Below are 58,458 nucleotides of genomic sequence, written 5' to 3' on the forward strand. Positions count from 1 at the left end.
GGGCACACACCTGGGCTTCCCTCACTGCACAGTGAAGGAGCTGCAGAACTCAGAGCTTTGGAGGAGTCATCGCTTATCTATTGCAGTGTGTCACAGCTTACTCATACAAGCTGTTCATCTGCTTGAACACCCTGCAAGCATGACTCCTGCTGACTGTAAAAGCTAGCAAACCCACTAATCACATATGAACTAAAGCCAGTAGGGAGATTAAGCAAAGTAAAGTTAAGACACTTTACCCTTGTTTTTCCTTCTTTCTTCCCAGACCTTACTGAACAATAAGAAATGACCCAGACATTGTGATATTTTAACCTTACTCACAGACAGCATTCAAGCTTCAGGCTTACATAAGTGGCACTTAGACCTAAGAATAAATGAAAATGTTCACTCAGCTACCAGAGCCTACGAAAACTGCCTGAAAAAATAGATTTAAAAGGAAAAGAAAAAAAAAAACCTACAAAAACCAAAATGTTTACTGATAAAATTAAATTACTTTTATTTTATTTTAAGGATATTGTTACAAAGAGCTCCCACTTCGTTACACTCTTCAATGAATGCGTGCTCTGTCAAGGAAATCCTTCAGTCCAAAGAAAGTTCACATCACTGAGCCTCCAAACCAGGCAAATCCCATCTGTGAAGGTGCACAGGACACTGTGTGACCAAGATACCAACCAGACATATTCTGCAATGATCCAACTTACTCATTCATGGCTGGTAAAGCAGGCTGTGTGTTTTCCTTAAGCCTTCCATCTAGAAAACACAACAAGAGGCAGAATGAACTGCATCACATGAGTCAGTAGAAATGGATTTGCCTTTCCTTGAAAAGCTGTGTGGGCAAAAGAAAAAAAAAAAAAAGGCATGTTCTTCCTTCTTCCAAGGAACATTCTTGGTAAGAAATCACATGAACAGCAGCTTGGATTTCAAGAGCACTTTCTAGGATCGGCAACCTCAGAACCCACAAGATAGGCCAGAACTGCCACCACATTTTACAGATGTGAAGAGGAAAAAAACCAAACACAACAAGCAAAGACATTAGTTGCCTCAAACTCCCCAGGGAGGTCAAGGTCTGACCCTGACAGGGATGTAGGAATTCCTGTATGCGACTCTGTAGCTTGCCTACAAGCTCAGGAGCACAAGAGGCCCTTTGCCAGTCACTGCTGCTGTTCTGAAGGCTCCCTGCCCTCGTGATTCGAGCCATTTGATTTAAAAAGCAAGAGGCTTCTGTCCCAGCTGGTGCTCCCAAAGCAGCAGACCAGCTCCATGGTGCAGTCCCTCGTTAAGATCTGCGTGATCCTCTCTGCCATATCCCCACTGATGGCAAGAGATCGGAAGTGATCGAAGTCGTTCCTGCCCAGCTTCCGCAGGCGGCGGGCAGCTGCTCTGTAGCACTTCCAGGGCTGGGGTTCAATCAGCAAGTACCTGCACTGAGAGGACAGGAAGGCCAGGAACTCCACCAGGCCCCTGTCCCCATGGTTCAGGTGGATCCACATGGTCACAGACATGCAAAAGCTGATGTCAAAGGTAGAACGGCCAAAATGTCTCAGGTAGGAGCTGAGAAAAGGCTCTCTGGAGCTGGAGTCCATGATGTCCAAGTTGGCAAAGGATATGGAGTTAGGGAAGGGGCTGCTCTGCTGAGCCCTCTCAATGAGCACCGGATCAATGTCACAGCACAGAAGGTGCAGATCCGTCCCATCTGCAGGCTGCTCTGGGCTGCCTTTGCCCTCCTGAAGGCCGAGCAGATGTCGGTACAGAGCCACACTCAGCTCCTGCAGAAAGGAAAACAACAGGAGTTCACAGGGCCCGCGCTGCTTCCTCAGCACATCACCGAGCACACGGATCCCACTCTCAGCAGCAAGGTCCACACGCCACCACAGAGCTTTCTCTCGATGCAGTTCAGAACAACGAGCTCGCTGACATCTTCCCTTATGAACTGAAAAGCACTGCAGCAGCCCTGACTACCAGAGAGGCAGTCAGAAACAGGACTAAACCCACATCACCCCTCAGGTGGTGTTTGCAGGAAGAAAACCTGAGTAAGATGAATGGGTTTTACTAACAAGAATCACGCTGAAGGTCCCCAACCGTCGTCAAGGTGAAGACTTCACTGGCTTCCCTAGGTGACCTCAGGACTTCCTGGCAAGACCTAGGCTGCTTATGTTTGAAATAACACATTTCTTCCTCTTCTGCTAAAGGAAAAGATATTTCCTGACCATCACACAGCAGTATAACAAAGTTAAGGAGAGCTGAGCTTCCTTTGAATTTCCTTTTGTAGAGGTGTGCCACTCTGCAGCAACCAAATTTGTTTCTCATTAGAGGAGATCTGATGAAGATCCTGAATGACAGCAAGGGAAACTGTAACAGCACTGAGCTCACACAAGCAGGCAGGCAGTGTCCTCTAGTGGTGCAAGCCTGCATTTCAAAAGAACCACACAACACTTTTACCTGACCTATTCTACAAGTTCAGCTGAAACGGGACCTGGAATCGTCCTTTGTCAGTGCAGGCTTTTAAGGCATTTTAAGGCATTTTAATCGTCCTTTGTCAGTGCAGGCTTTTAAGGCTGGGGAAAGGAGCCAAAGAAACAACAGCACTCACATCCTCAGCCAGAATGACTTTTCACCCCGAATAATTATTTTTAAGTTAACGCAAAGATAAAACTTTCATCTGGAAAAAAAAAAAACAACCAGTTATATTAAGCCTTGCACTAGTGTGCTTCTCAATTACAACATAGCAAAGCTGCACGACAAGGAAAAGCCAGGAGAATAAAAGCAGTACAAGGAACAGAAAGACAACAGACTCCCAGAAGAAGGGAAATTCCATGAGATTCACCAGTTTGGTTGCAAAAATCTTCAAGAATGTGTGAGCAGGATGTTGATTTGAAGTCCTGTCTGAGCAATAACTGAGGTGCTACTGCTAAACTCACACCAGATCATGGTTTCCAGTTTCAGATCTGGCCGGTTCCCTGCCTTTTTGGTGCTGACGACACCCAGCAACCCAGGGCTCTACATGTCCAGCACTTGGTGGGAAGGAGGACAGACTGAGCACAGCCTCCAGACCACTTCTCAGCCTCAGTATTTAGGCATGGGCAGCTCCACCCTTACCTTCACCGTTCTCTCACAGGAGATTTGAGGAGGTGGCTTCCCATACTGCAGTGGTCTGTGACTCCCACCCCAGGTTGATGCCTCACACCCCCCAGCCCTCCCAGGCTGTTTCATTCTCCACCATCTCCACCTGTTCCCACAGCCTCCTCCACTGCCCCCACCACTCCAGGCCACTACACCCCTCTGTTTGCTCAGTCTGCTCCATTCCTCCCCAGAATTCCACAGCAATGCCTCCTCCATTCCTTCCTCCATACCCCCAATCACAGATTACTCCAGTTTCCCCAGTCTGTCCCACTCTACCCCAGGTTCCTGCCTCCCCTAATCTTCTCCATTTCTGGACTACCACGAGTCACTGTTTTCCCAGACCCCTCAAATTCCTCTACTGTCCCCCAGCACCTGAGAGCACTGTCTCCCTTAAACTTTTCCACTACTCCTAATGCCCCAGATAACTGTCTCCCTGCTAATTTTTCACTCGGCTACCCCAAGCTGTAGTCCACACTCCCAATCTTCCCCTCTGTCCTCCTATACCCCAGAACACTGCCTTCCTGTTCATCTTCCCCACTGCCCCAACACTCCACACCAATCTCCTCATTATCCCAGACCATTACCCATCTTAATATTTCTTCGCTGTCCCCCAATAGTCAGCACCCCAGACCACTCTCACCCCTAATTTTTCCCACTGACTCTTAATGCTCCAGATCTCTGCTTCCCCCTAATCTTTTCCCCTGCTCCCCATATTCAAGACTTCTGTCTCCCCTCTATTTTCTCCTACTGACCCCCCGGACTCCAGGCCACTCCTAACCTTTCACACTGTTCCCCCCAAGCCTTCCTGTGAATCTCCCACCATCCCCTAATGCTCCAGATCACTGCCCCCCCAAGTCTTTCTCCCCTTCCCCCCATATTCTAGACCACTGCCTTCCCATTGATGTTTCCCACTGCCCGCCAGTACCCCCAAACCAATCTTTCCCACTGTCTTCCAATGCCCCAGCCCACTCTCACTCCTGCTCCTCAAACATCCCACATCACTGTCTCCCCTTACACTTCCCCATTGCCTCCCATATCCTAGACCACTCTCCCCCAGTCTTTTCTACTGCCCTCCAATACCCCAGCCCACAGCCTCCCCTCTAATTTTTCACTTTCCCCCCAATGCCCCAGATCACTTCTTCTCCCAGTCTTTCTCCCAGACCCCCATACTCAAGACCACTGTCTCCCCTTATTATTTCCTACTGCCGCCCAGTACTCCAGGCCACCCTCACCCAATCCTTCCCACTGTTCCCCCCAAGCTTTCTGACTGCTCTCTGTATCACGGAACACCATCTCTAACCCAATCCTTCTGTCTGCCCTCCAATACCCCAGATAATTCTCAGCCCTAATTTATCCCTCGGCTCCATAGTGTCCCAGATCACTGCCTCCCCCAGTCTTCCTCTCCACCCCCCATACTCTACACCACCATCTCCCTATACATCTTTCCCACTGCCCCCCCAATAGCCCTATAACAATCTCTCCATTGCCGACCCTCCTCTCCCATCAGTCTCTTCCGTAACCCCCACGTCTGCTTGTTTGTTTGTCCGTCCGTCCGTCCCCCGCCTTTCCTTCCTTCCCTCAGGAGGCCCCACCAGGCCCACCCCGCCCCGAGGTGTCCTTACCCCGGAATTGCAGCCCACGTCGAGCCCCAGCAGCGGGCGGGCGTCCGAAGGGAACAGCTGCCGCAGGAGTCCTCCGGGTACGAGGCGGAGGCGGCCCTCGGGCGGATGGAAGCGGGAATAATTGGGGAAGTTCCCATAAGGAGCGGCGCCGGGCTCAAAAGCGAGACCCCCCTCGTTCGTGGGCGCCGCCATTTTGCCCTGTGGTTGTGCGCGCGCCGGGCGGGAACAGAGGGAGAGGAGAAAGGTTCCGGGAGAGAAAGGTTCCGGGAGGAAGATGTGCGCATGCGCAGAGTCTCATTGGGTTGGAGGTTTGCTGCGTGGCAGTGGGGGTAACAGAAAAAGATAGAATCGTAGAATCATGAAGGTTGGAAAAGACTTCCCAGATCATCCAGACCAAGCCCAGCCTGGCTTATCATACCCACAGACCATGGCCCCATGTGCCACCTCTCCATGGTTTCTGAGCACCTCCAGGGATGGTGACCAGATTTTATACAGAAAAGAGTACACCTGTACAAGCCATGTGCTGCAGCCCCTCCGGAATGTCCTGTAGGAGATACAGTAAGAAGCTTTACTAAAGTCTAGGCAGCCAATATTCATAGCCTTGCCCTCATCCACCAGCCGGTTGCCTGGTCGTACAAGGAGACCAGGTTGATCAGGAATGACATGCCTTTTGCAAACCCATGTTGCCTGAGCCTGATCCCCTAGTTGTCCCTACATCTCATCGCAGTCAAGATGATCTGCTCCATGACCTTCCTTCTGTAGTTCCCCAAATCCTCCTTCTGACCCTTCTTGTAGATGGGCGTCACGTTGTCAAGTCTGCGTTTGTATGGGACCTCCCCAGTTCACCAGGACTGCTGATAAATGGTGGATAGCAGATCAGCAGCCACCTCTGCCAGCTTCCTCAGTGTCCTCAGGTGGATCCCATCCAACCCCATGGACGTGTGACACTTCAGATGGAGCAGCAGGTCACTGCCTGCTTCCTCCTGAATCATGGGGGGTTTATTCTGCTCCCATCCCTGATAGGACCACAAGCAGGGACAAGAGGACAACGCCATCCTCCTTTAGTCCAAATGAAAATGACACTCCTGCTACGTGCACAGCCACAGCCATCCTATTCTAATCTTTCCAAATCCAACTGAGTGAAAAGTGGAATTTGTAGAGATTTTACCTAAAAGACCACTTCCCAGGCCCTGTCACACCAGAGCAGGCTGAAGAGGTGCTCGAGAAACATGAAAATGTGGCAATTAGGGACATGGGTTTTGGGGCATGGTGGTGTTGATTCAGTGATTGGACTGGATGACCTTAGTGGTCTTTTCCAACCTGAGTGATTCAGTGATCCTATGAGTGGGCATGGTGGGGATGGGCTGATGGTTGAACTCGATGGTCTTTAAAAGTCTTTTCCAACCATAACAATTCCGTGATTTGATAGGCAAGCAGCCAGTGGGAGGTTTTAAAGTAGGAAAAATAAAGGCCTTGGTAAAAAAGGAGTGAAGAAGACCCCCAGCTACATCACAGGGGAGGTTTGAGGGGAAAGCTGACAGGGAATACAGGATTCATTTTAGGCAGTGATGTTGTTTTTTTATCACAGCACGAAGAGCAGAGGGCGCCAGGAACTCAAGAATCTGGGTGCACACCAGAGCCAGGATTCAGCCCTGACTGAATTTTGCATTGGGAAAAACAAGCAGGGTTGGCAAGGAGTCCCACTGTCCTGAACACAGCTCGAGGATGGAAGGGAAGGAAGATGGGAAGGGGAGCAAAAATAAATATTTCACTCTTCTTCTGGGAGAGAAATTTGTATTTATATACTTCAGGTTTCCTCTGACTCTCTGTCTGCATTTAGACCCCTCATATTCCTGCCTTATTTTCTGTAGGCATAGGAAACAGCTCAATGCCTTCCTCTTCTGATATCCTTCAAAATGGGGTCTGTCTCCCCATCTCCTTGCTTAGAATCAGAGAAATATTAATGTTGGAAAAGACCTCCCAGAGCATCCAGTGCGACTCCATCCCACCCCACCATGCCCAGTGACCACATTCCCATGTGCCACCTCCCCACGGTTCCTGAACATCTGTAGGGGTCGTGATCCCACCACCTCCCTTGGCAGCCTGTGCCAATGCATCACCACGCTTTCAAAGAAGAAATTATTTCTAATATCCAACCCCCTAGCACAAATTGAGGCCATTCCCTCTGGTCCTATCACTGTTACCTGGGAGAAGAGTATCCTTCTCTCCCACATCCACCTTGGATTGGTCCTACTGTGCTTTAGGCCAATTGCTGTTTGCCCTATTGCTCAGTCCAGTGTTGAAGTTTGGCTGAATCATCAGTCTTTTATTTCATTTACATTAATGACTGGAGCAGACAGCGATACCTCATACAAATGCTCACAGCCACCTCACTCTTTCTATGGCAATGTTTTGCTTCAGTTATTTTTCCACAATTACTGTCCCACAGCAGAGTTTAAGTTACCCAGAACAACAATGCAACATCTTTTCTTGCTGCCAAAAAAATGCGTCTGTGGGCAGGAAAGCCCATCTGGGCCCTATCTCACTGTTTAGCCACATTTCTTGGGAAACAAATCTCACACCTGCCTTTTGGGCACGGCTCCTTCTAAGAGGCAGAGATCTGTTGCAACAAGATGCTGTGCTCGGCATTGCTCTGCTCTGACAGCCACACTAATCAGCCCTCTGTGGCTGATGGAGAGAGATAGGAGTTTTCTCTGCCCACTGTAGACATTAATTTACATCAGGTGAATTGCTCTCTGGAGGCTTTTATTTTTCCCACTGGCTCCAGAGAAGGTTTTGAGCGTCAGGTCACTCTCCAGAGACAGTGGGAAATGCTCTCTGTGCATTTGCTTGCAGCACTTGCTTGCCTCTGCTTTGTTGCTTTGGAATCCTACATCAGCTTAAGCCACGTCTAAGAGAGTCTGCTCACACCCAACTGAGAGTCCTCTGGCTCTCACTTCTCAGATACTTCATGCACGGTGGCTGTGCTAAAGCCATGAGCACTTTATTGCTTCACATAGGATGCATTCTTTGGCCATAGCAGAGAAAGAGCAGTCAGGTCTGCACTAAAACCTTGAACTATGCCACGTCACGCCGCAGTCCTGGTTGTGTTTTCCATTTCAGCTGTGCAACCAAACCATCCATCAATATGGCCTCGCAAAACAGAACAACGCTAACAGTTTTGCAACAGTTTATTAGCAACGTTTGGAGAAAATACAAAATCCTATTTCTGAAATTGTAAGAATGGGTGGACAAAAGGAGCGCGGGGATACAGAGCCAGGGGCCAGGCAGGGAAGGCCTCAGATAAGGAACATTCACATGGCGAAAGAGAAGCAGCCCAGCACGTCTGCTGTGCAGCAGGGTGAGAATACAAGGAGGGACCCAACGATGGCTGTTCCTCACCCCTAACCTTGTGATGCTCAGCCCTGTGGGGACTTCAACTTTCAAGTGATCTCTGTCTGGCTCGGGTGGACAGTAAGCTGTGGGGACAGCACGGAGAGGAACCAGGACACATGCAAGAAGGAAGCCCTGCAGAGGGACATACAAGTGATCCCTGCTGAGGTGGGCTCGAGATGGAGCAGATGCCATGCAAGCTTTTCCCACGTGGGAGCAGAAAGCCAGGAGAGAGCAGCAGCAGAGTTACTCTACATCAGAAGGAAAAAGAGCAAGAAATCCAGAGTGGGCTGCAGGTTTTTGTTCTCCTCCCCAGGTCTGATTGCAAGAAGTCCCAGTGCAGGAAGAGGGCTGCAGAGCTCCTGGTTTGTCCTCTTCCAGGGGAATTTTAGGACTGCTGTTGAGTCAGGACTCTTCACATTATGCTCCTTCCTGAAAAGCTGGAAAGCAGAAATACCCACAAGCCGCCTGCTAAGAGCAGAGGAAGCTGCATAGCCTGTCTGCTAAGGTGTTGCAGAAGTGCCTGCGTGGGTCTGAGTGAGGAAAAATCCCTGTCTGAACTTCTACTTCATGAACTTTTAGGGTGCCTCCCATGCTGTCTTTTCTCCCAACTCCTCCTGCCCAGCAGCTCACAGCCCTTATTTGGTCACTGTAATGTGCTGCAGAAAACAGGGACTCGTGGACTTTGTGCTATCCTTGTAGCATTCCTTATCCCCAAACCATGGTTGTTTTTCCTCGAAGGGAGAGATGAAAAACATCAGTTCTGCTCCTGCATTACCAACAAGGTCAGTACAGCTGCTGAGGGGTTGAAGCATTATTTTTTTATTGACTCTTGTACAGTAACTTTCCTTTTCCTCTGCCCAGCTCGGGGCACAGAACACGTGCAGTGGGAGGATGCAACATGTGAGGGGTAACAGCTGGGGCAGCAGAAGCAGAGGAATGTGCAGCACAGAGCATTCTGGCAGAGCCTTTCTCTAAGACGTGGGGATTGCTAGAGGCAGCCCGGTGACGCACTTGCACCAGCATTCCAGGGAGATTGAAGATACGGGTTCTATCAGCAGGAAGGATCGCTTTCTAAATAAGAGCAAAAGGCCCCTTATCTCCACAAGGAGCTTTATGGCTAGAAATTAGCCAGCCAATCCCCAAACAAGGGAACGTGAGCAAGGGGAAGATGGAAATTTACCTGCGTGTGCTCTGCTATCCCTGTCTGGAGATGGCAGACACCTCTTTGTAGCCAACACCAATGTCACTGCCTCAAGCAACGGGTGTCCACCCCCTGTCTTTGGGTAACGACCACTTAGGACCGTGGATCTCAAGTAACCAAGACACTTTCATGAAGGCATCAGGCCCTTGGGATGGATCACAGCACTTCAGACACTCACATCCCATGTCAGGAAGGCTCTGACACTCAGCCTCTCTCTCTGCTGTTCCCTGCTAACAACTGACCCATGGGATCCCAGCCTACCCACATGAAGAACGCTGACATCCCAGCCTCCCTGGGTTGGGAGATGAGACCACACCAGTGGTCCTACTGTCTGGGAAGGAAAAAAATGCAGCCTCATCCCCTGTACCAGCTGCAAAGGATACAGAATTCCCCCTGCAGAGGCATTTGGAATGCCCCCAAAGAACAACGGGTCCCTTTGAGCCTGGCGGGCTGACTGTGGGACATCCAGACTATGTGATCCCCTGCTCAGTCCTTCTAAGTGCTCGAGCATTTCTCTGCAGAGGCAGTGGGGCTCTGAATGAATGCAGGTGACAAGTGTGGGGATGGTGGGGCGAGGGGGCATTCCCTAGTTTTTGTTTTGTTTTGTTTTTTCCTTTGTTCAGCTGTTTTTCTTGCCAGCATCCTAGCAAAATTCCTTTCCTCTCCTGCTTCAACATCACTTTCCTTTTGCAGAGCTGTTCCCAGCACTTCCAATCCAATGATGTGCAGGCAGCTCTGACAGCCCCTGGGGAAGAGAAAACCTCAGCCTTGTGCCTCCCAGTCTCTGGTTTGGTTTGAGCTCAGTATGAGTGGAGGGAGCAGGAGAGACATCACACTTAAGCCCTGCTTTGCTGTCTGGGTCACAAAGGCTTAACAGCATATATACAAGCTGCATAAAGAAACCCAGGAGCTTTGCTCAGCTGATAGAATGGAGCCTGCTAGTGGGCCAGAAAGGGTGGGTTGTTTTGCTGTCGTTTTTTAAACCCTCTGTTCCTTCAAAGATTTCTTTTAAACATTTGCATCTAGCTAACGAAGAGAAGATACTGCCCTGCTGTGCTCACTCCTGGCTGGAGCCAAAGAACTGGAGTAAGAAGGAGAAGATGTAGATGATGTCCAGGTAGATATTGAGGGCTCCGAAGATGTATTCCTCTGGGCTCAGTGAGTAGCGGCGATTCCCCATCAGCATCTGTGTATCAAAGGCCAGGAACTGTGGGAAAAGAGGAAACTCAGTGGCAGTCATGAGTCGATTTTGCATAGGGAGGCAAAAAGAGCTTTGCTAGGAGCTCTTCAGCAGCTTCACTGTACCCACAAGAGTGCTGCCACTCTTATGGGTCATATCTGCCCTTTAGAGGCTCAAAACTATGCACTGTTGCAACTTTCTCCTTCCTTCTTTTCACTCTCGACAGTCAAACCCTGACCCTTACTCCAGGCTTGCTTCCTTCGTACCTATTCCTAAAGCTCTCCTTCACTTCTCCCACACCAGAGGCATCCCCAAGCAGCAGAGCTAACGCCTTCCAAGCTGCAATCTGAATGAATGGTCAGTTGGCATCCTTGCCCTCCCACCCATCGCTACACCCCAAATCTCCCAGGGCATGGGCAGGCTGAGCTGACAAGCCTGGCACAACTTCTGACTGAAGTTTATAGGGTGATTATAAGATGTTTAGCTTCCTCGTATTTCGCAGAAGAGTCTTTAATCGTGAATCACAGAAGAAATATCCGAGCTCACTTGAAATGACTTTATTAGCTAATAAATTAAATTGCTCAACTGCTTTTATTCACAGCATGCCCAATGGGCACCGCCTCGAGCCTCAAGGCAGCCCTCTTCCTGACCCCCACCTCAAGGTAGAGCCAAGCATCTTCCCAGACAATTCCCACACCCAAATGCAAGCAGGGCACTGCCAGGACATGCTCAGGGAGAGGGCAGCAAGGGAGCAGCCCAAGGAATGAATGGAGCCTGTTCATCTTCAGAGGAACTGCCCCATTTCAGGGCTTTTGCTGCCTGCAGTGAAGCTTCCCAATGCCCGTTGATCCCAACCCATGGCCTCTGACTGCTCTCCTGGAGCTCTGTTTATGAGTGAATGTCATAACCAGACCTTGATCCACTCCAACCCAGCCAGCCCTGCCTTGGCCTTGTACACTTTCGTAGCCTCATTTCACTCCCAGTTTCCCCTCGAGCCCCACACTGGGCCCCTGCTGCTGTGCCAAAGTCTCTCCTCCCACTCTCAATTGCCTTTTGACCTGTCCTTACAATACTTTCTGCTGTTCACACCTACTATTGCACTTGCAGCATGGGTTTGCCCATCACACCATGCTCTGCAACAGCACCATCACGTACACCAACACCTTCCCAGGTCAAAGCTGAAGTCACCGTGCTAATTGCTATTTGTGAGCCATTTGAGGATGTAAAGCTCTCTACAGTCCTTTGATTCACTCTTTTCCCTTCCCTAAGCACCTTTCCAGGCAAAAAAAAAAAAAAACAAAACAAAACAACGAAACACAACAATTATTCCATGTTTGCTTGCTTATATTTCCTGCCAGCACACTCCCAGCCCTGTGCCCAGCACCCCCACTTACCATAGTAAAGATGACGGCACCAAGCAGAGCGTAGATTGCATGGAGCCAGGGCACCTGGAGAAACAAACCCACCAATCAGTGCCTGTGGGAGAACTGGTTAAATGGGACCTGACACAGACATGCAGGGTACGAGCTAAGGAAGGTGCTCTAATAGCCCTGGAACTTGCACCACGTTCAGACCAAATGCAGTGATTGTTTTAGCAAAGAGCAAGTCCCCGTGTCTCAGTTTCCTGCCACACTCTGCCTTGATGTCCATTTGGCTCATGAGCTGCCAAGGCCACATGTTCTGTTTCTACAGATGCTTCAACTCAGTGCCAGCAGACACTTCTTAGAACAACTCTGGTGGAAACACATCCTGCAGCAGCACCAGGAGGTGTTTGCTTATCCAGGCGAGCTGATCCCGTGGGAAGAAACTCCAATTGCTTCCCAGAACCAGACTGAGTTTTGCATGTCAGTGGAAGTAGAATGATATTTGTCTGTTGGAATCACAGAGATTCAATGGGCTGGAGACCCAGTCTCAGCCCTGCTTGCTATGCATGGTAACCCAGTGCACTGCTATTCCATGACAGGTTGCCCACATGGATGGCTGATTCAACCCAGAGATTGCAGCCTGCCCAAGACAGACAAGATCATTACGTGCTGCCTCTAGCTATGCTTATCTTGACAGACTACAAGATAAAGAGCAGTTGTCTCGACGTTGTAATGGCAGCGGATTGGCACTACAAGCTGCTTTACCCTCATGTTGCAGAAGAAAGGAGGTTGATCTGAAGCCAACAAAATGCCAGCTTCCTTGTTTTGGAAACACCAACCTGCTTTCCATCATCAGGTTAAGTCCAAGGCTGACGCTAATGGAGCATCTCCTGTAGGTCTGACTCTTAAAGCATGACCCAGAAACACGTGTAGGGTTTGGAGGGCACTTGAAGGTTGCTGTGAGCAAAGCCAGGTGCTGCTGTCACAGCACCAGGAGGCGTTCCATGTGATTAATGGTGGTACAGAGCCCCACACACACCTTCCTGCTTTCATCAGAACCTTTCAGAATCTGTCAGGCTTTTGCCTGAGTGACAGTTCACCTAATGAAGCGCTCTTGGATGAGGACCAGATGTTCCGTGCTGCCACGCCAAGCTCTTTGCAAGGTGTGGTCCCAGCCAACACCAAGTTCATGCCAGGAGCAGGGATGCACAGAGCCGTGTGCAAGGCTGGAGGGAGGGCTGGACCCACACAAGAGGGACTGGGGGCAAGTGGAGAAGCAATGAGGTGGTGCCTTGTGGTCTGAAGCACCCTCCAGAGGGGCTTCTTTCTATAGGAAAGATGCAAGCTTCAAGACAAAATGCAAGACTCTGTCCTATACTGTGTGGCTACAGCCAGGCCTGGACAGACAGCCTCCCAGCTGCATGCATCCAGAGTCTAAGTTCTTCCTAAATTTGGGTTAGGAGCCCACTTGGTTTGGGGCAACCCGACACAAACACTCTCACCACCCTGATTTTAGTGAAGGGGAAACTGAGGCACAAGCAGGTGATGCCATCTGGTCACTGTGCAGCTCCAGGAACAGAAGCAAACTTCCTCCAGCCCCAGGCCAGTGCTGTCCCACAACCCGATATCTGATTGTACAAGCAGGCAGCAGCCATGTGAAGTTTTTGGGGTTTTTTGTGTTTTTTTTTTTTTGTTTGTTTGTTTGTTTTTGCTTCTGTTGGTGTTCCTGTGCATTTTCAGAGTAGAGTGGGACACCTCTCTGAAACCAAGCCCCAGGACTTGATGCTGAGCACCTCCCAGCCTTGCAGCAGAAATGGGGGAACTGGAAAGCGGAACGTGTCTCTTTACTCACATATTTGTAGGGCAGAATCACAGCCAGGATGATGCCACCGAAGAAGAGCACCATGAGCATCACAAAGAGGACGCCCTGGTAGGAGGTGAAGTCAAACTGCAGAGGCAAAGAGAAGCATTACAAGGGCAGGTAATGGAGCAGGGGGCATCGAGGGGATCCAAACACCATACCTGCAGGCAGGGACCCCCCAGCACTACTCCTATGTTCTGCTGGAGGAAATTGCTTCATCTGTACCCCAAGTCCTACAGCCCAGCACCCACATGACTGTGTGGCAGAGCCAAACGCTCACCATACCCCTCTTGTTTCTGTGCAGAAGAACCCAGAACCTATCACATCCCAAACATCCAAAAGTCCTTCCTGCATATTTGTGCCAGTGCCTTCCAGCATCCCAACCTAACCCTAAAAACCAAATCAAAACAAAAATTACAACAAGCTTCCTCCATACATTCGCATCTTCTCATCCCTTCTATACCCCTGACCCATCCCTCATCCCAGCATCTGCCATAACCTCCACTTTTGCACCCCAGCATCACTCAGATTGCTCCTACAGACCTGCTCCCCTCCACTCCTCACCCAGAGGGACTGACCTTGGTTTGGAAGCTGAAGATGGTGACAGACAGACACACCAAGGCAGTGATCCCCAGGCACAGAAGAACTGACTTGGTGTCATAATAACTGCAAAATTAACAGCAAAACCAATTTTCTGGTGAGGTTTCCACAGGTATGGGGGGAAGGAGAGGTGGAGACAGGCAGCAGCCCAGTGGGAGCGCATAGGCAACACAAATCTCGGGGGCACAGCCTGCACCAACCATACCAACACTCCTCAGGGTCAAAAGGAAAGATAGAAAACACTGAGAAAGACCCAGATGGGTTTTTCCTCCTGCTTTAAATAGAAAGGATGAAGGTAGGCAGGAGGGGGCATATCTGTGCCTCCTGAGAGCTCAGGAGTAGTTAAGATGGGACTGAGTATAGAAATCTCTCTGTGCATGGACAGATGGAGAAGGGGAGGATTCAAACTGGGAGGTAATAAAAATAGAGTGACAAACGTCACCGCAGCACAAAGAGAAGTCAGAAAGCTGCAAAAAGCCACTGTTACGTGCCTGCAACAAGGGGTTGAGCACCGATAATCTGCAGGGTGGGATCTGAGCAGCTAGAAAGACTACATAGTGATATATATATTATATATGTCTGTATCATAAAGAATGTGTATTTTTGTGTTTGATGCTGCCTTGGTTCCAGCACCATGCTCAGCCCTAAGAGCTGATGCTCCTGCTCATCCCTCCAGTTTCATTACAGAGCACTATCTCTGCTACTCTCCCCTGTTTTCTGGTATTTTCCCTCAGCTGCTGAATCCATTGATTTCTTTGTCTGCTGCACAGATCCATCAACGCCCACTGCCTCATCGCCAGGGCCCCATGTGAACCAGAGCTGATCTGAGCAGAGCGTATCAGCAAAAACAAGCAAGAGGGAGCACAAACCAAAACAACTTTGTTTCTTGTCTCACTCCAGCCCAGTCTGCTCGTTGCAAAGGGTGAGATCAACCTATGGCAGTGCCCTATAGCCCAGCCATGCAGGCAGGGGGCTCTCCAGTGCTCTCCTATAGAGTTTAGCACAGTCAGGAATTACCCTGTGCTGCCCCAGCAGTGGAGAAAAAGGGGTTAGCACCTCTTCATGTAGAGTTTCCTTGAGGGGAAAAAAAAATAATAATAAAAGGGGGTATCTTGGTGTTTTCAGAGGGAAAGTTTCTGCTTCAGGTGTCTGCTGGGGCAGATGCCCAGGGCTTGGGTGGCCCTTGTGGTTCAGAAGGGAGGAAAGGTCACGCATGGGATCAGGACAGCTCCAGGACAGTGTGCTCAACCCACCTGGAAAGCATCCCTGTGAGATAAGCCATGGAGAGGGTCTGGGAGGAGAGAGAACAGCATTATTCTTGTGTTCACATCCCAAGGAGACACTGAGCAGATAGAGCACCTGAACTGCAGCAACAGCGATAACCACAAGGGCAGTGCAACCTCAAACAGATGCCCAAGAGAAGCATTTTTGCATAGTTCCAAACAGATCAATGATGAATGTCCGTGGGAATGGGTTAAAATGAATGAGAGCAATCCCACCTTCCCCCCTCCTGCACAGGACTGTCCCACTCCCGTGACCATGCAGCCTCCGCAGGCATTTGGCTTTTAACAGAGGCTCCCTTCTTCCCTTCTTATCACATTCTAGTTCAATTACAGCTCCTCAGCCCCGAGTGCAGGGCAATCAGAGGATGGAATTCCTGCAGGAATTCAGAGCAGGGCCTTTTCTTTCCTGCCTGGAGCTCTTGTGAAGCTCGCAGTGGTCAGAGCAGACACCATTCAGATGTACTTACAAAGATGCTCAGCAGAATCAGGTTCCATGGGAAATACCTCCTGCAAGCGAAGAAACGGGCTGGTCAGTGGGATGCAATCAGATGTGCCGTGTAATTAATGTAATTAATAGCCTATAAGTAAGTGGCAGGGCAGAACAGAGGAAGACACTCATTCCAGTGGGGGTGGGGAATGGATATGTATTCCAGAGCCAGAAGGGCATTAATGCCCTTCTGTTATCCCAGCAGAGCAAATAGGGGGTCAAAAAGCAGATGGCTCCCTGCAGTATTTAACAATGAGCATACAGAGCAATACAGCAGCTCATCTGGGGCTGCAACTCATCTCCCACCCCCAACAGCAACAAGAAACTGCACCAGGCCTGGAAACACAGCCCCGTCCCATCTCTGCAATGCTGTTGGTCATGTTTGAAGCAAGATAACATTCATCCTTCACTGCATTGCATTGTTCTAAACCCAGAAAGAAAACATTTTACCTGGGCCCAGAGCAACAAGCAAGAATCAGGTAGGTCACAAAGAAAACAGCACTGCAAAGAGAAAAAGAGCAGATCAAAGGGTGAAAACACAAGCACTGCGTGCTGATGCAAGAGAGGAGCTTGCAGGTGACAAGTCTTAATGCTCCACTGCACTTCTCAAATGCAGCACAGTGCCAAAGTTGAGGCTGGGGCTGAGGCTGTTTGCTGCCCCAAGCTTCCTGCTTTACACCCATCGCTGAGGTGGGACAGGGCACCCACCCTTGAAAAAACCCTGAAGGATGGTTCAGAGCAGAGTCAATGGAGCACCCAAAGGCGTTTGTTATGGACACCTCCCCACTGCTTGTGGAGCTTGGATGGATGCAGCCAGGTTGTGCCCCTCGTTTCGATCACCTGCCCTGCTCGGTGGGACCAGGTCACCAGAGGGACATTTCTGCAGCTCTTCCCCCCAGCCCTATGAATTCTGCTTTAAGCAGCTTGCTTAAGGACAGTGGGATGCTCTGTGCTGGAGAAGGGACGTGACCTCCACCCTTCAGCAAAGCAGCAATCCCTGAGCAGAGGGATGGTCCCTGTGCCCCGCTGTCATGCTGCAGTGTTTTTCCACCACGCTGATGGGGTCCGGCGCAGTGGGAACCTGCTCACCTGCTTTCACCCTCGTGCCTGGGGGAAAGCAGCTTCCAAGCATGCCGATGGCAGCACGATAGCCACTCACCTTCGGTCTAATAAATGAACGTGACGGCAAAGGCCACGGGCCATGATAAATGCACCAGAGATAAACCTGAGCTGAGCTCTCCCGCAGGGAAACCAGGAAAGTGCTCACACTGGGAGCAGAGAGCGAGCTCTGCTGCTGTCCATCTGCTTTGCATCCCCCTGCACTCATCATCTGCTCCTGCATTATTCCTTCAGCAGTGAGAATACACCCTGGGGCATCCACTTGTACTGTGAAGGTGCAGGTGATGTCTGTGCATGAAGGAGAGCCAACCAGGACAAGGACCTGGAAATGTGGGGAGTGGGGGAGAAAGGTGGGCTTGCTGAAGGGGGCAGACCAAAATGAAATCTCTCTACCTGTCCCCAGATGCATTTGCTTCTCCTGAAGGCCAGGAGGCAGATGCCCACTGCTGAGAAGGCTGCAGGTGTGCCCAAAAGGAAAACCAAGCCCAAGTTCTGCTCAGGTCTTGTCTCTCTGCAAGACAGCACAGCTCTCCAACCTATCAGTAGGTCAGGAAGGAGCAAATTTTCCTCTAAGGTCAATGCTGGTGCCAGTTTCCTCCCATCACTGCTATTTTGGAGCTGTTTTCTAAGTTATACAAGCAGGCATCTCATCTCCAGGCTTGGACACATTCTGTGATTTGGGTGTAACTAATTAAAGACAGGTTCACAGAACATCATGCATGGGCAATTGCATCACACTCTCTGTCTGCTTAATGAACAGCATTAACACACACAGCAACCAGAAAACAGCACCACAGCAAATGTATTAAAGCACGGGGTGCAGCCAAACTCCTTCCTCTCTGACCTTTGGGACCAGGCTTGCTTAATGAATGGAGCCCCAAATTCCAAGCACTGAAAGCTGCTTTGTGATGGCAACCTCAGCATGATTGCCACCCCCCTGCCCTCCTCCCAGTGCACACACAGGCAGGGCCAGGAGACCACAATGTCTCCAAATGCCCAGATCAACACTGCCTGCATCCTTCCCCATCTCTTGGATATCCAGACATGGGACATAAACCCAGGCATCCTCCTTGCTGTCGATGAGAGGATCCAAAAATTGGTTGGACTGGATGATCTTAGCCGTAATCTTTCCTAACCCTAATGATTCCATGAAAATTAAGCCTTTAAGGCACCCGCTGCATTCTGTCAGCTCTCCAACTGCTTTTCTGCAGTGTTTACGTGGGAGCTCCCCAGTTCTACTGGATTTGCTCTACAAGCAATACTCACGTATTTACTTTGATGCTGGTTTGTAGGGTGGCAAGCCCTCTTTTAGGAAGAATTAGGAGGTATCCAGTCTATCTCATGACTTAGGCTCCTTTAGGTGAGGCTTCTCATTTCTATTTTCACCTACCCATGACTTTCCCTGTCTCCCCCTGCACACACATTAAAGCAATTACAGAACCACAGGGGTTGGGAGGGACCTCTGGGGATCAGCAAGTCCTTATACACAAAACACAGGAGTGTTTGCAAAGCATCTCCACACCACCACAGCCACGTCCAGAGCTGTTTGGCACATGCATGGCCATAGAGAGGACAGATACTCACTAGGAAGCCCAGTACCAACCAGAGTGCACCTGGACGTACCCCTTGACTGGCTCGCTGCAAAACAGAAAGGAACACTGAGCAGAGGGCATTGAAATGCCAATCACTTCACAGCTTACTGCTGAATTAAACCTGGGAATGCTCACGGGGTGACACAGCAGGAGCTATGCACAAAAACACAGCGGGCTCTACCCACAGTGAGCAAACAGAAAGCAATCCAAGCTGTCACAGCAAGGAGACAGCCCTGCTGCTATCAGTGACCCCAGGCTTGTGGTGTTGCTGAGATGTGATGGAGGAGGTCATCTCCTCAGGCTGACAGTGATCCATTATTCATTCCACTGGCAATGTGAGCTGCAATGCCCAGGATGCTCAGTCACCCGAGCTGGAGAGCTGTGGGGTGTCTGCCTGCTTCTGCAGGAGCATTAGGATGGAGTCTGATAGTGCTGATAACTCCGAGGGAGGAATGAAACAGGGACAGAGCAGCAGCAGCTGCTGAATGTGAGGATAAGAATCCCCATCTCTGCTGGGATTGGCACCCAAAGGGGCAATGCATCATTCAGGGGGCATCCAGAAGGGACACCCACCCAGCAGAAGGACCCCGTGGGGGCCCTTAGTCTTAGAGTACATGGAATAAGCGTTCGCATATCTAAATAAAAAATAACCCAGAATAACAAGTAGTACAGATCACAGACAGGAAAAAACACCACTGCAACACAGAGACCTACCAGAAGGTGAAGAAAGCAACGATGACAAGAGTCACCAGGAGCTGGACCATCAGGATGGCATAAACCTGCAATAAGAGGCACCCATAGGAGACCCACTGCATGCTCCTGGGGGGCCACAGCCACTGCAGCCAGGTCCCAGAGAGCAGAGCAGGGCTCACGACCCTGCAGGAGGCTTAGTAGAGGGACAGGGACACAGCTCCAGCTCTTACCTTCCTGATGAACACTCTGCGCACGTTCCGATCATCCCAGCTGAAGGATGTGAGCATCTCTGTGTCTCCAGGGTATGCCCCGCTGCCATAGCTGGGGCTCGTGCCTGAAGGAAAGGCAGAGATCAGCCCCATCCAGCTTTAACCTTGTGTCCTCGGCGACTGATTTCAGCTCAGGAAGACCCAAAGTGCAGGAACTGTAATGCAGAGCTGCGCATCGTGCAAGGATCATCTCCAAGGATGAGAAATGGGATGACCTTCCACAAACCCCAGCTCAACAAGGACACCAGGGTTGATCCCTATCTACAAGAATAGGGCATCTCTAGAGGTAATTAGAGGGCTCATGCTGTTTTCCTCATTCACCTTCTGCTGAATATTAAAATATTCCCAAGAGGAGCTGTGACTCAGCACCTCCGTCATTCCCGTCTGGAGCCCCAGTGCAGGAGGATTCCCTCTCAGCTCTGTAATTGCCTAAGCTCAGGTTGTGGCTGCATCAGTTCTTATGCCAACACAATGTTCTTCCCTCTGAGAGCAGCTCATTTCAGCTTCATCCTTACATCCAATTTCTATCCACGGAGTCAGAATCATTTAGCAGCAGGAGGGAAACACCAGCAGTGCAACCTTTGCTGAGCACCTCCAAAATTTCCACACCTCTGCACTGCCCCTGTTGCTACTGGAGCTTCTTCCACTCAAGAAAAACAACACAAAACACATATACCAAACCCACTGCAGCCTTCACACATCATCTCTCCACACTACTTCTCTTCCAAAAACCCCCATCTGTGTTTCTAACCATCTGCAAGCTGGCTTTCCTATGGGAACAGAGCTGATGACATGACATGTGCTGTACGTTCCCATCTCTGCCTGTTTGGCAGATGCCTCTGCTCCTCCTCAGAGCTTCACAGCTCATTGATAGTCAGCTCCTTTGGGCAGGTGGAGGGAAGACCCACGAAGACACCAAGGAGCACTGCAGTAAAGCCCAATTTAGAGCCCTAGCTCTGAATTTCTTCTGTTTTACTGGCCAAAGGCTGTCTGCTCTTATTGCAGAAGCCTCATCTCCAGATGCCCCTGGCAGCAAATAAATCCCTTGTGCTCTCTTGGTGCTTAACGAACCCCTTGTGCCTTTTTCCCCAGAAGGAACGTGCTCCTCCGTGCATCCTATTTCTGCACGGTCCGTTGTCACAGAGCACCTGAGGTCTGTGTCCCCGGGGCACCGCTGTGCCTCCTGCATCACAGCAATCACAGCATCCAGCACCACATCGCACCTCAGTGCCTCCGAGGAATGGAGGGCTTTCCTCCTGCCCAGAAGCATCCCCAGCACCAGCCACCTCCCAACCACGGCCCCCTTTGAGGCACAGTGTCCCCACATCTTGGGACTCCAGACAGCAGCCCTAAAGCCACGTGTCACTGCATTGTAGCCTCATATGAGCCATTAAGCAGAGCCCCATTGCATCCCCCCCTCTGAGACCCACAGCATGGGAGCAAGGAGAGAATGTGAAATCAGAGAGAAACAATAGCAGGGATGAGTGCGGGGTGCACAGGGAAGAGCTGCAGAGGGAAAACCCAGTCAGGAGTGTCAGGATGGAGCAAGGGATGACGCAGCACCAAAATGAGTCCTCTGGGAGCCCCAGAATGCTGGCACCCCAACCCATTTGGGCTTCACTCATCCTAATCCATCACAACAGCAGGAAGACCCAGATGGTGGTTACAGCCAGCTGCGAGGTTATCTATCCTCTTTTTCTGACCCCTAAAGGCAGGCATGAATGGAAAAAGACTGTGAAACCTCCAGGCCATGCAGGCACACGCACCTCAGCTTAGCTTGCTCTGCCCCCTAACCCTACAGCTCTCCACCCCCACAGCTGTGACCATCCCTGCTGGCTGGAATGGGCCAAAGAAAAACAGAGGAAAAGGATGGAGTGGAGAAAGAGGACTCAGGACCCCTTAACTGCAGTCCCTTTGGTGTTCCTTGCAACTCCAGCCATGCTGATGGAGCAGTTGCCCCCCCAGCAGCTTTTCTCCCGCTCTGCAGCCAGCAGCCACCTCCTGCACCTCCAGCTCATAGCCACAGGCAGACTTTGCTTGTCACAACCCCTGCAGAGGGGAAGAAAAGCTGTTTGTTCACCCAGGGCTGCCCTCACCGCCCTGCAGATCAACGCTGCAGCCCTGGATTGCAGTGGCGTTTCCACCTCTGCTGGCTCTGAGTGCTTCCCTGCAGCCACGGGGCATCACTGATGTCATAGTTTTGCACATTCAGCTGCTTCTCTGACAGAAGGAGATGGAAGAGGTGGGAGGAGGATGAAGCTGCATCACACCAGGGTAGCCCCAGCCCCGGGAGGTGATATTGCCCTGTGCAGCAAACTGGGATTTCCTCATCCCTATATTGGAGAGGAGCAGAGCACTGGGGTTAGTCCCATGTATGGGAAGAAGGCAGTGTATTTGAGGCACTGGGCAAGCCAGATTCTTTTCCCCACTAATTCAAGTATTTTTATATCTTTAATATATTTTTCTATAGTAAATACAGAAATATTTAACATGCTTTCCTACATTTTCTATAGCTAATAGCCATAACTCTATGAGCATCTCTACCACAGATGACACCAGCTCCCCCCCATCCCTGGCTCCTCTCCTCTCTACAAACCTGGGGAGAAACTCTGCACCCCCCTCCCAACGTGGGTACTCACTGGGGTCGACATAAGCCCAGCTGGGGTGCAATGGGACGGATGGAGGAGGAGGGTAAGCGCCCATCTTCACCCCCTCTCCTGCTGTCGCCTCCTCATAGGTTGGAGGGGCTGGGGGGGCCGTGGCATTGGCATTGTCCTTCTTCTCCCCCTGCCCCTCAGGGTTTGGAGGTTTGTTGTTCACTGAGAGCTGCACAGGAAGGGGGGAGGGGGGGGAAGGAAAAAAAAAGAAAAACAAAGATTAGACTACAAAATGGCACAGAAATTACCTTTCAGTGTGAAATCAGAAGGGCAGAAGTGGAGGTCTGGAGCTCCATGGTTTAGTCCCAAATTGCAGAGAAAGGTGACCCAGCAGCCCCCCAGCGAAGTGCATCCTCTGATTGAGAGAGAAATCGGAGGATACAACATGACAAAGGGTATGAAAAGCTGCAGATAAAAACTGGGGCTGAGGCTGCACAGTTGTGCCTCAGCTCTGGCACAGAAAAGCATCCAGGTCTTTTTTTTTTTTTTTGCTTTTTAGCCCACTCCTTTCTGAGCTCTCTCTGCCTCAGAACAAAAACTTTCAGTTTCTAGACAAGAAACACCCTCAGCTCTTCCATTTTCACTGGTACCCCCACTTTGGGCAGTTTCCCCCATCCCCAGTGAAGCGTTGTGATTTAGGCCTCCAGCATTTACCTCTGCCTGCACCAAAGATGCACCTTTGCTCACCCAAAGATGCACAATCTGAAGATGCACCAAATGGATTTGGGAACCAGCATAGCCGGAATAGGAAATCCCAGCAAACAGCCAACCTCAGACCACCTGAGAACAGCATCCATTTAACCTTCCAGCAATATCTCTGTTGTCCCAGAATGAGCCATGAACCTGGTGTCCTGCTCCTGCTGCCAACGTAGGCGCTAGCTCAGCATCAGGGACCCCATGGGCCACAGGGATGTGGGGCTGGAAGCCCCAAGAAAGAAGCAGAACAGTGAACTGGTACCGAGACAGACAGCACAGTTCCTGCAAAAAGGTCTTTAATTAAAGCCAACCCTTAGAAATAAGGCTAGATGCCACACTTGGACACAGACACATCTGCTTTGGGATGAGAGCGTGCTACATCCTCTGCTCTGCCCTCGATGGTGGCCAGGACCATGCAGACCTCCCCGAGATGCCCGAGGAGAAATGCAGGGCCAGCACCGCATCCAGGCAGCCTCCAGCATCGTTGCCATGGCAATGGTGCACTGTGCTGGCAGAGGATGCAAACCAATCCCCCCCCCTCCCCAGGATCAGAGCATCAGTGAACCCCAAAACACAGAACTCCCTGCATTAGGAGATGCAGCGCTAAGGAGTGATGGGAAAGCATGAGCACCCCGATATCCAGGATGGGGAGGCAAGAAATGGCCACGGATGGGCTGAGCCCCACATCCAGCACCACGAGAAACAGCACCAGCTCCACAATGACTGCTCCATCACCTTCCTCTGCCAAAACACCACTGTCACAGGCACCTCCAAACCAGGCTTTGCTCAGACAATCCAGTTACCCTCCCCCCCCCACCCCCACCCCCTGCAGCAGCTTCTTTATCCCTTAAACCCTCTCCATCCAACCCATTCCCCCCACTCCCACCTACCAAACCATGCAATAATTACGCATGCATGACGACTCACCAGCCCAGCGTTGACCTCCCACCTACCTTGCCCTGGGTCATGGCACCTCACTAAGGTGCTGCCAGACCCAGAGGGAAGGGATAGAGCCCCGCACTGAGCCCCTTCTGCTCCCTCTCCGAGTGATTTGGGGCTGCCTGCAGCCGCTGCAGCTCACACTGATGCCTTCACCTTCTAGCAATATCCACGGAGCAATGGGAGCTGGAGAGAGGACTGTACCATTCCCAGCCTGCAGCACAGGGGGAAGCTGGGAAAGAAACAGCTCAAAATGAGGGCAAGCACTCACTGGCAAGCGAGGGGGGGATGCACACCAGAGAGGATGCGTGCGGAGGCAGCAGTTGGGTGGGAAGCAGCTGCCTCAGAGATGCTGAACTCGGGGCAGGTATTGCAGAGGAGAGGGAGATGCAAAGGATGCTGTGTTGCTGCAGCATCACTGCTGTGTGCCAGCCTCCAACTACGGGCTGAGGAGCAACAGCCAATGGGCCCTGCTGTATCCAGGTATGGGGCAGCAATGGGGCAGAGGAACGCCAGAGTTGATCTCTCCATCACAAGAGCAGCAGGAAGGAACGGTGCACAGCCCTGGGTCCCTCCCTGGCCCTTCGTAGGCTTTGCACAGAGCAGGGCAGAGGCTCGTTCCCCCCCTTGCATTGCCCTCTTCAGGGGGCTGGAGGTGTCCCGTGTGTGTGCATCAGCCCCACACAGCCCCCACCACTGATAAATATTATTTCTATATCCCATCCATGAATGAAGGAGGTAAATGGGGTGCCCGGCTCCCATCACATCAAAAGCAAAGGGCACTGAGCAAGAGAGATTTCCTTTCTTTGGAAGGGGTTGATGGAAGGGTTAAAAGAAAAGCATGAGCTGGAAGTGAAGGAATGCGGCCCAGCAATGTACAGCTGGCACCCATACAGACCAGCCCAATCAGCTACTCAATCACATTACCGCAAAGACTGCAAAAACTTGTCAGGATCATTCAGAATCAATTAAGTGCCCGTTAACCACAAGCTCCTCAAGGGCTTTCTTTCTGCTGGGGTTGAGCAGAGGCATAGAATTGGGCAGGTCCAAAGCTAGGGCTGGAAACCTGAGCCAGAGGGGTCAGGACTGTGCTGCTGCAGCTGAGCATGAGGAAGCGGTGATGCTCAGCTCAGTGACATCACCCTCAGTCCCCATCCAAGATCTGGGGACAGAGCCTCCAGGTGACAGGTGGTGAGAAAGCAGATGCAGGTTTTCTTAATGGACCCCAGAGGGGTTCACCAGCTGCAGCCCCCAGCCCAGGCAGATTCCTCCATGGGGCACCACACACTCCATCCCAACCTGAGAATGCTTCACAGCACTGAGGCTGGAGGAAGAAAAGCTCTCAGCAGAAAAAAAAACCAGATGGCGTTGCCCACAACAACAGCCTCCCACTAAATAAAAAGCAGCAGGGAATGGAACCAGCCCCCTCCATTGCCCATTGTCTAAAAGGGCCATTCCCACCCCAGAGCTCAGTCTTCCCTCATGGCACAGCCCCAGAACCAATCTGACACCAGCAAGAGTTGTTGTCACTGGGCTCTGAAATCCATCGTGCCTTATTCCAACCACAAAATGAGCTGGGGGAGCCTACAGGCTGCAAGGCTTCAAGTGACTCCATTTCTACCACAAAATAGCAGAGGAAAAGCAAATCCCTTCAGCCTTCATGGGAAGCATCCTCCTCCTCCAGAATGAGCTGCTCCCAACTTGATTCCTTGCTTTCCAAGTTGGAAGGGCTCAAACACAGCAAAGTCCCACCATGAAGGTTATTTTTTATTTTCTCTAAATATTTGCCATTCCCCACTCTCACAGATTCATCAGGAGGATAAATGCAAACAAGGCTTACAGGTGTCAAGCACAGCATCCCTGCAACTGCTCAGCATCCTCAGCATCGTTCTGCAGCTCCCCACCAAGTGCTGGTCCAGCACTGAGCCACACGAGGCAGCTGTTTTCCTGCACACACGCAGCTTTCAGGCTCTATAATAACAACACAAAAATGTATCTGTCAAGGTCACACCCCGCCAAATCCACAAGGGATTCTGCAGGGATTACAATAACTTCGCTGAACACTCAACCGCATCAAAAACAGTGCGAAGAAAACCAGATGGGATAATTATGGGATCTGCTGCATCAACACACACGATGGCACACCCAGGAGCAAGTGTGTTTTCTCCTATTCCCAGCAGGGAAAAAGCCCCCACTAGCAACAAACGCTCTGACATTGCCTTCAAAAAGAGCCAGAAAAACAGGAATTTACTCGAGGCTTTCAAGCTGCTGAATTATCCATGGATTATTAATGCTAAGTCCTGCTGCTCGGTTTGGTTCCTGGGTGGCAGACTGACAGGCACGTATGGAAAGTAATCTGAAAGGGTAATAGAAAAAAAATCCACATGTGCTTGAGGGTCTTTGCCCCGTCATTGTCAGCACTGTCAGCACCCAGGCAGAGCTCCCTGCTGACCACTGATCCCATGTGAGCTGCCCCAGAGCTTCACCTCCATAAGAGGTGTGAACTGGGTCCTGGGAGTCAAACACCAACCTCTCCTTGGCAGCTCAGACCTTCGTCTCTTCTACAGAGCCCTTCAGGTGAAATAGCCCTCCTCCTTGCCCAGGCTCAAAGAGCAGAGAAAACTTCTCTTTACTACACATTTAAGGAGCTGAACAAACCAAAGCTATGTGGGACAGGCTCTCCCCACTGGCTTTTGCAGAGAACACAACTCTGCAACCTAAGCTTTGATACCCAACAGCTTTCCACCATCCCCATGATACCATCAATTCTTTGTCGCCTGTAAGGAAATCCCTACAAAAGCCCTGCTGATCACAACACGAAGTGAGAATTAGGCCCTCCTTTTAATTAGAGCAGGCTTTCAGTGAGTTGTTGGGCAGCACCTGGGGGTCATCATCTGATTGACTCCCACTGCTGCTTGCAATTGTTGCCCATGCCATGGGTTTGAGGCAATGCTGGGGACTGGTGCGCCCTGTTCTTCTCAACCCCGCAATTGTTTGCATTCACTGAATTACAGAAAACGGCGATGAGGTTAAAAAATAAACGGAAATGAGATCTGTGATACCCACAAACCACGTCAGCGAGAGGAACAGCACATGTGCGTTCACCAGCCAGCAAGATAGATAAACACGAGGGCAGGGCACTCCCTGGGATTACGTTGTTCAGCCGTTCAGGAGTGCACTTCACTCATCACCCCCAGAAGAACATGTTCTTAGCATCATCATGTGCATCAAATACTTTTAAACGAAAGCAATTGCACAAATACGTCCGTGCTGGGAGTGGGGGAAGAGAACAAGGTTGGGTGATGCATGGAGTGACGCCCTCATGCTGTGTGCAGTGTCCTTTTAGAGCACAAGGAATGCACTATATATAACATAATCTGGGGATGTGCATGCAGATTTTTGTAATTCTTCAGATCCCTTGGAATAAATGGTCCGTGACACTGAGGTGATGCAGCGGCCTGACAGCCAGGATGCAAACAATTAGTGGGGAGAAGAGATGAAGAGAAGAGAGGTTTGGGCAACTTCGCTGCATCCCAGAGTTCTGAAATTGGCCACAAACCCACATTTGTTGGTGCCATCCTGGGAGGAGTCTTTGCACTGGGAGCTCAGCCTCAGTTGGAAGCTGAGGAGTTTCCCATCCTGAATTACATCATGGGAATAGCTCATAACACGTTCATGCTCCAGGCCCACAACATTGGCCCCTTTGCCTATATTCTGAGCAAGCATCTTTGCATTTCCCCATGGCTGCAGAGATCCCAGGGAGCCATTTCCCCTTTTTCCTTCTCCTCCCAAAAGCACATCTTTCCCATCACATTCCTGCACACGTCATGCTATGCTGGGAGATGGGTCCCTGCCTTGCTTCTCCTCAGAGTCATCCCTCTCTCTGTTCACTATCATCCTGTGCATCCTATGGGCTGTGAGCAGGGCTCCCGTGCCCTGCAGTGCCCTTGAGCAAGAGATTTGCTGTCCTGGTGTGTGCTCTTTGCATGGGATTTTCCCCATCACTGCTGTATGACAATGGTCCCCCAGTGAGCCCTGGCTCCTCCCAAGTTTGCACTGCAGCCAATTTATAAGCTCCATTCAACCAACAAAAAGAAACAGCTCCTTGAGCAGCTCCATCCCACCCAAAGAGAGCAATGCTCCCCACATGCCTAGCTTGTCCAGCACAGTCCTGGAGGAGCTGCCAACACTGCTCTCCGATTTGCATGCTATGTGGATCTCCAGATCCCACCCGTGCAGACATAAATGCAGAAGGAAGTCTCTTCAATTGCCCACCTATTTAAAACAAACGGAAGAACAGTAGTAACGAAACCTACTCCAAATTCTTTCTACCAGAGGGTTGTAATTCACCCTGCTGAAAGCTCAGTCTTTGCACCGCACCCAAAAACCCTCAGAGGAATCGAGTAAGTAACCACAAATAAAAATATCCCAAGATGAGCCTTTATTCTCCGAAGTGGAAGAGAGCCAGAGGCCTTATGAAACCAGCTCTGTGGTTCCCTTCTTATTGCTTTTTTGGCATGGATGTTGGTATCTGCATAGCACCATAGATCAGGGAGAGAAAGAGGCACAGGAGGGAAAGGAGGACGAAGGGTGACGGGCAGACAGCCAGAAAAGGAGGATGGGAGAGGGAAGAAATACAGCACTCTCCTTTGCAAAATTAAATGCAACTTGTTGCATCTTTTCCAGTCAATGTGTGCTTTCAGTAAAATCAGAAGATTTAGGAGCAGATTGGGGTCTGCCCGAGGAGTGGTGGTCACAAACAGGGAGGCTGTGCAAAACCCAGCCTTGGTGGAAAGCACCAACAGCCAACAATGAACACCGCTGAGATCTTTCCTCAGGTGGCATCGGATACATCTCAATGTTCTGCTCCTATCCCTGCCTTTACCACCTGTTAAATATAGCATAAATCTCCATTTGATATGCAAGAAATTCCCTGAAGCTATGCAGACACCATAAAAATCACAGAAGTATTACTTTATAGGAAGGTGACCTTCACCAAAGCTGCTCTCATTTTGGGAGATTCATGAAGAGGAATCATAAAGAAATTGGGGAACTCACACAGCACCCTAACCCTCTTCCAAGTGCTCTGGCAGAACAGATGAATGGTTTCTGTCCAGTCATAGCCCTACCAGGGATAATTTCAGGCAAGTGGGTCCTCATGGCCCTTGACCAAAGCCAAGCTCCCCACAAGACCGCTCTTTCCAGCATGATGTGAGGCCAACCATCCTGTTCACTGCTGCACTGCTGGTTTCCCAAGGCTGTGTGAGATGGGAAGCCACATTGTTTGTTAACTGTTCAGCAAGTTCTGCTAAAAATCCTTTGGGCAGCAAGCTACAAGAAACTCCTGGGTGGAGGAGACACCTGCTGCTGTTGAGACTGTTGAGCATGGATCTCTGTGCTCCACTAAAACAGAGGCAGAAGCAGCTTCAAACATGTTCCTGGGTTCTAAATGACTTCTCAGGTTCACAGAATCGAGGAATTGCTAAGGTTGGAGGAGCCCTCCAAGACCACCCAGTCCAAACCCAACCCACCCCACCATGCCCACTGACCATGCTTCCAAGTGCCACATCTCCACAGTCCTTGAGCCCCTCCAGGAGCAGTGCCTCCACCACTCTTCTGGGCTGCCTGTGCCAAAGCATCACCACTCTTTCAGAGAAGAATTTGTTCCTAATATCCAACCTGCACTTCCCCTAGCACAACTTGAGGCTGTTCCCTCTCATCCCAATGGCTGGGAGGGATTTGATGCAATCTGACATCACATCTGGCTTTATCTCCCTAGCTACTGCACTGGAACCTGAAAGTGATACTTCTTTTCACCAATGGGCACAACATGCATCAGCACTGCGGTCCCTGAGGAGAGAAACTGAGATTGTAGCCTCTTCCTAAAGGTCGTGCTGGCAGACCCACCCCTGCTTCTCTCCCAGCAAAGAGATTGCAGGCAAAACGTCCTGCAACACAGGCAAGAAGTCAATACACAAATTGGTGCCCACAACACTGCTGGTGAGAAAACATCTGTGCTGCAACAACCTCTATAATATCTTACAGCATCTCACATCCATGAGGCTGCAGAAAACAGGGTAGGAGGAGATGGGGGGGGAGGGGGAACATCACTTCTAGAGCCACCAGGACAACCCCTGACAGTATCTAGACTTGCATTTAGAATAGTAATAATAATAATCCCTGAGAACCATCTAAAGACATCTGAATTCAAGGCTTTCAGCCTTGTGATGAAGCTTAAGAAGTGTGCAGTAGATGAATGGACAGTGAGGTGGGCTGAGAGCTGGTGGCCAGCAGAGCTCAGAGGGCTGCAACAAACCGTGCCGTCTGGTAGGAGGCTGTACACAGTGCTGCTCCCCAGTGATGAGTGCAGGTTTTGGTCTTGTTCAACGTCTTCATCAGTGACCTGGATGAAGGACAGAGTTCACCCTCAGCATGCTCAGTGATGGCACAAAGCTAGGAGGAGTGGCTGAGGCAGCAGAAGGCCATGCTGCCATCCAGTGAGCTGGACAGCTGGAGAGTTGGGTGGAGAGGAACCTGACGAGGTTCAACGTGGGGAACACCTGGGGAGGAAGAACACACACATCAGTCGTGGGTCAGGGGCTGAGCTGCTGGAAAGGAGCTCTGTGGAGGTGTCTTGGTGGTCTACAGTTAGAGCACAAGGCAGCAGTGTGCTCTCATAGCCAGGAAGGGCAATGGTGTCCCAGCTGACCAGCGATTGACCAACAGTTGACCAACAGTTGGCCAAAGGTTGACTGTGAGCCAGCAGTGTGGCCTGGTGCCCAAGGTGGCCAACGGTTCCCTGGGATGTTCTTGCCAGCAGATTAAGGGAGATGATCTTCCCCCTCTGCTCTGCCCTGGGGAGGCCACGTCCCATGTCTGGAACACTGTGTCCAGTTCTGGGCTTCCCAGTTCAAAGCAACCAAGGATCTTCTAGGGAGAGTCTAGTGGAGGGCCACAAAGGTTAGGGGCCTGGAGAATCTCCCATTCGGAGGCAGGCTGGGAATGTTCAGCCTGGCTGAAGGGAGATTGCAGAATCCTACACCTGGGTAGGAAGAATCATGTGCATCAGTGCAGGCTGGGAGCTGAGCTGCTGGAAAGGAGCTCTACAGAAAAGAACCTGAGGGTCCTCGTGGCCAACAGGGTGACCACGAGTCAGCAGCGTGTTTTGGTGGCCAAGAAAGCCAATGGTTCCCCAGGGGGAAATGCTTTCCTGTGATGCTATAGGGAACCTTCTTTAGCATTAAGGTTGGATTCAATGACCTCCAGAGATCCCTCCCCACCCCTGTGATTCCATGATTCTGTGAATCAAGCTTGTTCACTTCTCCTTCACGGACTTTTGATTTATCTCCAAATGAGGAAAGCCATGCAAGAGTCCGATATTGGATGCTCCATGACTGATGTCAAATCTGTGTCCCCCACTTACACCCTCTGGGAGTCTGGATCACAGATGTGATTTGTTTTGCAAACTTGACACAGCTTTTGCAGTGAAGGGTAACAGTGAGGTCTCCTGCTCGCTCCTGTCACCTGGGATGATGTTGCAATCTGATTTTAACTGATGTAATTCTCATGCCTGAGTAGGTAACACTGAGCACAAATTACTCGCACAGTCTGATAAGACCAAGGGGTCTATCTCAGATCAAAATCTGATGGCTACATGGGTATCCCGGTCTATGGCTTTGTTTTATCAATTAAAGGGAAAAAGCAATAATTATTTTCCTACAAACATTTGTGCAAAGTGTGCCATGCGTTGGCCTTGAACTTCGTCGCTCAGACAAGAGGAAAATGTCCTCCTTCCTGCAGCCCTTAAGAGGTGGTTGAAGGGAGCTCATCCCCAGGCTCAGCCCTCTCTGTGACCTTGTAATGTGCTGGGATTGGCCACATTCCCTCCATGCAGTCCCTTTGCAGAAAAGAAACCGTGATTTCTCCCTCTCCTCATTTCTGTCCATTATGGGACTCATTAGCAAAAGAAAAACGATTTTTGCTTGCAGCAAGGCCAGCAGAGGAATGCGGTGATCCTGCCATAATCCATAACCCAGCTCCACCAACACCAGTCTTGCTATGTACCTTGAACAAAGCCCTGGGCAAACATTCAGGACTGAACTTGCAAGTTCTTAAAATGGGGTAAAAAAATAAAGCAAAGCCCCAGCCCTGTTCCTGGTCTGTTCTCAAGAGCAATTCATTGAAGTCAGTGAAGGAAATCAGAGCTGCATTAATCCCTCTACTTCAATTAAAACGAGAACAATAAACACTGTAAGAGCCAGCAGAAGCTTTTGTATGAATAGGGGTTTAGGCTTTGGCCTGAAATGTTGGAAAAGGTGTTGATTTTCTTTCATTTTACTGTGTCCTTCTGAGGCAACATGACTATGGCAGAATATGATTACTCCTGGTGGCCCCCTGTCCTTGAGGGATACAGACATTATACCCCCATCCTTGGAAAAAAAAAAAACCCAACACATCACAAACAGCAGAACCCCTCAGATCTGGGTTGCTAGAAAGTTTTCTCAAGATTTAGTGCTGCTGTGGGTTCTCCTGTGCTTAATACATCGCCATGCATAGTATTTGGGTCCTTTGCTGTCTAATAAACAGGGCATTGGGATTCTCCAGTGTCTAATATTTGCTGCACAGATGAGGGTTCATCTGTTAGAGGAGTTGTCTGCAGCCTCTCTCTATCTGCAGAAAAGAGCCAAAAAATGGAAATTAGAGGTCTGGGCAGCACCTTCATCTCCTGCATCCAAGCAAGAAAACCCACACAGCTCTTTATGCAATAAATCTTTTATTCTCTGTAGCTCAGAGGTATTTCAGATGGAATGGAGATATCTGAAGGATGTTTATACTTTCCCGAAAGCCAGGGGAGCAGAGATATCTGAGCCATCTAAGTCACTTGAGAAGTACACTGTTGTGCAAGCACGGTTCCCTCGCTTGCAAAACGTTCTTCACAAAGGTGTTCCTGGGCCTTGCTCTGCCATCAGGAGGAGGCACAGTGCATCCCCATCCCCAGGGGAGGGCTGACAGTACCGCTATGCTCCATTGGATGTGGATTGAAAGGCAAAATATTGACGTTCCCATCTCCATTTCACTGCAGAGCTCTTTGCTGCTCTTAAGGCTGCAGCAGCAACAAGGCTTTGTTTCTCCAACCAGCACCAGCAGCTCCAGAAACCCCTCCTTGCTACAAGCAGCCCCACACCAGGCTCTTCAGTCTTCCCCATCTCCCATTCTGTTTTGCAGTATGGAGGTGGCACAGCGCAGCAAGGCAGGAAACACAGCTCTGCCTGGTTCACTGTCTGGCAGCAGCAAACCTGGCTCTGTTCCGTGCTCCCTCTCTGCAATCCAGATGGATTACGTTCCCTGCAATGCTGGAGCTCTCTGGGTGAAAGCTGGAATGCGTCGCTGCTCTTTGCTGGAATGCAGTGATGGTTTGCTTGGCCCCACAGCAGAGACTGCAGTGACAGAGCTTCCTTTCAGCCCGTACAACACAGCACATGATGCAACATCAAGCTTCTTCATACCCATTGCACACAGAAATCCCAAAGCACCGGGTATTCAACAGCTGCAATCAGCCTTCGCATCGCCAGCTGAAAGCGAGGAGCATGAGGCTGTGTCAGGGTTTTAAGTTGCTCAGAGCTAATCCTGCCTGCTTCTCTTGCTTTTTTAATTAGTCTTCATTAAGCAGAGACACATCACGCCTTGCTTGCCGTGAATAACTATTAATCAAACAGGGTATCAGCGCCAGGTAATTGCCATATTAGTTATCTGACATTCCCTACGCCACTGGCAGCCTGCACCTGTAATCAGGCCCTGACGTAATGCATTTTTGAGCAATGCTAAGTTTGCAAATCCACCCCAGGCAGAGAGCAGCAGGAGGCTGCAGCCGGGATGTGACCACATTTCTGTGCCTTATCAGCACCCCAAACATAGGCAGCCTCACAGTCTGCTGTTTAAGATCTGCTTCACTGCTGGAAAACCAGAGCCTGGAGCCAAAGTCACTTCTTGGCACTGCCAAAGTCACCGAGGAAGTCAGACAGAGGAGTTTTCAGAGGAAGGGGCTGAATCCACATCTTCCATCCTCACCCTGGCCTTGTTTTCCCCACAATTTCTCCTTTGTTAAGGGCAATGTTCTCATCGGAGTCTTTGTATGTAAAGAGAGGGCCAGTATTGTTACCCACCTTCTGTGGAGGAAGAAGCAATTTGAGAGATATGGAACATTTTATGCCAACTTTTCACATCCATTCAGTGGCACTCACACAGTTCCTCTGGAGGGGAAATGTTTTGTCTTGCAGCGGAAGCCTCTGTGAAGCCAAATAGAAGATGAAACGATCCTCTCATCTCCAGCTCTGCCCTGGGGGAGCACTCTTCCCAGGATGGCTTAAGAGTCTGTTAATGAGAGGAAGAAAAAGAGGGAAAAAAGGCCATTTTTGCAGCAAACCAACCTGTCCTTATGGCACAGGGAGCAAAAGGCTTTAGTGACGTGGCCAGTCCTAGCAATGGAATAGAAGGAAAATGGACTTGCTGAGCAATTGGTGGATGGTTTGATGGGAAGGGACCATACTCTGGAGAGGAAAATGTCAATGGGGATCAACGCCAGGAAGTAAAAAAGTGTTTCTGAGCATTGAGGTGGCCAAACAGTCGAGTTGGTACTCCAGCTGTGAGTGCCATTTTTTGGACACTAGAATTTCTTTCCTGGCAATCATTTCTTGGGGCTGGTTCCCATTTTTTTGTGTAGGAAATCTCTGTCTGAGCCATACAATTGTGATTCTCTGAGTTCTAGTAAGTCACATGGAGGTTGGTGCCTCTGTGCATTCAGTTTTGCCTGGGTGTTCAATCATGGCCCCCTTCTCACCACAACCTGAAATTCTCCATACTCATCAGCAAGACCCATGGAGTGTATCACTTTAAGCTAATAAAAGCTTAATTGGAAATGCACAATCTTGAGTCAAAAGCACCAACATCAGTCATTGTCCTTAAATGGATATGGCTATAAATACTAAAGAGAGGAGAAGGGAAAAATCTATATGTATGTGATGCAGGACATGAGATGGTCAACACTGAAACAAGTTGTCCATGCGGCTGGGTGGGTGATGCAGGGCTCCAGCTCAGCTCCACCTTGGCCCTACAGACTTCTCATTCACTTTCTCTTCTCCCCATGCTGCAGGTGATAGGGAGACAGAGCAAGGAGCACTTCCAAAGGCTTGGTAAGAAAGCATTGGGAAGAGGAAACAGCATTTCCTGGCATTGCTCAAGGCTGATTTATGTCCTCCCAAGGATGGTGAGCACTGCATTCCCCAGCTTTAATAGCGGGGGCAGGCTCTGAAGTTCCCTCATCTGGAACACAAATGAAGGAAAGCATCGGGTTTCCCAGGACCACAACCCCACCTCCTTCAGTGGGCAATCCTCCTGCATCCCATACCCTTATATATAGGGCTTGTACCCCCATCATCATCTCTGGACCCAGCAGTGCTACAGCGATTGTCTGAAGTCCCTGCAGGCAGGGCCAGTCCTTGCAGCCTCCATAATGTGGGAGCTCCGCTCTGTAGCCTTCACCCGGGCCGTCCTGGCAGAGTTTCTGGCGACCTTGGTCTTCATCCTCTTCGGCCTGGGCTCTGCTCTGAACTGGCCCTCAGCTTCCGCCCCGAGCACCCTTCAAATCGCGTTGGCTTTTGGCTTGGCCATCGGCACGTTGGTCCAAGCCTTGGGGCACATCAGCGGAGCCCACATCAACCCGGCGGTGACGGTGGCTTGCCTCGTCGGCTCCCACGTCTCCTTCCTGCGTGCAGTCTTCTACGTGGTGGCCCAGCTCCTGGGGGCCGTGGCAGGGGCTGCCATCCTGCACGAGATCACCCCAGCCGACTCGCGGGAAGGCTTGGCCGTCAACAAGGTGAGGCTGCAGCCCATGGCGGGTGAGAGAAGGAGCTGAGAGGTTTGGGATGAAGATTGGGGAAGGCTGAGGGCTTTGGGATCAGCAAGGACCTTTATTAAACATTGGATTGGCAGGGTGAGATATAGCATGGATTCTACCAGCAGCAGGGATGAAGACAGGGCTCCAGACCGGCTCCTCTGCTTTTAGGAACTGAAAACAGAGGTGATCCAGCTGGCTGGAGAGACACCTAGGTAGGAGACAAACCCTCATCTCAGTCTTATCTCAGGCTCTATTGAGGAAGATCTTGATTCTGTGGAGATACAGGTTAGGGAAGGACATGGGTTGGGTTAGGTTGGAAGTGGATGATTCTTAATTTCCCCTCCAACCTCAGCCATTCTATGACTCTGTGACAGAATTCTATGATTCTCTCAGCTCCTCTTGCCCCAGTCCCATCCCTTCTACCACTCTTGGTGTGGGCAGGGGAAGCCTTTTCTCCCCTCTCCATTACATTGTGCCACCACCTATAGAGCATAGCTGTGCTATGAGATTCCATGGCACTGGGGATGATGAGCCTGGATTTTTTTGTCTAAGCTCCAGCTTCTCATCAGATAGCACTGTTCATTTTGTCACATCCCACTGTGGAGGGATGGCCGTCCCAGTTCCACCTGGGACAGAACATAAAAGTGCTCCAGCAATGCCACCAGGCAAAGACACAGCATTCTGCAACCCACAGCACAAGGATCTCCCTTTACAGATGTGAGGAGAATAAAGAAAATGAGGGAACACCAGGAACCACAAAAACTCCCCAGTAACATCCCAAATCCCCTTCGCACACCATGCACATTGTACACAGAGACTGAAAGAGAAAGTCAGTGCTCACTGTAACTCCCTTCTCCATGGGTAGCAGCAGCTGTGCTTCTGCAGAGGTGTCCATGCCAGCAGCATCATCATCCAGAGCTGGTGAGGAGGAGGAAGGCAGTGTGTTTCAGGAGGAAACGGGGAAATCCTTTCTCTTGCAGAAGTCAGCTGGCACTGCCAGACCCAGCTTCACTGCCAAAGAGATTGAAAGGGTTGAAAAGGAACTGAGGATTAGTCTGAACAAGACTATTTATATCGATAGGAGCTGAGGTTTAATAAGCCCAACAAAGCAGTATGAGTTCTAAGAGACTTTCAAAATACTGTTTTAAAACACAAAGCACCTGAAAGAAGAGATTTTGATTTTCTTTTCCCCTGTGGGCTGTTCGTCATGCAGCTGCTTGCACAGATCATCCTTCAAAAATTAGGGGAATATCAGAGAGAGAAGAGCGAGATCGCACTCTGTGTTTGGGCAGGAGGATGATTGCTGCTGTGCTGTGTCACTGAGCAAAGCGTTCTTGGGATCAGCATTTGGGGGGACACCCAAAGCAGGGGTGACATGGGGCAAGAACAGGCAGAGATGTGGCAGGATGGGCTGAGGGAAGAGATAGCTGCTGCCAGATCCACCTAGATCCAGATTAAAAACCTTCAAGGATTTGTGAAGTGCCAGAAACCAGAGTTGGAGGAGAGGGTACGCAACAGGCACAGCTTTGGACCAAGTCAGAGTATTTCTGTAGACAAAGAGTGGGAAGCAAGATGGGATTATTGTTTTTTTTCTGTGCCAAAATATCTCTTTTTTTAAAAAAAGCAATTCGTATATTTTTTTTTTCCAAAAGGCATTTTGCATTTCAAACAAGAGGCAAAGAGAGAAAAAAATCCTCTGGGGGAAAGAGCGGAAAAAACAATGCCCAAATGAGTGACACAAAAGCGTTTCCTTCCATGTCCATCAAACGTTGCCCACTGAGGCACTTTCCATTTTTCCTGGGAAAATTCTCCCCCTCCTCCAAAAATCTCACCCGTTTCCTCTGCCTTTCTGGGTTTCCTCTCTAAGTCTCCAGTCCAGGCACTGAATTTGCCCATTCCTGAAATGTCTTCTCCCCTTCCAGCTGCACAATGAGACGACGACGGGGCAGGCGGTCACTGTTGAGCTCTTCCTCACCTTCCAGCTCGTCCTCTGCATCTTTGCTTCCACTGATGAACGCCGGGAGGACAATGTGGGGTCTCCTGCACTGTCCATTGGCTTTTCTGTTGCTGTTGGCCATCTCCTTGGAGTGAGTAGAACGGGTTAAAGAGCAGTGCTTGGTGGAGTGTCTCTGTGTTTCTGCCAAGAGGTCTGTAACTCGTGGGGGATTTGTGACTGATGCAGTTTGTACTCATGGTTTTGAAGCAGGTACAGCAGGAAAATTCCACCAAAGCCACAGTACAACCATAGCCTGAGCTGAGCTGTTATTGGTCACGAAAAAATCCATAACCTGCTGTATCTGCTGCTCCTCAAGTCCCATTGAGAGCTCCCACAGATCCATGGGGTCTTCTATCTTGGAGCGAACTTGTTAGCAACTGTGACTCTCAAGACCATGACAAACTGTGAATTATGTAGGATGGATAGCCAGGGAAATCCCTCACAGCTAACTTTTGCAGGGAAAAAAACGCATTATCCTCCAACACTCCCAGCCTCTCAGGATTAGAACAGCAATGTTTGCATCACATCTTCCATCCTTAATGATATGCAAGCCTCTGTGGCTTGCTGTGGAATTACTTTCCTTCAATCCTCTGTGGCAAGGAGTAGCAATGTGCTCCAGGAACAGGCACGGCAGAAACGTGTTCCCATTGCAGTATACGTCACCCAACTTGCACCATGCAGACACATCAGCTTGCACCAGAGATGCACAAATGGGATTCAAGTGTGTTGACTCAAGTGCTGGAAGCTGGTAGCATTTCTTTTCCTGTAATGGGGTACACTGGGATATGAAACACTGGCTTGGAGGATGAATCATGCTAATAACACACCGGGATATATTAAAATGTGGTAAAAGGGTTTAATGCTAGCACTCAGTGTGGTGTTTCTCTGCAGATCCGTTACACTGGTTGCTCCATGAACCCAGCCAGATCCTTTGCCCCAGCTGTAATCGTTGGAGACTTTAGTGACCATTGGGTAAGAATCGTGCTCTTGGTGTTGGGTCAGTGGGATGGGCCCCCCAGGTTATCAGCATGCTTAGAAAAACAAAAAGCCAACCAGGTCCAGCATCTCAGCACCAGCTCCTGTTTAGAGGAGAGATGTAGAGATTTGCAGAAAGAGGTGGGGCTGCCGGGTGCTTAATTAGCTTATCTAAGCAAGGTGAGTTGCAACAGAAAAAGGGGTGTGTTTTGTTGACCATGACTTAACAAAAGAGATAAAACCAATGGAGAATGAACCTCTTCTCACCATCCTGGAGACCTTTCCTGGTTCCAGTTGGATCCAGGCATGTATTTTCCATCAGCTCTTTTAGGGACACTTCCAGGCATTGCCAGCTCAGCATTGAAGCTGTGGCCATGCTTAGTGGTGTCCAAGCTGGGAGCCTCTTCCTCTCCATAGGATTGTGTAAATGGGTAGGATGACATCTTCACAGCAACCCAAACCACTGTCCTGCTCACAACAGTGCTGTCATAAGTGGAGGTCTTACAGCATTCACTCTCAGAGGAGGAAGAGACAGAAGAAGGTGGGCATGTACATTCAGGCATAAAAACAAGGGAACAGACAAGAGATGACCAAGTCAAAGAGAGGGCCAGAGCAGATCTGTCTTCTGTATTTGGTCTTAACAGCAAAACAGGATGAACAAGTCCATAAGATGCCTGTAATGCTCTCAGAGACCCAGAGACCCTCTCCTCTTCATCCTCCAAGCACGGGCAGGCTTCTGCTTACCACATTCTTCTCTTTCCTTTTTCCATAGGTCTTCTGGGTGGGCCCCCTGGTTGGGGCAGCGGCTGCATCCATCATCTACAATTACATTCTCTTCCCACAATCCAAAACCTTCTCAGAGAGGCTCGCCATCTTCAAAGGCATGGAGCCAGAGGAGGACTGGGCAGAGCGCGAGGCACGGCGGCGGCAGTCAGTGGAGCTGCACTCCCCACAGACCCTGCCGAGGGGGAGGTCTGAGAAGGTATAGCCGAGCCAACCCAGGGATAGGAGAGGAGCTGAGGGAACCCCGATGATCCAAACAGTGCTTCACCTCTCTCCTCTCTCTGCTTTTATTTTGCTGGGGTCTCGTGTTGCCTCATCGTGGGGAGATGCGCTGTGATGGCCCAACTTTGCCACCCAGCTCTATGTCTGCAGGTTTTCTAACTTTAGAGGAAAGCACCGTTAAAGCAAAGCCACCAGTGCAGCAGCAGGGATGAGTACATGCTGGAGTCCCACCTTCAAGTCCCCCTCGCAGGAGGCAGTGCGCGGTGGAGCTCATTGCCCTTCTCGAGGCGCTGCAGAGAGGTGTTATTACAGGTGTTTGCTGGGTGTGGAGGTTGCCACCCGATGCCTCATTGCTTTTGAACTCTGCTCACCCTTCTCCCACTTCTTCTCGCTGCCCAGCTGTTTGGACACACTGAGAGCATTGCTCCTTGCCACACAGATCTCACAACCTGCAAGTTTTGCTGCTGCAAGGAACCCAAGCACATTTATGACCCACAGTGGAATGCAGATGCTCTTTGCTTTTGCAGACTGGAAGAGTGTCCTCGCCTTCCCTCTGACCCCACTGGGGAGCTCTTGCAACTGCTCCCTTCTGTGATGATGGGAAACCTCCTAATTTTCAACCCCAGATAATCCACAGCTTGGCTGTTCCTAGACCACCACTGTCCCTCAGCTTCAATGCTTCTTCTTTCTGCCCAGATTTTGCTTGTTTTCCTCCATTCCTATCCCACCCTGATTCGAATGAGTAATACAAAGCATTTCAGATATGAGCTTCTCTGACTCTTGCTTTCACAGATGCACCACACCAATGGCTCTTGACCATCCCATCCTTTCATCAGAACCTGGTTACAGCTACTAGAATAGTCAAAGAATTTGGGTTTGTCTTTGGGACATGCCTTAGCTCTTTTAAGCATTAAATTTAATCTCGTTTCTATTACTCAGCCTCAAAGTTATGCATTTCCCGCATGACATCCTCATGCTTCTTTCTGTTGACGACGTCTCCCTTGCATTGCACCGTCACAGAACATCACCACCTCATTAGGGATTTTTTCTGCTAAGGTTGCTAATGGAAGTATTCAACAAGATGGGCTCCAACTCCAAACCCTAGAGAAAGTTACTGATTGTTTTCCTTCTCCCACTCTTTTGACTGGAACCACCATCAAATGATGCTCTTCCTCTGTCCGCTGTTCTCTACCTGTACCCATCTCCTCCTCCTCTTGTCCCAGTGGTTCTAGTCCTCCACCTTGGTTGTTCAGCGACGAAGGAGCACTTGAATACTATTTCAAAAATAGTTTGTTTGTTTTTTTAAATAAAATCTGTATCTGTTCTTAGTCTGAGCAGTGGGAAATGAAATCGTAGAATCATAGAACCCTCAGAGTTTTAAGGAGCCACTAAAGGCCATCCAGTCCAACCCCCTTGCAGTGAACGGGGATACCTTCAACTACATCAGGTTGCCCAGGCCCTGGGCACTCATCACTGATCTCCATTCAGACATGGAGCCATTGGCCACCACTCTCAAGATTCGATCCTACAGCCAGTTGTTCATCCATCAAACTGCTTGCCCATCAAACCCATCTCTTTTCAATTTGGAGAGAAGGGTGTTGTGGGGTACGGTGTCAAAGACCTCACCAAAGTCCAGATAGATGACATCAGTGTCTCTTCCCTTGTCCATTGATGCAGTGACACCATCATAAAAGGCCACTAAGCTGAAGCCAAGCTAGCTCTCTTGTATCACCTCCCTGTCTTCCATGTTCCTTAGCCATATTCCAGGAGAATTTGCTCCAATATGCAGGTTTTTGCTTCACGAAGCTCCTGGACTTCTCCTTTCTGGTTGAGGTACCTGTAGAAGCCTTTCTTATTCTTGGCATCCCTTGGTTCAGTTCAAGCTGGACCTTGGCCTTTCTGACCCCATCCCTACACAGCCTGGCAGCTTCCTTATGCTCTTCCCACGATACCTGTCCCTATTTCTACCAACTGTGCATTTCTTCTTGCTCTCCAGTTTGACCAGCTGGTCCCAGTTCAGCCACTGCCAGGTTTCCATTCAATCACGTTTCCATTCAAACAGAGTGTAAAGTCACGTAAAAATCACCAATTATTCACGTTTAAGATTAGTTCATATTTCTGCTGCTGTTTGAAGGAAAAACATTCTATGTGTTCCAGGGAAACCCAAACACATTTACCCAGAATTTATCCTGCCAATGAGCTTCTATAGAAAGCACCATACAGCTGATTCATGATTTTTTTTTTCTTCAATGTTGAAGTTAATTACATGCCCTCAGATCCAACCATTTAATTTATTATGTACCATGACAATGTTTAAGACATATAAACTGTGAAGAGCCCTACAAATGAGTTTTAGTGTCTAATAACTCACTGTCCTCTTTCAAATAAAGTGCTTTAAATTTACTTCTACCAATGAATTTACACGTGTGTCATTATTCGGTTCACATTTCTGGTCATATAATATCTATGTGGTCATATATGTATTATGCAGCCCAGCTTCAAGCCAACAGCCTATTGATCTGCAAAAATAACAGTGAAAACACAGCCCCCATCTTCCAACTACCGACCCACCAAATAAGGACCATTCCTCCTTGAGCACCTAACTCTGCTCCCATTCCTGCCCTGGCTGGATTCAGCTCTTGGCATGCAGTGTTAACATGAAGCATTCTCACTGAACCAGATTTTCAGATGGCTAAAACAGCCTGAATCCTCTCGAGACAATCAGGCACGCAAATTTTCCCTCTCCATGCAGCTATCATTGTCTTCAATGACACTTCCAAAACTTGCACCGTCAGGAAACCAAGCCAGTCATTCCAGACTTACACCAGTGCTGTTCAAATTAGAGATCTCAGCCACCCAGAGATCAGAGCTGCCACAGACCAACCAAAACCCTCCCTAAGCTGATAACGCTTTTTGTATTAGACCTCAAGAGGAATGCTTTGGCCCAGGATTCAAAACAACCTGTGCATTCCCACCCATGAATTCATGACTCCCCACGATGAATATCTGCAATGTTCATTGCACCATAAATTAACCTTTATTAGTGTCATCACGGACTTGTGATAAATAATATGACCATGAAATCCAAACATAAATCACTGTACAAAGTGCCTCAGATCTCATTGCTTCCTATGCCCTGCCATCGCTTGTGACCACAGACCTTTTCTCCCTCTCCTGTTCTGTTGCTCCACCTGTACACTGTCATCTTGACCAGTTTTGGGGCAGCCATCCTGCAAAGCCTGTTGGCGGTCCTGGAGCTGCTCTGAGAATTTAAGGGCATTTTGGACTTTCCTCAACCACTTTCCTTGGTTGCCAGATATTCAGCTCAACCCATTTATTTAAGACATCAGTGAAGTGCCAGAATACAGTAGGTGTTCAGCAGGAAAATGTGATTTCATGTAGATACCAGTTGGACCACCACATTGCTACCCAGGGGCATGGTGACACTCTGCAACATGATGATTTTAGAATGGGAGGGAATAGCCTGAAGTTGTGCTAGATTAGGTGCAGTTCAGATATTAGGAATAATTTATTCTCCGAAGGAGATGTGATGCATTGGCACAGATTGCCCAGGGATGTGGTGAGGTCACCATCCCTAGAGGTGTTCAGGAATGATGGGATGTGGCACTTAGGGACATGGCCAGTGGGCATGGTAGGATGGGCTGGGGTTGGACTGAATGGCTTGGGTGGCTTTTTCCAACCATAAAGGTTCTATGATTCTACAAAACCTTTGGCCTGAAGAAGTGGCTGGCAACAGTGGGGGTCCATAGGCAAAGTCAAGTCCTCAGCTAATTGCTACAGTTCCAGAGAGGCCTTTCTCCCAAGACTCTACCAATGAATCTGGGTATGAGACCAGAAGCTCTGCTTCAAATTTCAGCATGGTTTTCCAGGAACGTGAGGAATCTGAAGATAGTCAGACTTTTATCCAGAGACCACTCAGTGCAAGCCTTCAGCTCCAACAGCACATCATCATGAGTCCCTTTAAGCCCCAATCAGTGTAAATTATCTGTAACTTCTTAGGGTGAGAGGTTTCTCAGTGCCTCTCGTCTGGGCCTCAGAGGCAGAACGGGGTGAAAATAATTGTTTTCTAACCAACATTTTGCTTGGCAAAGTCCCAAGCTCTTGGAGCCAGGATGCAAGGATTTCAGCTTTTAAGAGATTCCAGACGATGCTTTATTATGTTACCTGCTGCATCCTACTTGCTTTGGAGGCTGGTCTTGTTCTCCAGGTCCCTTCTGCCCTGATGCAGCCCAGACTCCTTGCAACCCTACGAGGAGACTATGTGGGCAAAGATGAGACTTCCATGGCAAATACATTTCAAGAGGAAAACCATCTCACAAATGCAGGTCTGTCTAAATCCCAGTGAGTGGCTACTGGCCTAAGAATGCGAAGTATTTACCTAGATGAGCAGAAATGCAGCCTCCCAATGTCACAGGAGCAGGTGGCTTCACTGGAAAGGGCTAGACCTGAAAATCAGGACACCAGGGTTTCAGGCCCAGCTTTCATCCTGGATGATCTGCAGAGATCTCTTTTCTAATCAGGCTTTGCTTTCCCTACTATATGTGATTATCCCCATGTGTCAATTTAATGATTATTATGATGCAAATTAATTATTAAGGATGCTGGCATTTCCATTGCAGACCAGTACCAAAGTGTTTGCATCCACTTACTTGGATGCTTTAGAGACTGCCAAGTAATTTCTCAGCGAGGAGCAGAGCAATGCTGTTATTAAGCATTAACACTATTCAGCATTTTGATGGCATCAGCCCAACTTACACACAAGGTCTTGGTTACAAGGTCTGTGACCAGCAGGGGCTGGATGGCAACTTTGCGACCACCTTGGCAAGCCAAAGTGGCACCTGCTGCATGGTGGGATGGCAGCAAGAAAGATGAGGACATCCCAAGAGTAAACCTGGCCTGCAAAGTGCTGTAGCCCATCCCTTCTGCCTGTCCCAAAATCAAGACCCAGAACTGAGTGCAGCTCAACCAACCCCAAAGCTGCCAACGTTGGACACATCCACAGCAAAGGCTCCTACAGCCAATTTTGGGTGTTGGTCGGTGGAGCTCAAGGGCTTTTTGCTCCAAAGCACCAGATTAGGTTGCTGGGGGAAGCCAAAGCCTCCAGGGAAGGAGAAGGTGGAAATGTCACTTGCCTCAGGCCAGCAAAATAATCCCTCGACTTTAAAGCAAGCACGGGCAGATTGTGAGGTAGATTAGAGAAATCCTTGAAAGCCTCATCTGAACCTGCCTGCACAGTGACACCACGGTGCAATGAGGCTTTGCCCCAACCCCACCATAGAAAGCAGCAGCCTCAGGAATAGAATGAAAAGCAAAAAAGTTTGCTTGCTCTGCTTTGAATTCCCTACCTGGGTTTATTTCATACCTTGCTGCAAGCTCCCAGAGCTGAGCCAGCAAGAAACAGCCTTTCTTTAAAAACGAACCAAGGCAAACTTTCTCCTCCAGCCATCTAATCCCAACTAATCACGGATTCCAGCAGAAGGAGTTGGTTGCTGTTGTGGCTTGCTTGTATTCCTGTGCCAGCTGGAAAGTCCTTGGTCAAAGTATGGAGCCAGGAGAGAGGGCAAGCCCAAAAACTGGGCTAGTCTGGATCTCAGCAGCACTTATAGTCCAAACTCAACTCCATGCAAGCTGATAGAATCATAGAATCACCAAGGTTGGAAAAGACCTAAAAGATCATCCAGTCCAACCGTTCACCTATTACCAACAGCTCCCACTAAACCATGTCCATGATCTGCCGGGCTTTGAGGTCTGACACAGAGCTGAACCTGCCAGAAATTGGGGCTGCTGTGGAAAAGACGAATTAATAGAAGCATGGTACAGGTTCAGAAATGCAACCAGCGACCCAGGGACGACAGGGGCTGGCACACGTATCCAGTAATGACACACACACCTCCGTGGGTGAGGCAGAGCTGCAGGGCCCCGGGCAAGGATGAGGCATGGCTGCCTTCCTCCCTTTCAAGCAATGCAAGCAGTGGGTTCAGGTCCCTGTCTGCCTCCTGCACACTGTCCCCAAGATGCCACCAAGCCATGTGGCCCTGCAATGAATTGGGATAAGTTGGCTGTGCTTTGTTTGCTTGCAGATGCCAACAAGAAGAGTGGTTGAAGCCATTCTCCTCGTGATGGCAAAGCCTCCATGTCTCTTTACCTCCTAAACCACTGGGAGAAGTGAGGTATGCGTGGCCCTGGCACGTGGGAGTCCATCTGTCAGCAGGGCCCTGTGCAACGCCTGCTTGCCCAATTCAATTACATTTGACGCATCCAAGACACTTTCAGCTCGCACAGGTTCTTTGGAGGGCATATAGAAGGGAAGAGGAAGGGAGCCTTCCCAACACCTCGTGGTCAGACATCAGAGAAGCCAAGCAGGAACACCCTGACAGAGTAACAAAAATCATAAAACCATGACAACCCTGGAAAGTCTTCAAACAACCATGGGAAAACCCATTTTGCAAGGTCTGTAGTTTGAGAAACATCCTGCATCTCTCTCTGTAAGATTTTCCCCATCATATTCAGCATTATTTCATTACATCCCCTAGTCTGGTGGGAGGACTTTCTTACTTTTGGAGGTTCTTATCCGCAATCTGGGAGGTGAGTTCAAGCTCAGTGCTGCCGGTGTTGAGCTAAAGCCACACTGTCCCCCGAAATCACCAGCCTATATCAATACACATGGCAAAACTTGGCCACCACACACAGAGAGCCGTGCTATGAGAAAGGTGGGAGGATGAGAGCAAGGTGCATCCAATCCAGGAGGAACCACAGGAGGATGGAAGGGAAGTGATGAGCAATTACTCCAACTGGAATCTGGCCAGGGTACCTTGAAAAACCAGCTTGCAAAACTTTCACCAAAACACGCCAACGGACCAGGTGCTTCTAGGATAACAGAGCTGGTTTTTCACCCGACCAGATCCCCAGGACCTGTAGAACCGGGAGGAAATGATGAGGAGGAACTGTGCTGTAAGGAGCGCTGGATCTGTGTGCTGAGCTCAGGACTCTGGGCCCAGCTGGAGGAAAAGGGCTCCTTTATTTTTGGCTCTGTAGAAGGGAATCCCTTCTGGCTTTGACCCCAAACGGAACTGGCTACATGCAAGTCTGACTGCACCCAGCAGAAGGCAGCAGTGAATGCAGTTTTTCAGCACTTTTTGAATTCAAAGAGGGATTTGAAATGCTTTTTACCAAAAATACACGTGGAGCTTTGACTGCTGTGTGCTGGAGAGTGACTATTTCTGCAGAAGCGCACTGCAGCCTTGGATATTCCCTGCATGGAGAGATCGGTTTGCCTGAGGAAAGCAATATGCAACCAATCAGCTGTGCTGAAGAACAGCAAGGTGAGCAGAGGGGAGCCCTCAAACCCATTTGAAACAAACGTAAATCCTGGCACACAACTGCAAACGAATCAAGAAGTCATTGTGAAGCGTCACCGGAGCCATTTTCTGCCTCCAAACCTCAGCCCCCAGCAGCTCCCTGCCAGCCAAGGACTTCCAGCCAGATGGATTTGGAATGGAGACCGGTGCCGTGTGAACATGAGAAGAGACATGTAAATGTGGCTTGTGTCCATGCAATGCCTGTGGCTTTGTGCTGGCATTCCCATGAGTAAAATAATTGACTTTGTTGAGCAAGAGCTTGGAAAGCAAAAAGAAAAAAAAGGACCTGAGATGACGGGGTAGGATTCACCCTCCCTGGTATTGGCACGGAGCACCACCGACTGCCAACACTGGTGAAACCCACACCCGATGCTTATCGGTCTCTGGAAGGAGCAGCAGAGTAGAAAGGCAGCAAAGGGGCTCAGAGACTGAAATCAGCCTTTCTGTTCTTGGGCCATACCATCCCCTCCAGCCCCCGTGTGGGCACTCCGGGGAAGCTCCAGTTTGACTGTGTTCCCCAAGCTCTGCCCTTGGGGTGATCACAAAACACTTGCTTTCTGACTCTGAGCTATCTTGACAGCCCGGGAGCAGCTCCAGGTGCTTAACTTTGCTTAACATTTCGTTTCTTATCTAAATCCAATGCACTTGGCCAAGCGTGGGAGCACAGCCCTGGGACAGCTCCTCCAGCCCAACAACAGCAATGGGAGTTTTCAAGCAAAGCTGCACTGTTCTTTGTGCCACGAGCACATAGAGGAAGGGAATAACAGCTACACCTCAGCTAACAAAACACTCGGCACCTGACAAGAGGTAGTAAAAGGGAAAAGCAGAGGAGGGAGCGCAGCATCGTTATGCAACCGTGTTATCTAACGACCACGGAGACACCCTATAGGGGCTCTTTGTTTGCAGAGGGAAGAAGAAAGAAATACCACCAATATCTGAGTCATTGGTTCACCAAGAGGCTCCGAAGTTATTTTCAGATGGAAACTTTTCCAGTTTCACATGATAATTTGGGAGGACTGGCTAACTCCTCGGCTCCACCCACCGCCTTGTAACACAGCTCCCTGCTGCTGTTGCATATATAGATAGGTATGGCCCTACAACTCGGTGCAGACAGAAGAGCCTGGAGACAGAGGAAACCTAAACTTTCTTCCTTCCCAGCTGCCCTCCACCCACTCCCACCATGAAGAGGGAAATATTAACTTTGGCCTTCGCTCGAGCCGTCTTCGTCGAGTTCATCTCCACTCTCATCTTCGTCTTCATCGGCCTCGGCTCAGCACTGAAGTGGCCATCTGCACTCCCCAGCATCCTGCAGATCTCGCTGGCCTTTGGCCTGGCCATTGGCACGCTGGTGCAGGCGTTCGGCCACATCAGTGGTGCCCACATCAACCCCGCTGTGACCATCGCCTTCTTCGTTGGGAATCAGATCTCCTTCCTCCGGACACTCTTCTATGTGATTGCTCAGCTGGTCGGGGCCATCGCCGGGGCTGGCATCCTCTACGGTGTGACACCAGCCAATACCCGTGGCAACCTGGCCATCAATTCGGTAAGTCTCCGACCTGGAGATGATCCACCTGAATGCTCACCTTCTGTGCAATCTTTGCTTCTCTGGCACCGGTGCCGACCTGGAGAGCCAAATCCTTGAGGATGGTTGGTCTTGGCGTGCTGTCCCGTACGCAGAGGGGATGGGAATGAGATTGGAGTAAATGCCGAGGTAGCCAGCGAGCACTGACAGATTTATTGTGTTGTGTGATGGATGGTGTGGTTTTTTTCTCCCTTAATGAGCGCTTCCTTTATCCTAAGGGCCCCAGTGAGTCACCAGCACCATTGAGCTGTTCTTGAGTGCAGCTTCTCCACCTGGAGATTAGTGTCAGGAAAGGAGCTGTGCCAGGAGACAGAGGGGGGCAGGGAGCAGAGCCCAGTCAAACCAGTGCAGGCAGTGGGGGCTCAGCAGGACCACGGGGAGCTGGGAATGGGAGTGAATGGAGGGGGTCTGTGGAGAAGAGCTGGAGCATGTGCAATGAGGAGCAATGCATGGGAGGGCACAGAGGGGCTGTGAGGGGCAGGGACTTCTCCTGGCAGAGGAGGGGATGTGGTGAGACCCTGAGACCCTGCAAGAGCAGCAAAGGAAGACAGTGTGTCCCAAACCCTGGGGGCAGTGCTGGGAAACAGCTGAAATGGGAGCAGTGGGATTACTGCTCTGCCTGATCCTGGTCTGGACCCCTCAGAGTACTACAGACACTGCAGAAGATTGGATCACTGGAATGAGGTGCCACAGTGCATCCTGCTGCCATGCAATACGTGTCCCAAATCGATCACCTTGAGGTAAAAGAAAAGAAAAAGAAAAAGGGAGAAAAAAAAAAAAAAAAAGCAAATAAAATAAAACAAGCTCAGGTCACCTGGCTTTTTCCATGCCTGACGAGGTTGAGTCCACCTCACAGCAAACATCCCTCATGCATTACTCCAGTGACATTCCCTGTTCCTCTGGCAGTGAGAGACCTTCATCTCAGCCCACACTCTTCCTCCTGTGCCCCCCTGCAGTGGCTGCTCCCCCACCTCCTGGGGAGTTCCTCCACAAAGTGTATGGGGGAATGAATCAGGTTAACATGGCTTGAAGTGAGCAAGATGGGGAGAGAAATGCAGGGAAAAAGTGGATTAAGCATGCAGGTGGGAAAACATCAAGTCCTGAGGGAGCAGACTCAAATCCACCATAAAAAGAGCTGAGAGCCCTCCCAGCCTGGCAGATGGTTAATTATTTTCATTCTCAACGACTCACAGCTCAACAACAACACAACCCCTGGCCAGGCAGTCGTGGTGGAGATGATTCTTACCTTCCAGTTGGCTGCCTGCATCTTCGCATCCACGGATAACAGGAGGAATGGCAACGTGGGCTCCCCAGCACTGTCTATTGGCCTTTCTGTCGCCGTGGGCCATTTGGTGGGGGTGAGTCCAGGGAGGGTGATGGGGCTGGCATTTCTCTGCAATGGGACTCCCCAAAATAGTCTTGTGCAGACAGCCCTGGAGGGATTTGCATTAAATAGATCTCATGGGCTCTTTCTCCATACCACGGGGGTCCCCACATCTCTGCAACAGAGGGCTGTTTCAGAATTGGGCTAGAAGGGTCCTTAAAGATCGTAGAACCATAGGATGGCTGGGTTGAAAGGGTTCTTAAAGATCACAGAACTATAGAATGGTTGGGTTGGAAGGGATCTTAAATCTCATCTAGTTCCAAGTCTCTACTGCAGGTAGGGTAAAGTCGCTCATATTTGTTAAGTTACACAGCATCCTGACCCCCATCTCCTTTCCTTACCTACAGATCTACTTCACTGGCTGCTCCATGAACCCAGCACGGTCCTTTGGGCCTGCAGTCATCGTGAGGAAGTTCAGCTCCACGCACTGGGTGAGCCTCAGCTGCACTCTGGGGTGGGCAGGGTGAGGATCCTCCGGAGCCAGGCATGAGTGACAAAGGGACTGGGCAGTAATTCCTATGGGAATATGGGACTGGAAGTTTCAAAGCTGATTCTGGAGCTGAAAGAATAAACAGAGGGAGTTTGTTCATCCCAAACAAAGAGGGAAGAGAGGAGGTCAACCCCTGGGACAGAGCAGAGATACAAGGGTAACCCTTGTTATGGAAAACATCGCATAGGGCATCACATGAGGTCAGCGCAGCACGCAGAAAAGCCCTGCTCAGGCTTTCCATTCACCCAGCAGTGCCTGCAGGCTCACCATCATCCTTCCAGAACATCACATCATTGCTCTCAAGGAGCTTGACATCTTCAGTTGAGGGGGCTTCAACACAAGAAGTCTACTGGAAGGGCTATTTGCATCTCTCCCGGGGACAGGAGATGTGGAGTAGTAGTGGATGCTGTGTGATGGCTGCATCTGGTGTGCCAGCCTCCAAGACCCGCTCTCACTCTCTCCCCTATTGCTTTCTAGGTGTTCTGGGTTGGGCCCATCCTTGGGGCTTGCCTGGCTGCTCTGCTGTACTTCTACATCCTCGTCCCCTACTGCATGAACATGTCAGACAGGGTGGCCATCGTCAAGGGCACCTATGAGTCAGAGGAGGAATGGGAAGAACAGAGAGAGGAGAGGAAGAAATCCATGGAGTTGACCCCACCATAGGAGCTAACGGAAAAACGAAGCAGTATTGGAGGAGGAAACTCCACACATGGGCTCATGTGTGCACATGAACACATCCAGCTACAGCAGACTCTTAAGCAAAAGCCTTCTAACTCAAAGGCCATCCGTGACTAAGGAGGAACGGAGCATTGCAGTGTGTGTATATAACCCCTCTACATGAGCATGAGCACTAGTAGCTCTCCCAGCTTTACTGCAGCCAACTGAGCCCAGCAAAGGAGGTTGCCCAGAGCAGCCCTCCGTGGTGATCCCACACCCAACAGCTGCACCCCTTCAAGCCCTTCAAGCTGTGAGATCTGCACAAGTCAGGGATGCCTGAGACCAAGCATTTGGCCCACGCAGGATCTCACCCCGCCTTTGGTGGCCCAGCAGATGGAAGCGCGGTGCAGACACCAGCAGAGAGGAACGACCACTTTGGGCAGGTGGGCACAGCAAGTCCCCCCAGTTCTCTCCCCATGCTGCTCATAGATGCTCTTTCACGCGTTAGTTGGTGCTGGTGCATCCTGTTTATTTGTGGCTGCAGAAAGAATGCAATTATTATTATATATACATATATATTTTTTTGATTTTTGTGTGAGTTCTTTGTAATGTCATCTATTATTTATTGTGAATAAAGGAAATTCAAATCAAACCGTGGGTGCAAGCACACTCAGATATTAAATTTTAGGAACAAAAATGGACTAAATCAGATGCAAAACATCCCAATGAGTGGCACTTGATCCCAAGCCCTGGGGCACCCAAGCCACATTGGCCATAGGGGAAGCGGAACGTCAAGGGCTGCCTTCCCCTGAGGGCACCTCCAAAAGATTGGAGCTGAAACAGAGGTTGCCTGGAGAGGTTACATCTTCAAATCATGCTAGAAGAAAGCCAGACCTGGGCAGGACCCGAGGGGGATTTGGCAACGCAGATGTCTTGGACACATGAAGCAGAAAAGCCCATCCCAAGGTCTGGTTTGATCGTATTCTTAGAATCATAGAACTGTCAAGGTTGGAAGAGACCTCTAGATCAACTAACCCAACTATCCACCTACCACCAGTATTGCCCACTAAATCGTGCTCCTTAGTACCACATCTCCACTCTCATCTTGCTGTGGGTAAAGGAGGGCGATGAGCAGGGTATAAAGGCATTGAGAATGGAGGAACAGGCAACGGTGTGGGGTGAGAGCAGACTGTGCCCAGTTCTGGGCATCTTGAAGCCCATCTGGAGGAGGGTGCAGCTGGGAGGAGCCCCGAGCAAAGCTCCTTCCCTGCTTTGACTCAGGCATGGCATTCTGCCATTCCAGTTCTCCCACACAGCTCCATGGATGCCCTGAAAAACTGACCTGCACCACTCCCCGGCCCCCTCGCCGCTGCCAAACACACCCCTTCACCCTGACCTTCACCAAGGGCCCTGCTCTTCCAGTTCTGCCACAACCTTCTGCCAAAGCATCTCAGTTCTATCCTGGGCTGCAACACGGCACGCTGCGCTGGCACTGCCCGCTCATTGCATCCACCCTGGGCAGAGCTCGACCACCACAGCCCCTCCACGTGCTGCAGGGATGAGGAGAACGATGCTTGCCTGTGTGCACCCCAATACCATTTGCAGCCTGACTGCAATAAGACAGGTTACCCCCAGCTGTATTTTAGCATGCCAAATTGTGTGCCAGCCAGGTGATGGCACTGCGTGAGCCTGAGTAGCAGCACATCCCCATGCTTTGTTTTCCTTTGCCACCCCCACATTCTCTGTAGGAGGGGGAGATGCCAAGCAGGAGGAGAAAAGGAAGGGGAAGAGACTTCAGATCAGTGGCAAGAAGCAAAACCACAGTGACCATGTGAAAGATGAGGCCATGGAAGCACCCAGTGCTCGTGGAAGCAGGTTGGCATCCCCAGAGCTGCAGCACACAGCCTCTGAACCCTGAGGATGTAGGGATCATCCCTGTCCATCACTCCTTGCTTTACTGCTCCAGATCCCATCCACCTTTACGCTGAAAAGAGACACAGCATTGCTCTGGCAGACCACACACCCCTTCCCATAGTGGGGAAGGGCAGGAGGGGATTGTACCCGCTGAGGAGCTGACCCCACAGCAGCAGTGACAAGTGATCTCAACAGGGAGAAGCCCAGCCCGGGTGTGAGCCCTCCATGGGATGAATCAGAGGATTCTGAAGCAGCAGCCCGGTGTCAGCACTAAAATCACCCAGAGCACAGATGGGAAACACGAGTGGGATGGCCCCACGCAGGGCTGGGGGCAGGTGGAAGGTGGGCACTGGAGGTGGAGACCCTTCCCTACTTCATAGGAGAGACTGGTCTCTGCTAAGCCAGAGGGAATACAGGACATGGGTGATGCCAGCAGCGTCCCCTCGCAGGGGAATGCCTCACATCCTTTCCAATGGTCTGTGCTGCATTAAATCTGGGCAGAGGTTGCATTGAATGCATCCAACAGACTCCAGGGTGGGCTCAGGGCTCATTCCCGGTCCCAAACAGAAACCCTGAGATCCCCCCACCTGCTCTCACCCATCCATGGGTGGAAACAATGCTTTAAAACATGTGAAAGATGGATTTTTGTTTGTCCTCCTTCCCCCAGCTCCACTCTCCCCTCCCCCCAGCATTCACAGTTTGTCCCTGCTTTTAATGGGATTATTACACCCAAACACCTTCCAGGGTTTTCTGCACCCCTTTGCAAAAATCTCCATTTCACGGAAAACAACAATTTCAGCAACTTCTTAAGGGCTGGGATAATCCCTGCACGTTTGGAACCAGATTTACCTGTCGTGCCTATTATGGGCTGCGTTACGCAGACGATAACACAACTGTGGCTGTGCCACACTCGTTCCCCAGCTCTGCCAGAAACAGGAATTTCAGTGTCGGGAACAATATCCCCACTCTTACATTGACTGCATCTCCTTGTGGCCAGGCACGGTGCTTAGCAGTCAGCCACAGTGGTGGTTTCCATTATCAGCTGTCTGGGTTTTAAGAACACATAGATATACAGTCAAGCAAAACACATAAATACACCCCGACACGCCGTTCTCGTTCACATGTGCCGTAATTAAGGGGTGGGAATTTGGATGCAGTTATTTCCTAAATGTACCTACAAGCAGTTTTTTCACACTAAGAAGATTATGCAGGTTGTTTCTCATCCTTGAGCATCTCTTCCATTGGTCGGTAGTTACTGCAAAGCTTCCAGGATTTCATGCTTTTCTGGCAGGGAGGAAATACTCAGCCATTTTCACATGTTGTGACAGCTCAAACCTTACGTGTTTATGTGCACCAGCGGCCTTTATTCTGTGCAAAGAAGGTCTGCAGAGGCTGTTTGTGAATCACTTGGTGTCCATCAGGCTGTTGAAAGGGCAGGGGTGGACCAAGTGCTTGAGAAACAGTGAGATCCAATGGGAATATCTCAAGCAACCAAAGGTTTTCAATGTGTTGCATGGGGCTGAAGCACAGAGGAGGCTTCAACGGGACAGTCCCTGCTCACTCCAACACCACCCAGGTGAAAAGTGCTGATGTTTGGGATTGTGTCCCTTCTGAGAGTGGGCTGCTCTGCAGCCCTCAATGCTTTGCTTACAGCTGTGGTTTCCAGCTTCACAGGGAAAGCATAAGGCTGTTTTTCAGCTGGAGAGCAAAGCAGAATGCTGCTGGTTGGAAAGAAGATGATGGGTGAAAAAAGGCAGAATGACGCAGCGCTGCAGAGATATTGCGACACTGAGTGCTGCCAGACAGTCAGAGCAGCACAGGACAGCAGAGTCCCCTCCAGGAGCAGTGCCACTGCTTTGCTGCAGAGCACAGAGCACCCAGAGACCAAGGTAGGATCTCCACAAACCACCAACAAGCAGAGACATCCTCCCTCTGCATTAGGAGATACCCAAGGCTCGCAAATAAATAGAAAACTTCCAGTGCATCCTGCAAGGATTGTGCAGAAAACCTGCGTGCAGGCATGGCACAAGCTGGCATGGGTGTTGGCATGAGTCATGGCACAACCCGTACTAGCACCCATCTCCTGCTGGGCACAGAATCCAACCTCCCCTCCCACTCAGCCCCTGCCCAGCCCATGGATGCTGAAGTGCTGCTTTGTTCCAAGACAACAGAGAGCTCACAGCCACCCTTCCTGTTGTCAACAGGCAGCACCCCAGCTCCACAGCCTCCGCCTGAATATCAGATGCTGCCATTTGTGTTTGGGTTGCTGGCCACATACCAGGGTTTGTCTGGGGTTGGACAGAGCTGAGCAAGCAAGCACTTTGAGTCAGGTTGTGGTGGATGTGGGGCACTGGGGGCCTGCTTGGTCCTCGCTGCTTCCAGCAGTATGCCTAGTCCTTGTGATTGCATGGGTGCGATGAGGACGTGCACTAGCACTGGAAATACAGGTAGATATGAGTACTGCACCTTAAAACACCTGCAATTATGGAAAAGTTTGGAAGGACTGAAGGGAACCTACACTCAGGAGGGGAGTAAACTCTTGCAAAGGGCTGACAACAGCAGGACTAGGGGAAATGGATCCAAGTTGAAGGAGGGAAGATTTAGGTTGGATGTTAGGGGGAAGTTCTTTACAAGGAGAGTGGTTAGGCCCTGGAACGGGCTGCCCAGGGAGGCTGTGGATGCCCCGTCCTTGGACGTGTTCAAGGCCAGGTTGGACGGGGTCCTGGGCAACCTGATCTAAATGTGGATGTTAGGTGGCCCTGTTAGGCAGGGGGGTTGGAACTACATGATCCTTAAGGTCCCTTCCAACCCGGGTGATTCTGTGATTCTGTGTCTTGTCCAGAGACCAAGTAGGATTGAAATAGATCTTCATGGAGTCTCAGTTCCCATCTCAACACCTCCTACAGCCCAAAGTGCCTCTTCTTGGCAGAACTTAAAGTTATCAGCACCATTGTGGGACTGGAGAGGATGGGCTCAGCACACCCTGAAACCCAAAGCAGCACCCATGGGTGCCCAGGGGACCTCCTGCTGCCCTCTGCTGGGATGCACCAAGGAAATGGGAAGCAGCACCTGGAAATCCTCACTTGAACACATGGAAAATCCTAATGCTCCCATCACAAAGCTCAGGCAGAGACCTTGTGTGAGAGCAAGGCTTCCTTGCCTGGCATGTGGGAGCACTGCCTGGATCATGGCTGCTTTCCCTGTGCCAGCATTCCTCTTAGTCACAACTTTGGCCTCAGCTCCCCATTATATCTCCCACTGCTGCTCCTAATCTCCTTTTTGCCACCAAGCAAAGTCCGGTGATATAATGGGTCCTTGTGTTGCTGGGTGGTGGTGACATCAATAAAATAATGAGTGATAAAGGAAAGAAGGGAAAATAACAAAGCAAACCTCAGCCCCAAGGTCTGTCTGACAAAGAGGCTTTGTTGGGAAAGGTCAGCCCAAAGCCAGGAGGGTTTCCCCAAGCAATGAGGATGCAAAGACTTAGCAAACAAGGAGAGGATTAAATGCATCTTTGTTACTCCACAGACCCAGAGAGCCATCAAGCTCCCATCCAAAGAGCAATACATGCTCAGCATTTAGGTTTGCAGCAAAGCAAAAGGTTTCCCAGGTCAGCGCCTGCTCTCAGCCTCCAGCAGCACAGCGTTTTGGGATGATGAAGAAACAAAGAACAAACGCAGAGCTGCATACAGGGGCTGGGAAACCAGCTCCAAACCCACCCTGAGAAGCAGCCATCAAAGCAAAGCCTTTGGCACACATCCTCCAGGATACTCTGCTGGCACAGCACTAATCCTGCTTGGCACGCCAGCAAGAGCTCTGTGCCCATGAGCAAGGTGCAGCTGCAGGTTTGTATAATGCCCTCTTGTGCAGCCTGGAAAAAAAAAAAACCTGGATGAGAACGAACTCAAAGCATCCCGCACAATTCACCCTTTAATGCGAGGCCACAAACAAATCGATTCCCCTTCCCCTGTGGTTCCTTCAGCTTTTGGCAGCTGTGATTTTCCGCCTGTCCCAGGGCGGCATTTCCTTGGTGGCAGAGCAATGGAGCTGCAGGCTCTGCTCCTTTCGGAGTGATTACTTTTTAATCTGGTTATCAAAACGGCCAATTGCTTTCCCACACCGAGAGCCGTTGCCCACCCCTCCCCTCCAAACTCAGAGTTCATATGAATTATGGACTCTTTAATCAGTGCTAATTGCCATCAGAGAGGAAAAGGATATAAACGCTATCAGCTTGCTTTGTTCCAAGGGCATCAAAAAAACTCTTGTCGGGTATTTCACAAAGAAATCCCATAAGAGCACTTAATCAGCAGCTAAAGCCTCCCATTTAAGTGGAGTGTGTAAATATGCACCTATTACCACTGCTGACATCAGCAGGCTTGTTTTCCATACGGCTTTGCCCTTGTTTTTGCCACGGTGACCATCTCATGATTTTGCTTTGGATTTTGAGCAAAAAGCCGCTGCTGAACGTCAGCGCCCCGCAGGCAGCATCCCTGTTCTCCAGTTTACTCATCCCTTCTGTATCATCCAGCCTCAAAATACTCTTTTTTTTAAAAAAAAACCATGGAAATAGCAACGCATCCAAAGAACGCATCTTTGCACCGGCAACCGGCGCATCTCAGCAGCACGAGCTTCCCAGCGGTTCAGCAGAGCAACACGTTCTGCGTTAATAAGGCTCTTCCTCACCGCAGAGCACATCCACCCACATCAAAGCGTGCTGCAGGACTGTCTGTAAATGAGACTTCCTTTGGCACTAGCATCACCATGAGCTGATTAGCTGCTGGGCTTCAGCTTGTGTCATTGCCACTTAGCACCGGTCCTGATGTCTCAGACACAGACCAAAGCAGACGAAATGGGTGTCCGTGGCCTCCAGGAAGGCACAGGAGCTGCAGGTCTGGAGGCGACCATTGCCTCCTACCTCCCTCTGCTCAATTCCTTCTGCACAGGGCTTGAGCACGTGTGGAGTTTGGCAGACAATAAGCCCCATGCATTCTCATTTGTCTTCAGAGGGCTGGGGGTGGCTGGGAGCGGATTCTGAGCAAAGCCCAGTTTGGGGCACAGGGGTATCATGGGGGATGGAGGGGACCTCTGGAGACTGTGGAGTTCCCCT

At 50.2% G+C, this 58,458-nt stretch overlaps 4 protein-coding genes across 5 annotated transcripts; 2 read left to right on the forward strand and 2 right to left on the reverse strand.

The window, feature by feature from the left end:
* Nucleotides 1-476: 476 nt before the first annotated feature.
* On the reverse strand, nt 477-4,969 carry BCDIN3D (BCDIN3 domain containing RNA methyltransferase). Of its 2 annotated transcripts, XR_008210960.1 has the most exons (3): nt 4,740-4,969; nt 699-1,763; nt 477-628 (listed from the first exon to the last, which is right to left on the reverse strand). XR_008210960.1 is itself a non-coding variant. In XM_052702918.1 (2 exons), the coding sequence occupies exons 1-2, from the start codon at nt 4,929-4,931 to the stop codon at nt 1,149-1,151; spliced, it is 807 nt and encodes a 268-aa protein (XP_052558878.1). In that variant the 5' UTR covers nt 4,932-4,969; the 3' UTR covers nt 477-1,148. The 2 variants fall into 2 exon arrangements, 1 of the variants encoding a protein (XP_052558878.1); XM_052702918.1 differs by having other exon boundaries at nt 477-1,763.
* Nucleotides 4,970-7,912: 2,943 nt separating this feature from the next.
* FAIM2 (Fas apoptotic inhibitory molecule 2) lies at nt 7,913-24,472 on the reverse strand. Its single transcript, XM_052702910.1, has 12 exons — nt 24,091-24,472; nt 22,424-22,610; nt 19,746-19,849; nt 19,537-19,601; nt 18,815-18,868; nt 16,562-16,612; nt 16,092-16,131; nt 15,595-15,632; nt 14,320-14,407; nt 13,733-13,828; nt 11,911-11,964; nt 7,913-10,543 (listed from the first exon to the last, which is right to left on the reverse strand). The coding sequence occupies exons 1-12, from the start codon at nt 24,103-24,105 to the stop codon at nt 10,394-10,396; spliced, it is 942 nt and encodes a 313-aa protein (XP_052558870.1). The 5' UTR covers nt 24,106-24,472; the 3' UTR covers nt 7,913-10,393.
* An 11,016-nt stretch (nt 24,473-35,488) lies between these two features.
* Nucleotides 35,489-42,354, forward strand: AQP2 (aquaporin 2). Its single transcript, XM_052702913.1, has 4 exons — nt 35,489-35,948; nt 37,892-38,056; nt 38,857-38,937; nt 39,713-42,354. Exons 1-4 carry the CDS (start codon nt 35,586-35,588, stop codon nt 39,926-39,928), a joined length of 825 nt encoding a protein of 274 aa, XP_052558873.1. The 5' UTR covers nt 35,489-35,585; the 3' UTR covers nt 39,929-42,354.
* A 5,649-nt stretch (nt 42,355-48,003) lies between these two features.
* On the forward strand, nt 48,004-52,089 carry AQP5 (aquaporin 5). Its single transcript, XM_052702919.1, has 4 exons — nt 48,004-48,867; nt 50,100-50,264; nt 50,638-50,721; nt 51,258-52,089. The coding sequence occupies exons 1-4, from the start codon at nt 48,505-48,507 to the stop codon at nt 51,441-51,443; spliced, it is 798 nt and encodes a 265-aa protein (XP_052558879.1). The 5' UTR covers nt 48,004-48,504; the 3' UTR covers nt 51,444-52,089.
* Nucleotides 52,090-58,458: the final 6,369 nt, after the last annotated feature.

This window comes from Tympanuchus pallidicinctus, unplaced genomic scaffold, assembly GCF_026119805.1.
Source record: "Tympanuchus pallidicinctus isolate F22 unplaced genomic scaffold, pur_lepc_1.0 scaffold47, whole genome shotgun sequence".
In the NCBI taxonomy this organism is placed as follows: Eukaryota; Metazoa; Chordata; class Aves; order Galliformes; family Phasianidae; genus Tympanuchus; species Tympanuchus pallidicinctus.

Bases quoted from the DNA above. Each gene is read 5' to 3' on its own strand.
- AQP2 (XM_052702913.1), top strand. From the start codon at position 35,586: ATGTGGGAGCTCCGCTCTGTAGCCTTCACCCGGGCCGTCCTGGCAGAG. The intron at 38,057-38,856 runs GTGAGTAGAACG...GTTTCTCTGCAG, and splicing joins CTGTTGGCCATCTCCTTGGA to ATCCGTTACACTGGTTGCTC. The intron at 38,938-39,712 runs GTAAGAATCGTG...CTTTTTCCATAG, and splicing joins GAGACTTTAGTGACCATTGG to GTCTTCTGGGTGGGCCCCCT.
- AQP5 (XM_052702919.1), top strand. From the start codon at position 48,505: ATGAAGAGGGAAATATTAACTTTGGCCTTCGCTCGAGCCGTCTTCGTC. The intron at 48,868-50,099 runs GTAAGTCTCCGA...AACGACTCACAG, and splicing joins GCAACCTGGCCATCAATTCG to CTCAACAACAACACAACCCC. The intron at 50,265-50,637 runs GTGAGTCCAGGG...CCTTACCTACAG, and splicing joins CCGTGGGCCATTTGGTGGGG to ATCTACTTCACTGGCTGCTC.
- FAIM2 (XM_052702910.1), bottom strand. The intron at 16,613-18,814 runs GTGAGTATCTGT...TTCTCTTTGCAG, and splicing joins GGTTGGTACTGGGCTTCCTA to TGCTGTTTTCTTTGTGACCT. The intron at 16,132-16,561 runs GTAAAATGTTTT...CTTCGCTTGCAG, and splicing joins GCTTGTTGCTCTGGGCCCAG to GAGGTATTTCCCATGGAACC.
- BCDIN3D (XM_052702918.1), bottom strand. From the start codon at position 4,931: ATGGCGGCGCCCACGAACGAGGGGGGTCTCGCTTTTGAGCCCGGCGCC. The intron at 1,764-4,739 runs GTAAGGACACCT...TCCTTTCTGCAG, and splicing joins ACGTGGGCTGCAATTCCGGG to GAGCTGAGTGTGGCTCTGTA.